Below are 72089 nucleotides of genomic sequence, written 5' to 3'. Positions count from 1 at the left end.
CTCTCTACAACTTACGAGTTTTATCCACTTAGACCTTAGGAAATAGTAATTTTCCTTTTTAATTTTCTTTTAGATTTTAAATCCCATCTTAGGTCCAAAACCCCTTCACTTGGGTTCTTTGCTGACCAAGCCTTTTGTGACCAAACTCACATGAACCCATCTCACTAGGCTTTTGTAGTACCTCCCAAGCTACATAATTCAACAACATAATCTAGTTGTAGTAATCATAACTTGGTCAAGCTCTTGTAGTGAAGCAAGGACTTGGTTGGGTTCCCTAGTTGCAAATTAAGTAAGGGTAGCTATGAGGGCATGGTAGCTAGAGAGGATCAGGGCATGCCAAGGAATGAAAAGGAATCCTAACACATGCCAAACAATGTCAATGCATGTTGAGGAGTGTGAGGGAGTGTCGGGGCATCACAAGGGAGAACTAGGTCAAAATGCATGGAAAGAAATGAATAAGAGTGTGTGTCAGGGAGTGTCAGCGAATTCAAGTGTGCCAAGGAAGAAGTGTGTTAGGAGAAGTTCAAAATATGATTTATAGAAGGCAAGCCTACAGTTCCGATAAGGGGCTTGACATAGCTGTTTTAGAGAAAGGGATACTGTGTAATGGGAATAAAATTATTTTTCTTTTAGCTATTATTTTTATATGAGATGTGGCACAGTTTGGCTGCATGTTCATGTTTTAAACCATTCTAGATAATTGCATATTTTACATTGTTGTGTATAAGTTTTGGGCACTCAGCTTGTGTCGGTTTATATCTTGTGTGTCTTTTGCATCTTGTGGTTCTTGAAAACTCTCAGTTATTCCTCTACTGTTTATATGAACTGAACATACATGTGAAATATTGCCTGTGTAAGCTATGTTGGTTAGTTGTTTTATGGCCATGGCTAGATGTGATCCTTGTCTTGGTAACTAGTTAAGTGGGACAAGTTGAGCTTGGAAATGAGTGACCTAAGATAAGTTATAAGTAGTTCTTAGGTGAAAAAGGTGGAGTTTACTTGTGGTAGGTGCAATTAGTCAGGTTGTTGCAGTTGAAGCAGGCATATGTGACATGAACTACAGTAGCCAAGGACTTGATTGGGTTCCCAAATCGTGAAAAAATATAAAACGTAGTTGTGAGCAAATGATTTCCAAGGCATTCTATGGAATGCTAACATGTGTCAGCTAGTGCGAATGCATGTCAAACATGCTAAGATGTGCCAAGTTCTAAGGCATTCAAAGATGTGCAAGGGTGTAAAAATGCGCGCTAGGGACTGTCAAGGGGACAAAAGGGAGAAACAAGTTAAACTACAAGGAAATGAACACATAAGAGTGTTAATAAGTCATCAATTTACCTTTTCCAATAAGGGAATTCTAGGTACACCAACACTAGGTTCCAATAGGTGCCAAGTGCCAAGTCCTAGTGCATTCTAAGTGCCAAATCTTCCTCTGCTGCTTCTCATCTACCTTCCAATATTTTATCTCAAATAAATTTAATATTAAACCATGCAAAATCATACCAAGGCATCTCAACACATTCCATACATGTTAAGACTTACGAAGCGCCAACACGTGCCAAGTGGCAATATGTGTTAGGACATGTTATGAATGTTGTGAAGTGGCAGGGCATGTCAAAGAGTGCTAAGGTGTGCTAGAGAATGCTAATGCATGTTGAGGAGTGTTAGGGAGTACTAGGACAACACAAGGGAGAACAAGGTCAAAATTCATGGAAGTTAATGAATATGAGGGTGTGATAGGGAGTGTCAATGAGTGTTAGCTTTCATAGGAGGAAGTGACAATGTATGTGTAGAAATTCCTTGTAGATTCAAACTGTAGATCGTAATAAGCTACAAAAATTGACTTGAATCTACTCTACTCATCAGCGGAAACAAAAATTGATCGATGAAATCACGAAGTAGAAAAAAGGAAGAATTTCAATCACACATAACATAATAATTTTATGTGGAAAACCATAGCTAAAAACCCTTGCTATTTATATATTTCATTAATCAGAATATTTGAGAAGAAAATACAATTCTTGTTCAACCCGAACAATCCTTGCACAAGTACAATCTATCTCACTGCTTCACAAACTAGCTCAAGCCAATACTTAGCCAAATCTGCTACCTACGAAGCTCCTACTTCCTTGTATTGTTCCCTGGGGAATTAGCCCATATTTAATTGGGAAATTCCTCACTCATAACTACGCAATCAATCCATAGGCCTTCCTCTAATTGCATGCACCATCAATTTAATTTAGATGATTTTACAACTGATATTACATTGTCCCTAAACTCTAATCCCAACTCGGTCTTTCTCAGAACTGACATGCATGAGCTATTTATGAGTGAATTATCAATTATCTAATTGATCACTGCATGTGAATTAAATCCAATTTAATTCACATGACCTCTCACTAGTTCCTCCAATTAGAACTAGCTTAACTAAATTTAACTCAGTTAAACTAAATTAAATAATTACAACTCAATAAGAACTCAACCTAGGCCCCTAAAATTTAGGGATCACTCAACATGACTCTAGATAGACTTCCAACTCAAATTTACTGAGCCAACTAAGTCAACTTAACTTAGTTAACTGTTACAAGTTGTTATGAGAATAGAATTACAATTTAATTCCTAATTTAATTCAAGGACAAATTAAATTAGGGTTTTTCTTAATGTTATTTTTAACATTATTGTTCTTATTTTCAACAATATGTTAAGCACTAGTAAGGCATGCCAGGGAATATCAGGGCATGTCAAGAAGTGACAGAGTATGCTAGGGAGTTCGAGGGTGTGCTAACATGTTCCAAGGTATGCCAAGACATGCTAGGTGCTAAGGCATGCTAGGATGTGTAGGGCGCTTGGGTATGTCAATATGTGTCAAGGAGTGTCAAGGAAAAAAAATGAAGAACCAAGCTAAAATGCAAGGAAATGAACACATAAGAGGGTTAATAAGTCAGGAATTTATATTTTTCGAAAGGGGCATGATAGGCACATTAATAATAGGCTCCAATACATGTCAAGTGTCAATGTGTGCCAAGTGCTAATGTATGTCAATGCATGCCAAGGTGTTCTAGGGCATGCTAAGGACTACAAGGCATGCCAACACATGATATGAGAGTGCTATGTTGTGCTAGGGCATGCCAACATGTGCTCAGGCATCCTAGGCATGGCAAGATGTTCTAGGTACAAAGATGTTCCAAGATACACGAGGTGCTAAGAAATTTTATTGTGTGCCGAAACATTTTAAGGTGTTCCAAGATTGTTGAGGAGTGTTAGGTATCTCTCATTCATAGAATTGACAGAGCTTGATTATGTATTAAATAATATATTTCCCACACACACTAGTGGAACTTTATCTAAAGAGAATTTTATAGATAATAAACCTAATAGAGATGAATCATGTGTTGACTCATAGGAAAAATCTATTCTCATTACTTGAGGGAAATGATACACACTAATTACTTCTTAACAAATTTACTGACTCAAACCACTATGGCCTTGGACACATAATGAAAAAGTCTCCACAATAATGGTCTTAAATTGTTATCTTTTGACAAAAAATATAGTAACAAGCACATAACATCATCAAAAACTCATTGGAATGATTAATGATGACGAACATTTTTTGACTGTCACCAAATGTAACCAAAAAGAGCATTGGTGAGGGTCAATAAAATATCGTCACTAGAAGTGTCAGCAAAGAGAGAATTAGTGATGGGACTTTAATGACCCTCACCAAAAGTGTCACTGAAAATGTCTTTGGTGACAAACCTTAAAGGACCATGACTATATACACTTACAACAACATTTTTTTAAGGACCGTCACCATATGCGACATTGTCTTAGAGTAGCATTAGGTGTAGCTCCCTCATGGGAAGCCCATGAATATGTGGACAGTAGAATAGATAATTCCTATGAGGCTTTGCATTATAGGGTATAGAGCATTTGAGAGTGGATTTTAAGATGTTTTTTTCTGCATAGTGTACGTGGACACTATTTTCTATGGAGTATTTGAAGAGCGTGGCCTTTTGGTTGGTTGCAAAAAGAGTTAGGGACTAACTATCCTTGAAGTTGTGTTCCCATTAGGAAGGAATAATGAGAGGTGATGAAAGAAATAACAATATCTGAGAAGTCGGTAATGCAATGGGAAACATCAACTTGGATGTTAGGTACTTTGATAATCATGAACAAGGAACTGAAAGAAGCCGAAGGAGAAGACACAAAGGGACTTTTGGATAAATCCCTTGAAATTCTCATGATGTGTAAAGAATCCTCCTTCAAAGTCTTAAAGGTCATGGATAAGGAGATTTGGTTTCATCCTACTATTTATTACTTCTATACTGGAATTAATGTTGTGTGTCTTTTAAAAGAGGTAGTATTCCTAGTAATGGGTAATGTAGGTGACTCATGAGAAGATCTAGGCATGAGAGATGATAATTATTTGATAAATTTGGACATGTGGATGGTGGTAGTGAGCTCTTTATTATGTAGAGTTTTAAGTACACACTAGCTGTTAAAAATAGCAACAAGAAATCCTAATTTAATTTTTCCTTGAATTAAATTAAGAACTAAATCGAAATTCTATTATCATAGAAACTTGTAATAGTTAACTAAGTTAATTTGACTTAGTTGTCTTAGGAAATTTGAGTTGGAAGTCTATTTAGATTCATGTAAAGTGATCCCTAGATTATAGGGGCCTAGGTTGAATTCTTTTGACTTGTAATTAATTAACTCAGTCTAACTGAGTTATAGTCAGTTAAAATAGTCTAACTGTTGGAGGAACTAGTAGGAGGTCTAGTAGTGGGGAGGGGCACTAGTGCATCTTCACTGCCACACCAGTTAACTAAAGATTCACTAATAAATAACTCATGCATGTCAGTGCAGAGGAAGACCCAGTTGAGATTAGAGTTTAGGGACAATGTACTATCAGTTGTATAATTTTTTGAGTTGTATAGATGGTGCATGCAATCAGTTGATGACCTATGGATGGATTGTGTAGTCATGGGTGGAGAATTTCCCAATTAAATATGGGCTAATTCTCTCAGAAATTGCAAAATGAAGCAGGGGCTTGGCAGGCAGAATTGGCTAAGTGTTGGCTTGAGCTGGATTGTGAGGCAGAGAGATAGATTGTACTTGTGCATGAATTTTTCGGGTTGAATAAGAATTGTATTTTCTTCTCAGATCTTTTGATTAATGTAATATAGATAGTTGGGGTTTTTAGCAGCTGCTTTCCCCGATGAAATATTGTGTTATGTGCGATTGAAATTATTCATTTTTTTCTTATTGTTTTCATTGATCAATTTTGTTTTCCGTTGCAAACTAGAGTAGATTCTTATCTTCTGTTTTAGCATATCACATAAGTTGTTGAATCTACGAGTAAAAATCTACACTAGCAAGGAAAAGTATGTTGGAACGCAGAAGTCGAGTATGGGTTTTTTGGAGCGCATAATTGGTCACATGGGGGGTCCTATATAATAGGAGTGTTGTTTCCTTGGTCTGCAACTCGTGGTTTCAAATTTGAGGTAGAATGGACACATGATTGAGCCCTTGTTGATTGTGTGCTAGTGGGATGTTGTTTTTATGAATTCATAGATCTTGAAATGTCCTAATAGCTATTGTGAATCTACTACTACTAATATCTATTAGTGAAGTTATGCAAGTGGAACAAGGAAACTAGTATATATTGAAATTGTGTTCTTGAAATTTCGTGGGGTTTGTGAAGAGAAGCATGTTGAGGAGAATAGGTTCTTCAAGTCGTAATGAAGCGATTTTTAGGAGAATATTTTGAAGACTTAGCTCATGAAGCCAAGTAGTCATTAAGGGAGATTGTTGAAGTATGTAACTCCTTGTCTTATGTGTGTGTTCATATTTGATTGTTAAGATTATTGGTCATTTTTAGGAAGAGATTGTTTTATAGGACAAGAGTACATTCCTAATTTGTAGGAGATTGTTGAGGCCTAGTTGGATGTGAGATATTCTCTCCAACTATTTAACTTGTGGTTGAGATATTCTAAGTGAGTGATTGTGTCCAAAATAATTTGTCTATCTTAAAATTTATTTATATTTACAATGTTACATTAGTTAATTCATAGCACTAAAGACAATTTTGATGTGTAACATGATCTATTTTCTTGTACCTTTATAAGACTAATGAATTTGGTAAGTTTCAAAAGTTTGATATGCAACAATATCTACTGTCCCGCAACTTAACAAGATTAAGAAGATGAAAGAATTTGGTAAATTCGTTGGCCAAGCATAAGGTCTATAATCAGTCTATTTAGGAGTTTTAGAATTTTATATGGATTAAAAAGAATCTTAATATTCTTCCTAGCTGACTTAATAGAAATGCAATCATTAGTGTTACAAGGATAATGAGAAAATGAAAGAGAATATTTATATTAGATCTATTTATAAGATCTAAAATGAGCCTTCATATATCTGTCTGGGCTAAAATTATAGAAATATGACCAGTAATGCCTAATGATAAGACGGAATATATGAAAGTAAATGTCTAAAATCACACGAATATGATCAAATTTTAAATAAGAAAATTTTATGGAAACTTTTTACTTATGGATCTTTTGCTGGATTTTTTTTCGTGCTCGTTATATATTAATATGCATACAAAATTAACAACTCCGTTCTATTCATGTGATACCCAGATCAAAAAAAATATATTCTATCATGGATGAGGAGAAAATACCAAATAAAGTGAAATCACCAAAATGGAAGAATGAAAAAGGTAGAAGAAAAATACCACAAAGAGAGTTATTTTCGACATGGACGAGGAGAAAGTACCCAAATAAAGTGAAATCCTCGAGATGAAAGAATGAAATAATAGAACAAAAGAACCCCCTAGGCATTGGATTTATCATACAAGGCCATAAAACTCGCCAATAAAGAATCCCGGCTAAACTCAGAGACGCAAACCCACCTTCCGTTTTCACAAGGCCAGGAAACCATAACAGCACTAAAACAATAATAAAAAGCACAACCTATGGAGGAACAAATTTGAGTGGGAATTGAGGTAGAGGTTAATGCAAATCGAAAATAGGTATAAATTTGACTGGCAGGGTATAAATTTGACGAGAAATTTTTTTATGATGAATTTATTTTTATGAAATTTTTTAATCGTAGCTCCGCCATATAATATGCTTCAACAAACATATTTCATCGTGTTTATCTGTATTGTTAAAATAATCAATGATTTAGTATAATTATATATAATTAATTTCAAAATATTTTTCGATCATGTTAAATTAGTTTTGAAATTTTATGAAATATATTGATAAATTTATTAACTATAACATATTTTGAATAGTAACAATTAATTTCATTTTTCAACCTGATGTCTAATAAATATAAAACAAGTTTGAACTTACTTTTAAATAAGAAATTGAGAAGATTCTAACATTCCAAGTAATAATAATATATTTGACATGCATTTTGAAAAATCCCTAATGTGGATCTATCTCATTGGCACCCTCACACAAAGGCCCAAACCCAGTTGATTTTATGTTAAAGTACGAATGTACCAAATACATCATAGCTTTGGTAATCACACATCTAAGATTCTATATCCAACAAAAAAAAAATTAGATTTATTGTCTAATGTAACTAATAAATAGATCCATTTTATGAAAACCTAGATTTATCACGAGTATGCTAATACCAAAGGAATTACATAAAAACTCAAAATCAAATAAAAAATAGCTATTTCACCCATACAAACAAACAAAAAAGTTATTTCTATTGTTTATATTGGACAACTAAATAACCCTTCAATTTGATTACTCTATCTTCATATGTTAGTATTTATATAACATACAAATAACTCATTAGTGTGAGCATGCCACAAGAGTCTCCACCTTGAAGCTTGTTTTAGTTTTCACTATTTAGGTTTAAGTGTGCACAATGTAGGATTATATCATGTAAGTGAAGATGGAGACAAGTTTTTTCTAACAAGTCCAAAGAACCACTATGAGTGAGTCTATGCTTATCATGGGATCTCAAAACTATGGAAGCATTTTTGTGCTTTGTAAGAGTGTCATCTGGAAGTCTTAATATTGTAGGTGCATCATAATGTGATGTTTATCTCGAAGTCTAAGAGATAAAATTTGTTGATTTTTTATTTATTTATTTAGAATTGCTCATATAGATATATAATATTAGAGCTATAAATATATATAGTACGTGTAAATTTATAAATCACTCATATAATTGATGGTTTTAAAAATTAAATAAAAGTCATGAATGATATGTAAATTTTAAAATGCTCAATTTTTTTTTAAATCACTCGTCAAATTGTCAGTTTTAAAAATTAAATAAATGTCACTCGTGACATGTAAATTTTAAAATAGTTAGTTGATTCATATTTCATGATTAAACAAGTGCTACATAGTAGTTACTACCTTTAGCTTACTTTAAATATAGTAATGTTGTAATTTGATAAATAGATAATGATTTTTTTGAATTTTTAAAATTTTATAAAATATATCATATGCTTAACATACATTTGAATTATAATTATTTTATATTTATATTTAATTTGAATTAATTAAAATTATTGAATTTAAAAATAATAATTTATATTATTAAATTTGGAAAAATATTTATAGAAATAAAAACTGTGAACATAAAATTTAAGGCAATACAAAATACATATACTAAATGAAAATATATTTCTTTCTTTCTAATTGTTCAGATTTCTAATATATTTGGAAATATATTTTTATAAATAAAAATCATGAATATAAACAAAATATATACGCTAAATAAAAATATATATTTTTTATTTCTAAATGTTGAGAATGTATGCTAATTCATCGAACCAAATCAATACAGAAGACAACGTTGTAATGAGTTCCTATGAATTCAATTCAAGTTTCCAGAGACAAATCAGATTTTGTTCCATTTCTAACATATATAATAGAAAGATTTCACGTTGTTTTAACTTGTATTAAGCAATTGATTCACCGATATACCCGTCTGTAATATTTTCAAGTTTCCAGAGACAAATCATATTTTGTTCAATTTCTAAAATATGTAATAGAGAGATTTCACGTTGTTTTAACTTGTATTAAAAAATTGATTCACCGAATCTATCTAAAAAAATATTACATTAATTTGTATGATAATTTGTATGATAAGAGTTTTAGGAAAAACTGTGTAATAACATATCATTTTCATATTTTTATGTAATTTTTAAATTATGCAATAACTATGTAATAGTGTTTTTTTATGTAAAAAGTAATAATAGTATTATGTCAAGAACCATAGATTAGTTTTCTTTGGTTAAGCATATAGAGCCACTTCAAATAAATGAGTGCAATCAAATCACCTACTTGCTAAATTATTTTTCTAAGTATCATAATATTTAAATATTGACCAATTAGATAATACTATCATAAATCATGATAAAACATTAACTTGACCAATGTTCTACATACTATAAATTGCATCCATGAATAATGTGTATTATTGATGATGATGATGATGATGATGGTTAACGTCCGCTGAGACCAAACATTGGTCTATTAGACCGAAAGAAACAAATTATTTATTTTGATTTAAGATTTTATTCCTAAGCGTAATGAGATGGTAATGTCACTGATCTCTATCCAACTATATTGTAAATGATATGACAGTAAAACCGTTTAATAATAAATTATTTTTTTTATAATCCCAAAATTTAATAAAAAAATTAAGTTAGAAAAAAAAATTATAATTTTGAAATTAAAACCATTTTTATGGATTGTTTTTGTCTTATAAATTATTTATATATATATATATATATATATATATAATATATATATATAAATTATTGCTATGTGTGTAGTTTAGAGATTAGAGGATATTGTATAACTTTCTTTAAGTAGGCACGTGGGTGGGGACGGACTTTGGAGGGTATGAACCGTTTCTTTTTGTATGATTCCACTGCGCTGAAATCAATGACTCTGTCTGATCAGGGATCATCGCAATCCAAATTTCTAAGGTGAGATTTAAACACCGCCGTAATTGCAGCAGAACAATCATTACAATTTAAACTCTGCAACCATTGCAAGAGTATTATTGGCTTGTATGAGTATTATTGACCCAGATACAGGTTTATCATTCAGAAATAAAATATTAACTATATCAATAAATTAGGTTTAAGAAAAATATATTTAAATAATAGTAAAAAAAAAAAAATATTAACTATATCAATAAATTAGGTTTAAGAAAAATATATTTAAATAATAGTAAAAAAAAAATAAAGTTAAACTATAGTTGATTAATAAGAAGAAAGTCAAAAACTAAAAACCCTTCTAATAAAAAAATATAGTGAAATAGTCATCAAATTTAGCTCTAATTAGCATAATCTTCAAAATCCACCCTTTTTTTTTTAGCTTTAGTCTAATTAGACTAGCTCTAATTAGCAGAACCCTCAAAATCCATTTTTCTGTAGCTTTAGTCTAATCAGATTGTTTTTTTGTAAAAATCTTGAAAATTTTGGTAAAATTTTAATAAATTTTAGTAAGGAATTTTGTAAATCCAGGTTGCACCTGTCAAACTTCAAGATTTTTTTGATGGTGTTGAATCTATTTCCACCATCAAAAATATGATTGAAACATAGTGCAAGACTTTTAATTTTTTGGCCAAGATTTCAACCACTTTTAACCATCTGAACAATTCCTCAAAGATAAACACTTCCCTTTATTTAACCACAAAAAGCCCACCACTTGCACGAAGAACGCACTGAAAAGTAATGGCAATAACCTATTTGCAAGGCATTCAAGCCTGTGAATACGAGTGGATATGAGGTTCTAGCTGAAGCCGTAGCCATGAATATGCATTGTAAGTATTAGCACGAACAATCCTCACTGCTGGGAAATGCCACCAGCTCCTTTAAAGTAAGGACATGTGCCAAATGACAGGAAGTATTACTTGTTCTTCAGTATATCTAGAATTTATTCTTTGGGCCCAAAAGTATGCATTATATAAAATATACAAGTGATTTAAATATTAAAAACCAAAGAAATATCAATTCACTCATTCTCCAAATGTTCTTACAAACAACCATTGAACTCAAGAACCTCCATCCTCGGATACTCTTATTTATCTAAGCAAGAATGTTATGTCTCCGAATTAATGTCAAACGATAAGGCAGATCACTTGCAGGCCGTTGAACTCTGGTGCAGCAGATACACTGCAAAAAAAATTGAGAACATAAGATGTTATTGACTGGAGACTATAGTAGTAGAGTAAGGTTGAACTGGATTATTTCGTAGGGAAATTTGGTCAATTTTGTGCAAGTTCAACAACATAAACAATAAATTATAGCTTTCATATTTTATCCGATAATTATAACATGGAAGGAACAATGATATTCTACCATCCAAGACGTGCTTTTACGATCAAATTAGATTCTGGCATACTGTTCTCAATTAAATTTAACAAGTTATACCAGCAGTTCTTTCCGTCCCTCTTATTCAGTAAATCTGCTCTTGCACTGCAGTATATCTGCAGTAATTATCGATGATACTAAAGGGTCATCCGGCAGAATGAAAGCAATAAACTATAGCTTTAATATTTTACTGTAATAATTATAACAGGGAAGGAACAATCATATGATTAGCTTCTGGCATACCGTTCTCAATTAAATTTAACAAGTTATACCAATAGCTATTTTCACATTCCTTATTTAGTACATCTGCTCTTGCAGTAATTATCGATGATCCGAACGGGTCATCCGGGTGATATTGAATGGCGTTTTCAAGAATTTCTGATGTTCCTCCCTTGCACGAAGGCCTGCACTCGTCGCACATGGTTTCAGCATCGGATGGCAGCCTGTTGCGGAAAACAACCGTCTTGTTTTCAAGATTGTTGGGTATTCCAGAAAAAAAATTCATGTCAGCCACGTCTTCTGATTTCCTTTCCAAGTTGGAGAATTGTAAAGCTTCTTGTGAAAAGGCATTATACTCAATAGGATTGTTCAGCCTTGAATTAAAATCCTGATTGATCTCGTTCTGGAAGCCATGTAGCCATCCTGATGTACTAGGCGGGAGTAATCGATCCATTGAAATAGAAGGCAATAGCAACGAGTTTTCACAGGATAGGCGTGCTCCTGGTACCTCAGCCCACACCGGAGGTTTGACAGTGTTGTTAATTGTGGTCCAGGGATTCTGAATTTGGGATGGTTGCCGATTGCACATGTTATTCACATAGCCTCCCGCCGTTCGTCGTAATTCAGGTTCAACGACGACAGTATTGCATCTCGCAACTATGGAAGATTCAACAGTTGAAGAGGATGCCACGAATGAATACATATCATCTGGCGTAGGAAGTGGCCTGTGGGTAACTGGATCGATTCCCATTAAGAGAAGTTGCTTCTTCAGTTTAGTATTCCAGTGATTCTTTATCTGGTTATCCGTTCTTCCTGGAATATGAGAGGCTATAGCTGACCATCTACAAATCAACAAAGTACAGGCAACGTGACATCAGTATTTTTTCAAAGCCGGAAAACACATATAGAGAGTAAGTATAATCTATCAAAGTGGTGGTTGTGGTTCATTGATTATACTTCAATATCTTGTGGAATAATACTTCAAGTAAGGCAATGTAAGAAAACTACATTAATTTTGAACGATGGTGTGGAATGTATGATGTCCCTCCTGCATTACGAACAACTTTGTCTAAGTTTCAAAGTCACAAAATCCATCTTGAAACAAATGGATATTTTGAAGTATATAGATGTATACTTCCATGCAGGTTGGGTGATGGTGAGTTGGCGATAATGCGGTGTGTTGAACTAGATGTTAGAAAATATAAATTTTATTGGTAGGTGTGATGCTTTTGGGTAAAGTAGTAATTTTTTTTAGTTTTTAGGAGTTTTTGAAGATCTGGTTGGTTCAGAGATATTATCCAATTAGATGCTTACTAGATTGGTGTGTGGTTGAGATATTTGCTCAACCAAATTGATTGTGTGATCAAATAGTTTTTCTAGTGTTGAAAACTCATTGCTGTATTTCTATTATATTATTATTTGATGTAAAATACTAATTAATTTGGTAGCTTGGTTTGGGCCTACTCCTGTGAGAGGGCTGAGGATCCAAGACAATAGAGTGTGTTGTTTGTGAGTAGTTTTTCCATTATCTTATTAACTAGCACAACCACATCTACTAATGTGGTTGATATACACTAATTGGCATCATTTTCATACACCGATTGACATATAAAAGGTGGAAAATGATATCGATCGACGTATATCAACCACATTAGTAAATGTGGTTGTGCCAGTTGTAGCCAACATGCATGGGGTGGATTCATTGGCTATGATTGATGAGGTTGAGCAAGGTTGATGAGATTAACCATGGTCAAGCTTATATTAATGTTAATGCTAATGTTACATTAGTGTTATAAAAATGGTTATATTAATGGTTGAGATGGTTGATAGGGTTGACCATTATTTACCATATTTAATCAAAGAGATTTTGATTGAGCACTATGGTTGACCATATTCAACCATAGAAACCTTGGTTGACCATGTTCACCATTCTAACCATGGTTGACCATGGTTGGATATTAGGAGTCAATAGAGCATGTAATATTCTAGGTTGACTATGGTTGACAAACGATGCTCATGGTTGATCATGGTTGATGATATTTAACCATGGTTGATTGTGATTAACCACTGTTGACCATGGATGATCATAGTCAACCATGGTTGATCATGGGTCACCATGGTTGACCATAGAGACATTGACTATGGTTGACTATAAAGACATTGTTTGATGATCGTGGTTGGTTGACCATGGTTAATCATGGTTGAACATGGATGATCATGGTTGACGATGGTTGATATTGATTGATCATGGTGGATCATAGTTGATCATGGTTAACCATGATTGACCATGGTTGATCATGGTTAACCATATTCAATAATGGTTCATCATAATTGACCATGGTTGATCATGGCTAACAAAATTCAACTAAAGCGACCTTGATCATGGTTGAAAAAATTCAACCTTTGTTGACCATGGCTGATCATAGAGACATTGATTGACCATTATGCCCATGGTTGATGATGGTTAACATGGTGGATCATGGCTGAACATGGTTGATCATGGTTAATGATGGTTGACATTGATTGACCATGATTAACCATGGTCGACCATATTCAACCATGAATGAACATATTCAACCATGGTTCATTACAATTGACCATGGTTGATCATGGTTGATCAAATTCAACTAGAGAGACCTTAATCGTGGTTGAAACAATTCAACCATGGTTGATCATAGTTGACTATTGTTGACCATATTTAACCATGGTGGACCATGGTTGACCTTATTCAACCACAGTTGAAGATGGGTGACCTTATTCAACCATGGTTGGACATGGTTGACTATGGATGAACATGGTTGACTATGGTTGATCATGGTTAACCATAGATAAATTGATTGACCGTTATGCTTGACCATATTCAACCATAGAGACCTTGGTTGACCATGTTCAACTATTCTAATCATAGCGATATTGGTTGACCATAATGGATGGTCACGGTTGATTGTGACTGATCAAGGATGAGCTTAGTTGAATAAGGTTGACAATGTTTGAATTTGGTCAACCATGGTTGAGTATAGTTGAATATGTTTGATTTATGTTGATTAAAGACAACTATGAGTGAATAAGGTTGGCTCTTGTTAAATATTGTAAACATAGGGTTGACCGAGTTTGATCAGGTCAAATATTTAAAAATTGACTATATAGGTTGACTTTGTTTGACTATGTTTCGCTAATGTGGTTCACTATGTTCAATTATTGATATTAATGAATAATATTAATATGCGATTATATTTGACCAAACTTCAAGAGTGTTGATTATCAAACATAGTCAAACATAGTCCAACATAGTCAACTACATTAGTAAATGTGGTTGACTAATTTTGTAATGTTGCATTGTGACGTTAAATAAATTGCAATGAAATGTAACATTGAGACAATCTTTGTCATATTGCGACATTTGATAGATTTTTGTACCATTTCGATGTTACAATATGTTTGATTTTTAATATTAATTGATAATATTAATAGGTGATTATGTTTTATCAAAATTGAACATTGTTGATTATCAAACATGGTTAAACATTATCGAACATAATCAACCATATTATTAAATATGTTTTACCATATTTTGTAATGTCACATTGTGACATTGGATAAATTACAATGTAATAGAACATTGTGACAATAGTTGTGCCATTGTGACAATGTTTGTCACATTACGACATCGAATAAATCTTTGTACGATTTTGATATATTACCAGACAGATCCACCTAAAGGGATCACTTCCTGTCGGCTCAACCATGGAGCCTAACCCCGAGAATGTCAAGAAAATTGAACCTGTGACCTCTCAAGTGCAAAGGTGCTTTAACAACGGGGGCTTGACCAATTGAGCTAACCATCATGTATATTAATATTATTATTATTAGTCAACTTTATTAACATTAATATTGTTATTATTAAACATTTTTTAACCTTGATTTTGATCGACCAAGGATGACCATAGTTGACTAAGGTTGATAATGTTTGACTTTGGTCAACCATGCTTGACTATAATTGAATATGGTTGAGTTACATTGACTGAGGATGACTTTGGGTGAACAAGTCTGACTATTATCAAATATGGTAAACATAGGGTTGGACATGTTTGATCATGGTCAACTATTTAAAATTTGACTTTGTTTGGCTATATTTGACTAATGTGGTTGACTATTAATATTAATCAATAATAAGAATAAGCAATTATGTTTGACTGAAGTTGAAGAGTATTGACTATCAAACGTAGTCAACACATTAGTAAATCAATGCATTTTAAATGATATTAATATTAATATTATTAAACATTGACTATGGGTCAACATGGTTTAAGCATGGATGAACATGGCTATGTCTAACAATTGTTTGACTATGGTTGCACATGGTTGACTATAGTTGTCGATGTTCACCATGTTTAAACATCATTGACTATGTATTGAGTATGGATGAATATGGTTAACAAATGTATGACTATAATTAACCATGGTTTGATTATGTTCAACCACAGTTAAATGTGATTGTCTATATCTAACCATGTTTTCAGTACAGTTTGATTATGGTTTACCATATTTTGACTGTGGTTTGTCTATTGTTGACCATGGTTTAACTATGGTTACTACTACAATGCTGGTTGTTGATGGTTAGCCATGGTTCGACTATGTTTAACCCTAGTCATCGAGCATAGGCCTTCATGGTTGACACTTGACAATAGGTTTTGAAACCAAAAAATGGTGTTGGTTGAGACATATTGGAGACGATTTTTATATTGGAAACATATTATTATGAAGATGTTTTTAATATTAATGTGAATATTGTTTTCATTGTCGTTATTACTATTATTAAATATTATTAATAATGTTATTAAGAACATTAATATTAACATAAAATTGAATTGTTACATAGAATATTATTATTACATTAATAATGTATTAATATTTTATTTAATGTAGCATTGTTAATATAATAAAGTATTAGTGCAACATTGTTAATATAATAAATTATTAATGCAACATTATTATAATTATTAATAATATTAATATTAATCTTATCAATATTTTTCTAAAGAAAATATCACTAACCATTAATATTTATATCATATAATTATTATTAATATTAATATTGGTGAGATTTAATGTTAAAATATCAATAATAATGTTATTAACCATTAATATAGTAGCCCACTAAATGTAAATTAGATGGTCATGGGGTATACTGTTAAGTCACTCTCTGAAGTGAAGGTCACTAATTCAAACTCCGTGGACATAAATCTAGTCATGTTAAGGGCTGGTGTGGTCAAAGTTGAGTGCGATCCTCAGTGATTTTGATGATTTAGATGCCCCTCAGTCAGGGTTTCTCAAGCCACAGATCAAGACTGATGTAATCTCTAATAGACTCATACAACTTGATAAACAAAAAAAATCATTACTATACTAACTTAATATTGTTATAAGCATAAAGTAATATTGCTATATTATTGTTAAACCTAACCCTAATATTATCAAAATTAAATATTAAATATAATATTAAAAACCCTAATCATTAAACCTAATACTAAAACTTAATATTGAAAACTAAAAAATTATATTAAAAAATAAAAATAACATTATGTTATATATATATATATATATATATAACCTTTCATAATCTAATGTGCCTTTCTAGAGTGAGGCCACTTTTTAAAATAGGTTATGCGCATTTTACAAAGCCACACTTCAAGGCAGTTAACCTAATTTTCATTAACCCTTATGTGTTGGTCAATCATTAATTGCATAATAAACTTTTAATCATAATTAGTAATTTTTTAAGTTAAACATGGTTTAAATACATGATCTAGATATCCAAAGAAGTTAATGCATGAAACTTCACATCCATTGATTTAGAGACAACGAGGATAATATGTTAACATCTTTCACTTTAATCATTCTATTTAAATCTATAATTAAGAAAAGTTTGAAGTTCCCACTTCCAGTAGGGTACGCCTATGGGCATAATCAAGAGCCTTGTGAGAAAGCTAAGTACCATGTGGTCGATAAAGGGTGTGAGATCTTCATGAATCCAACGAGGTAAGGACAATCCGACATCCAAAGTAGACATGAGTTGTTGCTGTGAAGAGAACTTCCTACAAATATGGGAGGAGAAGAGGAATGTTTAGTATATGTAGCCAAGTGAAATCATGCTTATGTCCTGGAAGGCGAATGTCCCCCTTGGGCATTTATATGCAGGCTAGTATGATAGCCGCAAGGAATTGCAGACCTCTGCTTTTTTGAATCGGTGTATAATGCAACAATGTATCTAAATGCCTACATTTTGACCCTCTTAGCACATCCAGAAGATTTGGAAACTCTAAACAGATCACCACCATTTGTGAAGTTGGTTTCCCACTGTTACTAGGCCGCCACAAGGTGGGGGAGGAGACCTGCAGGCACTGTTGGAATTCAAGGCTAGGATTAGCGACAATACCTTCGTTCGTTTTCTCTCATGGATCAACTCCAACTATTGCCAGTGGTGTTCTGAAATAATCAAACAAGATGCATCGTGGGAGTTCTACTGTTGGAGATCATACTTGGTAATGAATCATTGTTGGTAATTTTTTCTTTGTAGATTTTGTGCCCGATGGCTTAATTACGCTATGATTATTTTAGTATTTCTTGTAATGTACTATAAGTTAGGCTACTGAGATTTGAGGCTTCATGCCATTCTCTCTGGATAGAAAATCTCAAGCTAGGGCTACTCCTACAAGTTGTTATCAGTTAGTCAATGAAAGGACCCTTGAGATGGCTCTCTTAGAGCTGAATGAATATTTTGGAAGAAGAGAAAACATTAAAATGCAAGCGATGACTCTAGAAGGTGCAGATAGAAGATTCACATATGAAAAATAGCATTCTAGCTAAGGCCAATTCAAGCGCAAGTGTTACCTCTCGACTGTATTTGACATCATTATTATTCACTCAAAAATCATTTTATAATTTTGATATTAAATGCACAATGGATAATTCGATTGCTTTAAGTCACTAGTTAGGCATAGGCATGTGCCAATTAGAGAGAAGTGACTATGCTTTGAAGCATTGGAATGGCTCATATGGAAAAAGTACCTTATGGGGATCAAGTGGAGCTACATTACAGTGAAAGGACGCAAAAACCATACGGATCAATGATTCTTCAATTATTCAACTCATACGTGCAACCAATTTGAAGAAAACAACCACAACACCCATGTACTATGGAAGAGTTCTGTTGGAATGGGTTGTCCAGAGGTCATCCGCTACAACTTCGGAAATTTCATTACTTACAACTATGATCCTATCGTGTACCTGGTAAGTATGGGCATGGACGAGTTGCATTAGCTGTGGGGATTTCTAAAAAATATCCAGTTTATCACCTCACGTAATCAATGGATAATGATTCTCAATCCAGGGATCCCCTATTCCAAATGTATTTCCCTTTTGGTGTTTTGTTTGTGTATGCCGGAGAAAGAAAATGGCATGGATTAGATAAATGTTTTGAAAACTCTTTTAGGGTGAGACTTTATTTTTTTTAATTTAAAAAAAAATTGGAGTCTCTATAATAGCAATATTGATTCTAGATAACTCAATGTGGGAGTGTGATTTTGTTAGACTCAGTACTCTAATAACTACCTTATGAAAAGGAGAAATTTGAAGACAAAGATTAAACAAAGATGAAATATTAAGACACTCATGGTGCAAACAACTATAAAGGAGGAAGATAATATTCTTGTCACACATTCGAGTTATTATCTCTAGTGCTATATAGAGAGGGAAGAATGGTGCGACAATAAAGAATAATGGTTGTGCTAGTGGTTGAGATGGTGCATAAGATTGTATTGTGTGTCCAATAATAACATAACAGTCAAAAGGATTATAGTGTGAGTCATACACTATAATTGTAAGCAATTATATGATATTTTATAGTGGTCCTTGAAAGGTATTTACTTGATCTCTCCATGGATGAGGTGTGTATCTACATGGGTCACCTGTGATGTAAGCTTGTTAAGGTATGTGTACCCTCATGAAGGTCATGGTAATCTTAAAACCACCTTGTATGTGTGGATCTGTGGTAAGCTAGAAACCACTTTGTACTACATGTTTATGGTAAACTAGAAACCACTTTGTACTACAAGTTTGTGGTAAGCCAAAAACCACTTATGAGAGGGAAGTGGACATGGATTCTTGTGGCATGGTCTAGGGTCAGTCGAAAAAACCTTGAGCATGGTTGAGGATCAGCCAATAAATCCCAAAGCATGGTTATGAGCAATTCAGGAAAACCAAGGATGATGATTTAGGAAGAATTACATGTACAAGTACAAGTATGAAGATAATGACAGTTGAATAAAAAATGTATTGAGGTGACATCCTAGTAGAATGACTATTGTAGTGGCTAGTTACCCTTGCATTATGGTGGATGATTGTTCATTTATATGGATGCCAACATATTTTTTTGATAATGTTTGTAAACACCAGGTTAGACCACAATTAGACTTTGTTTCGAGATCAAGAAAAGTAGATATTAAGGGGGACTATTAGAAAATATAATTCTTAATTGTCATAGGAGTGATGCTTTCTAGGTAAAGGAGATTGTTCCTAGATTTTAGGTGTTGTTTAGATCTAGTTGGTTGAGAGATATAATTCAACTAGATGCTTCCTAGATTGGTTCATGGTTGAGAAATTTTCTCAACCAAGTTGATTGTGTGATCAAGTAGGTTCTCTATCTTGAAAAATCATTCATGTATTTCTATTGTATCATTATTTGATGTAAAATACAATTAGATGTACTTATGAAAAATTAATTATCAGTCAAAGAAAACATCAACACACTTTTTTTATCATTATACAAACTTTATCTAATTGTGTGAAAAGGTGTCATGATCCAAGAAGTGAAGGTGTTCTCAAAACATGCATCTCATGGTCTTGTTAGAATTCACAGAGAAATCTACACCTTGCCATTGTTGGATGGTGTTGTTATTGGTGTCAACCCATGGAGTTGATTGCATTTGACTTTGACTAAAAAAACTATTCATTAATGTCAAATGGTTAATGAATGTTTCCTATTAACTGTCAGATTACATCAAGTTGGTAGCTCCACTTTAGGATGGCTAAAAACCCAAGTCCCAGGGTTTGGGTTCCCAAGATTGAGGATGTACCCCGACTTTGTCGGTGGTTTTTCAAGAGACAAAATATTTACTTTTACTTGGATATTAACATAATTTGATTCTCCTCATCAAGATATTTCAAGTGGTATGTGGAATGTCACATAAGTCCTCCTGGTTTGAGAGAAAACTGAGTCTGAAGTTGGTGACCTCAGTGCCTGGGCTAAAACCCCGAGGGTAGTGACATGACACCTTATTCTCCTATGGTTGTTAATATATGACAATGATTCTCACCAAAATCTCATTTTGTATTTAATTTGAATAACTTCAAGAACCAAAGGTAATAAACCAATCATTGACTTCACAGCTAGGTAGGACCATATGCACTAAGTCATTGACTTGAAATTTTAGTAGAGCTTAAAGAAAACCATGTTATCAAATAATAATAATAATAATAATAATAAGGGTAACTGAATAAATTAATATTATTAATAAGAGAATACTCTTACTAATTTATAATTTTACAAGCCTATTCTATACATCATAAAAGACAACACACATTTTCCTTAGGTCATAAGAAAGCATGTTCATAACACTTATTAAATAAATTAACATATCAAGAAATTACTTAAGACTAAATAATCCTCCAATGTATGAGTTTAAAATCCCTCCTTAACACTATAAAAAGATACAAAATCAATCCTCAAAGAGATAAACAAATCTCAACCAAATTCCTCATGCGTATCTCTAAAATTTTTGGCTAGTGAAGGATCTGTGAGGTAGTTTCATGTTTAGTCTTCCTAAGGCAGCTAGGGAAGAAAAATACTTGTTGATTGGACTCAAAATTCCTTCCTATGCTCGGCCTTCAACGTACATCTTAGTGTTGATTGTTTGATGATTAGTTGGGTATGGTTAAGTCTGCAGTTAGGGCATTCTACTCAGTCCTTGCGACCTCCTTTTTATTGCAACTAAGGGATACTTTAGCCCTCTCAGGTCCAACGAGTCTTCCTCTTAGGACAATGAGGAGTCCTTGAAGGATAGCAAAGGTTTTTGGAAGTGTTTTGAAGCAGTTTTTTCGATAGAGAAAGTTTTGTTTTGTTTTGTTTTGTTTGTTTTTTTTGTTTTTTTTTTTTTTTTTTTTTTTTCTAAAGTGTCTTGACAACATGCTTGATTGGAATTGATGACTAGTCATTAATTTTATTTGACCTAATGACATAACAATTTTACTAACCTTGTAGTGATATATCTTTGTAAATTTCTTAAGTAAGACAAAGTGTTGTAGTGACTCCTCCTATAACTTGACTCATAGATGACAAAGATATTGTTGATATGACAAAGAAACTTGACAATAAACAATGACCTATGAGATAGTGACAAGTGCACATTGACGCAATCATACAATTGGAGAAAAATGATTTATATTGTGTGCTTACAGTACCGTGATCTTGACTTATTAAAAATGCTTTGACATCTTATGAAACATGACACTTAGACAATGATTTGACCTATGATTTTCTATTGGAGTGGTATATGAAAAGTCCCAATAATTTGTCAGTGATTTGATTTGATTTCTCATGATAATCAGATTGACTTATGACTGTTGAATTTAAGTAGACTTGAAGTCGACATAACATTTTCCTTGACCTAATATCCTTGGTGAGTGACAATTGGTTTGGTACATGGAACCTCGCTGTTGAATCTGATTCATTAATAACATAACTGCCATCTCTTATGTAGCATGACAGGTTGTCTTCACTTTAACTCATTGATAGCAAAATTGACATCTCTTATATAACATGACAATTTGTCTTGACTTTGACTCATTGTGAGTAGATTTTACATCTCACATTCAAGACAATAATCATCTTGATTTTGACATCATAAGAGTGACTTGTCCTTGACACACTAAGTCATAACATGTATAATGACATTTTTCCTTGAGTTTGACTTAGTGAGAGAAGATCAAATAGTTATACCACACATGTTGACCTTTTAACTTTGACTAGTAGAACCTTGAGTTGACAATGACTATGATAAACTATGGTAACTTGATTGTGTCCTTAAAAGGTAACATGTTTCTAAGGGAACATCATCTGGTTGTAATGATGGATAGCAGATTGCGAGTAGTTCTCAACAGTGTAGGGACAAATTCTTGTATCTCTCCGTAGGCACAGCTTAAGAGCAGTGGTAGCAGGTCATAGGGATGACCTGTGGCATCTTGGTATATGACATTATAAGACATTTGGATTCGACACATTACAGAGTGTGTGGTTCAATGATGTGACAATCTACTTATGATGTCCTGACGATTACTCATTCATGAGGAGTGCAGTGACAATTGATATGACATGATTAGCTTGAGTAGCGACAATGATGTACAATTATCAATGATGTACAATTATCAGTGATGTACAATGATCAGTGATGAGTAGCGTTCAATGATATGCAGTGATTGTTCAGTGGGTTTACTTGAAAATGGAAGGTTGAGAAGTTTTGGGCAATAGGACTTGACATGATATACATATTCATTACAATCTTCTTCTATTTATTAAGTGCAAAGGGGGATCAATTCTGAAAATTGTGAAACATGGTACAATGGCTCTTCAGGGTGGTGGGGTGGTGCAAGGAAGGTGATTGGAGTCACCATCAGGTTGTGGCCTGAGAAAACTTCAAGATGACAGGGTGGTGCTAGGGCAGGTCATACCCTACAGTGAGCGTTGTGACATCCTATCAATTGGGGTTAGTAAACTACAGGTTAACAAAGAATCTTTTTGACAACAACTGGTAAACAAGGTGTTGGGGTACTCATCCGGTTGCAAAAGATTATTAGAGTTTAGTAGCACCCTACAAGTTTTTTCATGTGAATTAGGGGATTGGATCCTCCTTTAGTTGTGGATAAACATTTTGATGTAATTAATTTTATTTTAAAGAGGAGGAGAAGACAATTACTAAGAAGCATTTGGCGTTTTTTCACCCAGAGGGGGTTTTCCACCAAAAAATCTTGTGTTTCTTATTTTTATCTTTCTGCATTGTTCTATGTTGTTGTCTACTGTTGATTATAGTTTATGATTATTTGAAGAATAACAATGATAATAATTAAATATTAATTGACACTCTGGAAAAGATTAATAAAATGATAATTGCTAAGAAATATTGATTCGGCCCCCCCTCCCCCCCCCAAGTATTTCCAACTATTGGTATGAGAACTTGGTTCCTTGACTAACAACTTAATCATTGGAAGGTAGATCTTAGAGCATAGTCAAAGAAGCAAGTTGCCAAGAATTTCAAGGATGCAAAAGAAGGTACATGTACATTAACATTTGAAGAAAATCAGTATTGTGCACGAACTCCCAAATTTGATGCAGATAATTACTGGATATGGGAATCTAGAATGGAAGTCCATTTGCAAGGTCATGGTGTATGGAAATCAGTTGTTTCTGGGTACACATCTACAAACGAAGTTAAAAGGTACAATTTGAAAGTCGTCAATGTCATTCTTAATGTTTTTCCAAATTCCATAAAAATGAAAATTGGTCATTATTCAATAGACAAAATTAATTTGAAAACGCTCCATAATATATACTTAGAGAAGCATTCAGGTCAAGATATACATATTGAAAATCATATGGATGCTTCTGATAATGATGAAGAAGATGGAGAAATGAGTAAAATTTAATCTCAAAATGAAGTGGTCAAGATGATAAAAGAACTCAAAAGAAAAAAGGAAAAGGCAAGACTCTTGGAAGTAGAATTGGAAACAACAAAAGAACTCTACAAGAAAAATGAATAATTAGAGAAAATCATTAGCAATCTTTGAGTACAGTTAGAAGAAGTCAAGAATATGGAGACACAAAATCTCAAGAAAGAAGTCCATCAAAAGCAATGGGAACTTGATACAACCTTTGCAGGGATTAGTAGGCTTAAACAACAAGTACATGAAGTAGAAATTGAAAGGAAGAACTTAGCAAGTAAATTAAAGGAATCAGACCAAAGATGAATATCCACAGTTGACCAAAAGCTAAAGAAACTAGAAACCTCTTAGCAAAAATAAGCAGGCTTAGGATTGAAATTGAGAAGAAAAAAAAATAGATACAAGTACTTAACAGAGAAGTTGAAAATACCAATCTTCTAAATCTACAGGTTGAAGAAGAAGAAAGAAGAATACAAACCTTGAAAAGATATTTTCAAGAAGACCTTGTTCAAAATCAATGATAAGTTAATGTAACTCTTAATGAGATCAACAAGCTCAAGGAATTGCAAAAGGAACAATTGCAGGACATGACAAATAAGGGAGTGGCTCAGTTGAAGATAAAGGAAGAAAAAGAGGTAAGGCTCTAGTTGATGAAGGTACAAGCTCCACATCTTCGCACAATGAGATTGGTAAGAAGATTGAACCAAAGAAGAACATTGTAACTCTGAAGAATGATTCCAAAGCAGTTAATGATAAAGGAAAAAAGGCTACACCACCTCAAAAGAAGAATAACTCATCGAGGTATGTTCGTTCATTTAATGGTTATTATTTTTCATGTGCTAACTTTGGACATATGGATAGGGATTGTAAAGTTGTTAATAGGTACAATTATCAAGGACCACCACCTCTGAATGAATTATCCATGTACTCACATTCATTTAATGGTTATTGATTTTTATGTGTTAATTATGGACATAGGGCTAGGGATTGTGAAGTTTTTGACAGGTACAATCATTATCCACAAAACCCTAGAAGCAAGTTTGCAGGACCACGAGGAAAATACCAAACAAAATCTTCTATGGATGATATTGAATGCTTCAAATGTCATAATTATGCACACATAGCTCGAGAACGTAGGTAGAATCCTAATAAGGAATGGTACAATTGTCATAACTATGGGCACATAGCTCGTCACTGCAAGTATAAGATTGAATCAACCATGAATGAAAAGCTTGATGAAGAGAATAAGAAGTTTTGGAAAACATAATATGTACAAGATGAATAAGTTCAAGATGAGCAAGAAAAGAAGGAAGGAAAGGTCTCAGTAGTTATGTTTTCAAGATTTGTAATAGGTCATAAGGAATGAGAAGTTTCTTTAGTTAATGACTGGAGTCAAGATGGTCCATTAGACAATACACTATTTTTAACAATTTGGCTCGTCGAATCCTTGAATTTTGAAGAGGGGGAGTATTACAGTAGTATGTGGCATAGGTCTATCATTGAAAAACAAAAAGCATGGACATAATGGCAGCTTCAAGTCAGATATGTTAGATCTATAACATGTTTAATGGGAGATAAACAGTCATAGGATACAGGTTTGCAATGATCGATCATTAGAGTATCAAAATTAATAACAAGTTATCATACTCACCAAAGGAAATCTATATGATGCACGACATCTCATGGGGAGAACATGCAGGATTGCACGTCCACATGCAACGTCATTGACAAATTATTACAAAAAGGCTTCTCCTTAGGGGGATCATAGATAGATGATCAATCCACATGAAGCAGGAAAATTATCAGGGGGAGTCACCCTTTCCCATTGATGTCAAAGGGGGAGAGAAAAAAATGAGAAGGAGATGACGCATTAAGTCAGGGGGAGTTGTACTCGTAGAATGAGTACGTGTATTGCCCTCAATGATAAAGGGGGAGATTGTTGGATAGTGTTGTCATTAATGTCAACCCTTTGAGTTGACTCGGTTTGAATTTAACTAAAAACACCAGGTATTGATGTAAAATGGTTAGTGAAAATTTCCTGGTAATTATCAGATTACATCAAGTTGGCAGCTCCACTATTGGATGGTTGAAAACCTAAGTCCTAGGTTTTGGGGTCGCTAGATTAATGATGTACCTCGAATTTGTAGAGGGTTTTTGATGGGTCAAAATATTGATTTTTGCTTGGAGATCAATTTCATTGGATTATCGTCATTGAGATATTTCTAGTGGTATGTGGAATGCCACATAAGCTCTCCTGGTTTGAGAGAAAATTGAGTTTGAAGTTGATGACCTCAGTGTCTGGGCTAAAACCCCAGGGGAAATGACATGACACCTTATTCACATACAATTTTCAATATATGACAATGATTCTCCTCGCAATGTCATTATGTATAAGTTAAATAACTTGAAGAACCAAATGCAATAAACCAATCATTTACTTCACAACCAAATAGAACCATATGCATTAATCTAATCATTGACTTCAAATTTTAGTAGAGCTTAAGGAAAACATCTTATAAAATAATAATAATAATAAAGTTAATTGAATAAATTGATATTATTAATAATATCTATAAGGCCCCTACTAATTTATAATTTTACAAGCCTATTCTATACATCATAAAAGGTAGCACACATTGTCCTTAGGGCATAAGAAAACCTCTTCATAACACTTATTAAATAAATTAACATTTTAAGAAATTACTTAAGACTAAAGACTCCTCCAATGTCTGACTTTAAAATCCCTCCTTAGCAGTATAAAAACATACAAAATCAATCCTCAAAGACATAACAAATCTCAACCAAATTCCTCATGCATATCTTTGAAATTTTCGGCTAGTGAAGGATCTCTCACGCAATCTATTGTTCAGTCTTCCTAAGGTAGTTAGGGTAGAGAAATATTTGTTGATTGGACTCAAAATTCCTTCCTCCACTTTCCCTTCAAGGTAATTCTTAGTGTTTATTGTTTGATGATTTGTTGGGCATGGTTAAGTTTGTGGTTAGGGCATTCTCCTGAGTCCCTACAACTTCCTTTTTAGTGCAGCTAAGGGCTACTATAGCCCTCACAAGGCCAATAAGTCTTTCTCTTAGGACAATGAGGAGTCCTTGAAGGATAGTGAAGGTTTTTGGAAGTGTTTTGAAGTAGGTATTTGGATAGCGATTTTTTTTTGGGGAGTGTTTATGAAGTGCCTTGACAACATGCTTGATTAGAATTGATGACTTGTCATCAATTTGACTTGACCTAATGAAATAATGGTTTGATTAACATTCTAGTGATGTATCTTTGTAATTTTTTTAAAGAAGACTATGTGTTGTAGTGACTCCTCCTATAAATTGACTCATATATGACAAAGATATTGTTGATATGACAAAGAAACTTGAAAATAAATAGTGACCTATGAGATAGTGACAAGTGTGCATTGACACAATCATACACTTGGATAAAAATGAATAATATTGTGTGCTTAGAGTACCGTGATCTTGAATTATTAAGAATGGTTTGACATCTTATGAAACATGAAAGTTAGACAATTATTTGACCTATGATTTTCTATTAGAATGGTATATGAAAAGTCTGAATAATTTTTCATTGATGTGATTTGATATCTCATGGTAATTAGAGTGACTTATGATTGTTGATTTTAAGTACACTTGAAGTGGACATAACAATTTCCTTGACCTAATTTCCTTGGTGAGTGACAATTGGTTTAGTATGTGGAACCTGACTATTCACTCTGATTCATTAATAACATAACTTCCATCTCTTATGTAGCATGACAAGTTGTCTTGAATTTAACTCATTGATAGCAGAATTAACATCTCTTATATAACATGAAAGTTTGTCTTGACTTTGAATCATTATGAGTAGATTTGATATCTCACATACAAGACAATAATCATCTTGACTTTGGCATCCTAAGAGTGATTTGACCTTGACACACTAAGTCATAACATGTATAATGACATTTTGCATTGAGTTTGACTTAGTGAGAGATGATAAAATAGTCATACCACACATGTTGACCTTTTGAGTTTGACTAGTAGAACCTTGAGTTGACAATGACTATGATAACCTAGGATAACTTGATTGTGAACTCACAAGGTTAGAGGTTTCTGAGGGCACATGAACTTGTTGTAACGATAGATAGTGGATTGTGAGTAGTGCTCAACAATGTAGTAACATATGCTTGTAGTGTAGTAGGTCATAGGGATGACCTGTGGCATGTTAGTATATTCCATTATCATACATTTGGATTCAACACATTACAAGGTGTGTAGTTTAATGATGTGATAGTCTACTTATGAGCTCTTGACAATTACTCATTCACGAGAAGTGCAGTGACAGTGGATATGACATGGTCAACTTGAGAAACAACGTAGATGTACAATTATCAGTGATGTACAATGATTAGTGATGAGAAGTGTTCAGCGATATGAAGTGATTTTTCAGTGGGTTGACTTGGCAATGGTGAGTTGAGTAGTTTTGGGTAGCAAAACTTGACATGGTATACATATTGATTACAACCTTCTTATATTGATTAAGAGCATAGGGGATCCAGTCTGAGAATTGTGAAACATGGTCTGTCGGCTCCTCAGGGTGGCAAGGTGGTGTAAGACATGTGATTAGAGTCACCTTCAGGTTGTGGCCTAAGAACACTTCAGTGTGGCAGGGTGGTGCTAGGGTAGGTTGTAGCCTGCAACAAGCAGTGGCATCCTTTTAGTTGGGGTTGATAAACTACAGGATGACGAAGCATCCTTATGAAAACGACTTGTAAACAGAGTGTTGGGGCATGTTAGGATATTTTGACACATAGGAAATAGTTAAGTATAACTTGGTCTAATGTAGAGTTAGGTAAAGTGTGTTTCTTTAGTATGTAAATTTGTAAGTTACAATCCAATGGTCACAATATGTTCTAGACATGAAGTTATCTGACTGCTCATTCTCTCCTCGATATTACCGACACTTGATTCGTGGCTTAACACCCGATTGGTCCATGATCTCTATTTAGAGAGCATGGAGGGTCATTTGTAGGGTAACCATTCATGAGGGAAGCTTATGTAAATTTTCATTCTTTTATTAATAAATTTCCTGAAGTGGTTGTGTTGGCTCAGGCCATGGACTATTTCCCTCTTTGAGGGTTTTAACCACGTCAAAAATATTGGTGTATTGGTCTCTGATCTATTCGTGAGTGGTGTCCTTTGGTTTTCTGTCTTAGGAACTTACCATGTAAATTCCTACATGGTATCAGAGCTATTTGAGGGCCATATCCATTGGTGATTCAAATCGGAAGCCGATACAACTCCATCTGACTGTCGTTTCCTAGATCTATTGTTTCTTACTGCTTTCGAGTCGATAGGACTACTCTATTGTGTTAGGAGCATATGTTCCAGTGAGGAACCCCTTTCATTTCATGCAAAAAGGTTTCCGGTAGCCATAGCTACGTCATTTTTAAGATCTGGAGGTATACAGTCTTTATTTGTAGTTTTAGCTATTTATCTCTCTATTTATTTCGGTTTATTTATCTATCTGGTTTTTATTACCAGATCTATACCTTTCATTTCTGTGTATGATCTTTACCTCACGACTCTATGCAATCTAGGCAAATCAGAAACAGAAAAGGAAGGATTTTTCTCATGTGTATGCTCTTTTCCGTCGTGCCTTAGTGTGATCTCGGAAAATCAAAAACATTGAAGAAAATATTTAGTTTATGGCAAAAGCTAACTTCAAGCCATAAGGTTTGGGTTTTTTTGTATGTCTGTGTTGGGTTGTGTGGTTTTTTGTTTTGTAGGCAAAAATATTTTTTTCAAGTAAGCACGCACTCTAAATCTTCAGTGACTAAAATGAACCCCCTTCCTATTTTCCAAAAATTACTAACATTTTAAACTAGCTCACTTGGTCCAAAGTTACTTTATGAGAATAGAAGTCTTGAGTTCAAATCTTTTGTTTCGTTGAGTTACTTTTTCAAAAAACACATGTAACTTATGTTTTAAAGTTACTTTATATAAAAGTGTTCTCACCCATTATAAAAGGTGATTCACTTATAATTCTAAAGCCTCTTTATTTTTTATTTCAGTTACAATTTAGTGAGTAGCTCATAAAGTACCATTGTAAAAATGACTTTCACTTATTTATAAAACTGGGTGACATAAAATATTTTTTTAAAGTGAACTACTTATATTAAGTTTCGAAAGGGGGGGTTTTTTTTTAAATATAAAATTATCATTCATTTCCACACATTCACACACTTTGTCGGCATCTTCAACAACTCTTCTTCAAAAAGCCATAACTTCTTCATTCGGAGCTGATTTTAGAGTCGTTTTTTTTAATCTGCCTAATTTTTCGAGATCTTTCCATTGGAACACTTAATTTCACCATCTATAGATTTATTTTCTGTTAAAATGGAAATTCAATGCTAAGTTATTATTGACAGCACCAACTACTTCCAATGGTAGTCCTACATTGTGGATTTACTTAGAAGTAAAGGTCTTTACAGAATAGCCTCAGGCCAAGATACTAAACCTAAAGATGAAGATAAGGCAACCAAATGGGAAAATAGGCAAGATCAAGCACGTGGGTTTATAGGGATGTTTATTTCTCCAGACCTTAGATTCCATATCGTTGAACTTGATACCGCTAATGAAGCAATGAAATAACTCACTAAAGTTTTTGGAATTAAAAATGAAATTAGAGCCCATCAACTTGAAAATGAATTGCTTACGTTGGACCCCAAAAATTTTTCCTCCATTGATTTTTTTTTTTTCCAATATCAAGTCCCTTAGACTTCTCTTGGAAGGTGTAAAGGTTAAGAAAGAAGATGGTAGCTTATCTATTCCATTCTTACTAAGTTGGGACTAGCCTACTCTGTGTTTGTTTCCACCTTCCATTCTACTATAAAAGCCTTCATTTCTCAAGGACAAGACTACAAGTGCCCCTCTTTTGATGTGTTTTGTGATTCTTTGATAAGAGAACAAGAAAAACTTGTACATCTTGGTCTTCTTAATATTGGAAACTCTTATAAGAAAGCCTTGGTCACCCAACAACAACCAAATTCAAAGAATCCTAAGAAGCAGCATTCTAAAAAGAATGGTCCTAAACCAAACAGGGGTCCTAAGCAATTTCAGTCTCAGAATGAAAAATCAATTCAACATAATGATAAGGCAGATAAAAACAAAGGGAAGAAGACTGATAGACATTGCAAATTTTGTAATCAACATGGCCACTTAGAATCAAAATACTTTAAGAAGATGGAAGCCTTGGAAGTAGCAATGAAGAAGCATAACATCCATTTGGATCATTCTTCAACTTCAACTTCATCTTCAAGAATAACACTTTCTGCATGTGGTTGTGAAGCATCTCGGTCTGGTTATGCATTTAATGTATATTCTTCTTCTCATTCTCATGAGTGCCTCATTGATTCTGGAGCTTCTTATCACATGGCTAAAAACAAAGCCATGTTTTCTTCTTTAAATGATTGTAACACCAAAAATATATATGTTGGTGATGATAGATCTCTTAGTGTTGTAGGGACTAAAACTATTCATCTAGACAATGGTCAATTTAATGTTGTATTATGTGTTCCAACCTTATCTTGCAACCTTCTATCTATATATCAGATAACTCATTCAGGTGAAGGTAAAATCGTTGAATTTTCACCTCACGATGTTGTAATTAAGGACCTAAGAGATCCTAGACAAATTTTAGCTACTCGCATTGCTGATGATTTTACAAGGTTGTATAAGTTTAGCAACTTTGGGTCATCAACACATCCCTCGGTATTTGTTGCTCATAATGATGAAGTGAGAAAACTTTGGCATGAGAGATTTGGTCACTTAAACTATCGCTCCCTTCAAAATCTATGCAAAGAAAATATGGTGACAGGTCTTCCTATGGTATCTTGCAGAGATGGTGTTTGTTCCGGATGTGTACTCGGAAAACATCATCGAGATAGTTTTGAAAAACATGCCTTTTGGCACGCCTCAGCCCCTTTACAGCTTATGCATTGTGATTTATGTGGTCCACTTCCAATTATTCCATTCTCTGGCTACAAGTACTTCTTAACTTTCATTGATGATTTCTCCAGATGCACTTGGGTAGACTGAAGTATTTAACATGTTCTTGGCCTTTAAGGCCTTTGTTGAAAAACAATCTGGACATCTAATTCTTAAGCTAAGATCTGATAATGGCAGAGAATATGTTAACAAAAAATTCATCACCTTTTGCACTGAGCATGGAATTCAAATGCAACATACTATTCCATATACTCCACAACAAAATGTTGTAGCTGAAAGGAAGAATCACACCTTAAAGGAAATGGCTAATTGTATGCTTCAATCTAAAGGACTTAGTCTTAATTTTTGGGCAGAAGTAATTAATTGTGCAAATTACATAGTAAATCGCAGTCCTACTAAGGTTTTAAAGAATATCACTCCAGAAGAAGCATGGAGCTCAATTAAACCTGATGTAAGTTACTTTCGTATTTTTTGAAGTGAAGCATGGGCCCATGTTCCAAATGAGAAACATAAATCTCTAGAACTTAAGAGTGAAAAATGTATTTTGTTGGATATTCTGAAGATGTCAAAGGAGATAGACTTATTCCACTTAAATCCAAAAATTCTATCATTAGAAGAGATGTAAAGTTTGCTTAAAATATATCAGCCTACGAGCCTAGTTTGGCAGATGTGCCACCTCTCTCTGTCCCTTCTACTTCTGAAAATATTTCTTCTTCAGATGATGACAACGAGGATGAAAATCCTCCCCAACCTTCTCACGATTCTCCTTTAGCTCCTCAGCTTCCAAAATGGGTCTGTGTTACTTGGGATGCAGCAGGCGCACTTGCAAGTGATCCTACAGATCAATGATGTACACATTCTCAGTTTGATAGAGAATCTTCTTTACTAGCTCAAGCTTCAGCGAATTATGATCCTGACACCTTTGCAGAAGCCTCAGGCCATCCAGATTGGGACATAGCTATGAATGAAGAATATCGTTACACCTTTGCAGAAGCTTCAGGCCATCCAGATTGGGACATAGCTATGAATGAAGAATATCGTTCATTATTGGAAAATGATACATGGGATCCTGTTCCTCTTTAAAAGGGATGAAAACTTATTAGATGCAAATGGGTTTACAGAACCAAGTTTGGACCAGATGGAAAATTTGATAAACAAAAAGCTCATCTTGTTGCAAAAGTCTTTTCACAAGTTGAAGGTATTCACTATACTAGAACCTTCTCCCTTATTTCCAAAATGAACTCTATCCACCTTGTTCTTTCCTTTGCTACCTCTTTCAAATGGGAAGTCCATCAAATGGATGCTAAATCTGCCTTCTTGCATGGGGACTTGCATGAAGAAATCTATATGGAACAACCTCCTCGCTATATACAAACAGACTCTTGCCTTGTATGCCAGCTTAAGAAATCCCTTTATGGTCTCAAGCAAGCCCCTCGAGCTTGGTATGCCAAAATGGATAGATTTCTTTTAGATACTGGTTTTTCTAGGTGTCATTCTGACAATACTGTCTACACCAAGAAAGTGGGTAAGTCTCTTATCATTCTTGTTCTTTAAGTTGATGATATTATTCTTACTGGTAGTGATCCCAACCTTGTAAACCATGTGAAGTCCAACCCTAGAAAGAAGTTTGAAATGACAAACTTAGGACACTTGCATTATTTTCTTGGTCTTCAAGTCTTGCAATCCAAGTAAGGTATTTACCTTTCCCAGTCCAAGTAGGCTTGTGATCTTCTACGCCACTTTCACATGGAATATTGTAAGCCATTCCCTTCTCCCTTTCAGTCTGGAAGCAAACTTTCAGTCACTTGTACTTCCCCTGAAGTTGATGGTACTTTATACCATCATCTTGTAGGAAAACTTTTGTATCTGACCCATACCCGTCCTGACCTTTCCTTTGTTGTTGGCCTTATGGCTCGGTTTATGTAAAACCCACATGAAAGTCATTGGAAAGCAGCTAAAAGAATACTTCATTATGTTCGAGGTAAAGTTTAGTTTGGGATTCATTGCAGTGCAAAAGCATCTCCTCTATTGGTTGGTTTCACTGATTCTGATTGGGTTGGTGACCCTGATGATCGGAAGTCTACTGTAGGTTATGTCTTCACTCTTGGTTCTAGACCTATTCCATGGGCTTGCAAGAAACAAAGTGTCATTTCGCTTTCTTCAGCAGAAGAAGAGTATCGTGGCACTGTAGAAGCTAGTAAGGAAGCCATGTGGCTTCGTCAGATCCTGTCAGAGTTTGGCTTTTAGCAGCAGCATCCAACTACACTTTGGTGTGATAATCAAAGTGCCATTAAACTATGCAAATATCCAGTCCAACATCAGTGCAGAAAACACATTGAACTACACATACACTTCATCGTAAAGCTCATTCCTGACCATGTTCTTGAAGTGCAATACTGTTCAATTGTTGATCAAGTTGTAGACATCTTTACAAAGGCTCTCACAGAGGCGAAGTTTACTAAACTTCAATTTACGATTGGAGTTCAGGAAGTTTTCACTAAGGGGGGATAGGCTCTAACGCCTCCTTCCTTCTCCTATTGTATCATATTTGTACATCCTTCAATCCTATCCCAAGTTGTTCTTAAGGGGGGATGTTAGGATATTTCAACACATAGGAAATAGTTAAGTATAACTTGGTCTAGTGTAGAGTTAGGTAAAGTGTGTTTCTTTACTATGTACATTTGTAACTTACAATCTGACGGTTCATTCTCTCCTCGGTATTACCTACACTTGATCCGTGGCTTAACACTCGATTAGTCCATGATCTCTATTTAAAGAGCGTGGAGGGTCATTTGTAGGGTAACCGTTCATGAGAGAAGCTTATGAAAATTTTCATTCTTTTATTAATAAATTACCTGAAGTGGCCTTGTTGGCTCAAGCTGTAGATTGTTTCCCTCTTTGAGAGTTTTAACCACGTCAAGAATATTGGTGTATTGATCTGTGATCTATTCATGAGCGGTGTTCTTTGGTTTTCTGTCTAAGGAACTTACCTTGTAAATTCCTATAGGGCACTCGTCAGATTTTAGCATGAATTACAAGGCATTAGGGCATCCTTCTGGATGCAATAAGTTATTAGGGTTTAATGACGTCCTACATGTTTTCTAGTGAATTAGGGCGTTGGAGCATTGTTTAGTTGTGGCTTAAAAATTGATGTAATTAATTTTATTTTAAGGAGGAGCAGAAGACAATTACTTAGAAGTGTTTGGTGGTTTTTTATCGAGAGGGGATTTTCGACCTAAAAATATTGTGTCTACTGTCTTTATCTTTCTGGATTTTTGTATGGTGTTATTTAATGTTGATTAATGTTTATGATTATTTGAAGAACACTAATAATAACTAAATATTACTAACATTCTAAAAAATATTAATAAAGTGTTAATTGCTAAGAAATACTGATTCACCCCCCCTAGTATTTCCAACAGCTACATACTTATAGATATACATTTTTACAAATAATTATTCATACTTTAGTCATTACTTGGAACATGTGGTGAAGATATACATTAGAAGAAATTTCAGCCTAAAAGTGACTTGGTAAAGAAAAATAATAAAATAATAGTTAAAATACTAAAATAAGAGTCGTGAATTTTGGAGGGAAAATAAGAAAACTATTTTTTTTAATTGTATTTTTGGCTTATATCCTTATAGGTTTACTCAAATTTCAAGTGTAAACAATTGTTGGATGCAAAATTAAATTCCACATCCTGCGAATACCCATTATGCATACCTTTGAAAAGACTCACATTGATTAAAATTGAAGATACATTGAAAAAGCGTACTCAACACACTTTTTTTAATGTATCTTCATTTTTTATCAATGTGGTTCTTCTCAAAAGTATGCATAAGGGGTACTTGTTGGATGAAAAATTTGATTGTGCATCCAACGAGTGTCTACACTTGAAATTTGAGTAAACTTATAAGGAGATAAGATAAAAAAATACAACTAAAACAATAGTTTTTCTTTTTTTCCATCCAAAATATTTACATGTACCTCTTTTTAAATTTAAAGGGCTTTGATTGGTTTACATATTATGACATAGAAATTACATGAAAATTTCATTGGTACTTTTAGGCTGAAATTTTCTCTAATGTATATAAATGTATTATTCTTATAGAAATAGGCATTCATGATCATAAGTTGAAAGTTATAATTTTTAATTTTGAAAAATAAATATTTATTTTTTAAAATTGTTAATTTATTTTTTCATAAATTTGATTAAGTCATAACTAAAAATCTTATTGCAGCCTTCATAAAATACAATGCCACATTTGTAAATCTTATTGCAGCCTTCATAAAATACAATGCCACATTTGTAATATTCATGCCATGATTTTACATTTTTTGGAGTGATTTTTTTATTATGTTTTGTAAGAAAATCACCCAAATATATTTACCATTAGTTACCATCCACCATAATTCACACAAGTCTTTGCAAACAAAATGAGCTACTATGTTCTATTATTTATGTGTTCTTCAACATTTTAATAAGAGTAAAAATATAAATTTGTAAACTTATTAGTTTTTTTCCCAAAGAAAATTCGTAATTTTATTCAACTTGAAAACCAAGGAACAAAATTACAATTCAATGAAATCAACCTTTCGGCCAATGCACAAAAAGGAAAAAAAATTAAAAATAAAAATCACATGAAATTTTCGGGGCAAAATGTGTTAATAATCAATTAGTTTCCCTTTTTATCCTTTATTTTTTCTACCTTTCACCAAAAGTCTTTTTGATTAGGAGCTACTAATACTATTTCAAATTTGCTGCTTTCCACTGTTGGGGGAACTTCTTTATCTCAATCCGAACTCTACCCACTATAATTTATGCAAGTCCTTGAGACTAAGTAGACAATTAATTTCTTCATTTCAAATATCAATTTATGTATTTCTGCCAAGGCACAATTAGAACAATTGATTTTCCTATTGACCACTATTAGTTCAACTTTGACTTATACAAGTTATATCATTTAACTTTCAAAAATTAATAGGAATATGTCACATACCTATTTCAGTTCAGTTTCGTGTGATATTTGCCAAATTCCTATTAATTACACCTCAAATTCAAATTTGGTATACCATCAAATAGTTATGAGTTAATTTGGACAGAAACTTCCAAATTCTTTCTTTTCGATTACACTTCAAGCTCAAATTTTGTAGACCCATCAAATGATTATGAATTAATTTTCACAGAACAATCTTATGTATATATTTTTAAACACTATTTTTTACTGAAAAATACTAAACTAAATTTATTCTTCAAAAATACAATTAGAACAAATTCATCGCATGAAAATTTCCCACTCGAAAATTAATAACAATTACTCAAATTACCTTCACTTCGTAATCCAACGAAATGCACAATATCCACCTTCACCCTAACTTACGATGTACACAATAATAAGATAACTGAAGTGCAGAATTGTAAAATGTCAAAGTCTCACCATCCAATTATAAAATGCCATGCCATTGTTCCAAACCAATACAGTTATGTTTTGTACATCTCCACTTCTTTGGTGGTGAAACATAAATATTATTCCTTACATGATTAAACAGTTTGTATCAATTTTCCAAGTTTATGTTATTTTGTATTGCATACATATCAAGTTTATGTTATTTAAAGTGTTTGTCAGCACGCTTTCAATCGACCTCTGAAAAATAGGGAAAAAACTGTTTATACGAATATCGCTTATTGTCCATTTTATACCGTGTTTCAATTGTTAGCCTTATAAACCATTAACTCCTTAAAATAGTGCCATGAAAAAAGATCTCATGAGAGGCCAGGCAATAGAAGATTAAGATATTACTTGTTTCCGAGGATTGCATGCAGACGAATAACGGTGAGGTCCTCGTGAACGGTTAGGGTTCCACGCTTGATGTCAGGTCGCAAGTAGTTGGTCCATCTCAGCCTACAGCTTTTTCCACATCGTGATAATCCTGCAGTGCCCCAACACACAAATCATCTCTCGTCAGGTCGTCGGTAGCACTCGAAAAATTGCTAATTAAAAGGGTTCAGCAATAATAGAGTACAAAAGAGAAAATACCTGCAAGTTTGGGAAGGGTGCGCCAATTGGAAGGACCATGGCGTTGAATGTAATTGATGAGCTTCTGGTCCTCTTCGGCCGTCCAGGGTCCTCTCCTGTTTTCTTTGTGATCGCCACAGCAGACCTTGCGTCCCATTATCAGCTTTCTATCTTCCTGAGAAACAGGGTTTTTCTGCCTATGTTGTCGTTAGATTTATATGGATGGGCTGGATGGGCTTACATAGGCGGCGGGGAAGAATGTACTCGTCGGTTGCGTTCAAGGGTTTCAGGTGACGAAGAAGTCAATCCGTATCAGGAGATTAGTCATTGTACTCGAGGAATCATGACGGTTCGAATGACGCAAATTGTGATTAATTTTTCTTGAACGTCTCTTTTTAAGTAACTACAACATTTTTTCAAGACAGCTTAGAGACACATGCGATGTCCTCAACCTCAACTACGACATTTTTTCAAGACAGTTTCAGAATTGCTGCACAGAAGGATTATTCCGCTGAATCCAGAGGTTTAAAGCAAGAGAGGTAGTATATATATACCCACTTTAATATTGGTAATTTTTAGTGTTTTTTTAAGCTGGGAAAATTTATCATAATTTAATCATCAAATTAGTAGTGAGTACAACCATAACTCAATTGTCATTATTTTTATTCAAAGAAAAATTATTCCAACTGAAATAACAAACTGGTAGTCTTTAGGGGGACAGGTTTTCAAGTTTTCAATAGTAACCAAATTCCTCTGGGTCTTGCACCATTTTCCTTACGTCCTTAAAAATAAGCTAGCTAAACAAAAACAATTTTAAAACATACTCCAACCCTACTAAACTTTAATATTATACATCAATCTAACATTTTCATTTTTATTTTGTAAAATCTATAATTAAACTTTATTTTTCTTCAGAAATCCATATAGCCATAGCCTTCATGATTACAATATGGCCGAAGCCAGAATACAATACGGCCGAAGCCCGCAGATTAAACCGAAGCCAAGAAGAATACGGTCGAGCCGTCACAATTGCCGAAGGAAGACCTCCGCAGGGTTGGAACTCGGCTGGGGGAGCGAAAGCCATCCGCCCCAGCCGGCTAATCATACCAATATTCATTTTAAATAATCAAAATGTTAGACTCGTAAATTTTCAGGATTCTTAAGCTGGAAGAAACATATTGAACACATTAAACTTTACATTACATTTTTTATACGAGCCATTCAATGTACAATATGTTTTTACTGGTCCTCGTCAAAGTAGTACAGTAGCAATCCAAATTTTTTTGTTAAAGATAATGTTTAATATTTTTTTTGTTAGAGATAATATTTAATATTAAAAATTAAATATGTATTTTTTAATATTATTAAAAACAATTCAAAGATTTAATTAATTGGACCATAAAAAGTAATTTTCAAAAATTTAATTTATTGATGGACTATGGAAAGACTTAAAACACTTAAAGAGGTGGGGCGGTGAATGTATTCAAGGGTTGCAGGTGACTAAAAAGTCAATCAGAATGAGGAGTTTAGTCATTGTACTGACGGCTCGAATGACACAACTGATAACGATTTTGCAAATTGTGATTCCTTCAGCGGAACGTCTCTCTTTTTAAGGAACGCTGAAGACAGCTTCCTTCAAGGAACGTTCATAACAGCTTAGAGACACATGCGATGCCCTCGACCTCAAGGCCCTGGATTACCTCAATGAATCCCGGGTCGGAGGTTTAAATGGAGAGAGGTAAAATATATATATTTGTAAATTTTCATAGTGTTGTATATCATTTTGACATTTTTATTAACTATTAATATTTAATTTTCTTAATTTTTAATATTATTAAAAAATCAGTACACAACATATATCTAGAAACCTACAATATTTAATTTTGAAAATTAAATATTTAATTTTGAAAATTAAATATTTAATTTTGAAACTTAAATATTTAATTTTGAAAATTAAATATTTAATTTTTAATATTATTAAAAAAACTAGCGCACAACATATATCTAAAAACTTACAATAAGATTTTCCAAGTCGAGGAGAGATGGCGAGCGGAACAGCAAGCGAGGCTCTAGGGTTTTGACAGGCTTTGCAGGCGGCAAGTCTGCCAAACACTGCACCAAGGGCAGCCGCAGGGCGGCAGAACGCAGACGCACGGCAGCATTCGGACGGACACGATGATGCCCAGCCAGGGGGAGGGCTCTGAGCCTCCCCCTTCACCGAGTGACAACGCACGGCGAGCAGCAGGAACGGACTACCAGAATGACGATGGCGGAGGCAACCTGGACAACGACCAGCAGCGATACCATAAGGAATCTGAGGTAGAAAACAGGAAAACAGTAAGTTCCTCAACTTGCAAACCTGTAGCTGCTAATAGACCAAAGGTTTTCTTTCCAAGTGAGAGAATCAATGCTCGAATACAATACATGCGTGATCATGCATTGATAGGAAAGTTCATAGGGATCTGGCCAACAGAGCGGGCTCTCAGAGCCTGGATCAATGCGGTTTGGCGTCCAAAAGGAGAGATAACCCTGCATTTAGGAGCAAAGGGCTTCTTCACAGCCGACTTTACTTGCCTGGAAGATCGTACCAGGATCCTTGAAGGCGGCCCTTACTTTTTTAACTCAGCAGGCCTATTTCTTACAGGCTGGGTAGAAAGATTCAACCCAGACAAAATAGATCTGAGCTATTCGCCAGTGTGGATAAGGCTTTACTCCTTGCCTTTGGAATACTGGGAAGAAAACTCACTAAAGGAAATAGGTAACTCTATAGGAGAATTTGTAAGAATAGCAGAGGAAACAAGACTCTGCCTACACACCTCATACGCTCGGATCTGTGTTTACATGGATCTAAAGCAACCCTTGCCAGACACGGTAAGCTTTTTTCATGAAGATACCGAATGGATTCAAGTCATAGATTATGAGCAGGTGCCATTCAGATGTAGGAAATGTCATGACATTGGACATTTATACAGAGACTGCCCTCTAAATAAGATATCCAATACTCCTTCCACGGATGGATTCACCAAAGTGGTCAACAGGCGAAGAGGAAATAAAAAAAACTCCAATACCCCCAAGGCAAATACGAACAACAAGGCAAACACAAGCAACAGGTACGCCCCACTAAACAACACTGATCAGGAGGACTCAGAAAAGGACCAGAACAACGAAGATGTAGCTCCACAGCAGCAACAAGGTGAAACGTCAAAACAAGGGGAACAAAAAGGAACACACTCTGATAACAGGACAGATCCAAGCAATACAATGTCAAAACAAGGGGAAAAAATGGATATGGAGTTCCCTAAGCAAAGTGGAAAGGCCCTAAATGCTACAGACGACACACTTCAACAGCCCCAGATCATGGAGGAAGATCCGGTACCCCTGGATATAGGGGAACTGGATATACCAGGGTTGGAAGAGGCATGCCGCACGAAGGAGTTTGAAAAGATACCAGAACAGCAGCTGGACAACTTAGTAGAAGTACTAGGCAGAGCTCAGAAAAAATACTCTCTGGGGGTCCAGATTGGCAGTCCATGGGATGGAAAATTTATCACCAAGGACAATAAGAAAAGAGGAAGGAAAACAACCCTAGAGAGAACAATCAAGATAGGAGAAATACTGGTTGAGTCAGGGCAATATGCCAAGCTATCTAAGTACTACAACACATCCCCCCACCCTTCTCAATGAAGCTCATCTCGTGGAACATCAGAGGGTTAAATGGCCCTAGGAAAAGAAAAATCTTAAAAAATATGTTGAAACAAGAAAAACCCAGTATCCTCTTCCTACAGGAGACGAAGTGTAGCTCCACAGTATTAGAAAAAATAGCTACAGCGGCATGGCCAGGCGGACTAGTCACTGCAGTCGATGCTCAGGGTGCCTCGGGCGGCCTAGCAATTCTCTGGGACGCCCGGATCATCAATCTCAGCAATATTCTAGCTAACAAGAACTTCATACAGGCCACTTTCCACCTCTCAGGAACAAATACACATGGATTGCTAACAAACGTGTATTTTCCTCAGGACACAGCCCAAAAAAGCATTCTCCTCAACTCTCTTTCAGATCTCAACAGAAACAGAACTCTTCCCCTGTGGATATCTGGAGGAGACTATAACATGATCGCTAGCATGGATGAGAAAAGGGGAGGAAGACTCAACACGAGCAGCGATGACGGCCTTCTAAAAAACTTCATCAACAGCAATTGGCTGATGGATATCCCTACTAGAAATGGCATAACTACTTGGACAAACAAAAGATCCGGAACGCAACATATTGCCTCCCGCCTGGATCGATTCCTTATTTCTGATAATGCTACCAGTGTTGGTGGAGAATTCACAGCCTCTATCATCCCCTGCTCAGGATCCGATCACTGGCCCATAGAACTACAATGGAATCGGCCAGGTAACAATCTTAAACGCCCATTCCGCTTTGAGGAATTTTGGTTAGCCCACCCAGAATTCGACCAATTCATCAGAACAACCTGGACTTCTTATAATGTAATGGAGGGCTCAAGAATGGCCAGATTTCAACAGAAACTTAAAAACCTCAAACAGGCCATCAAACAATGGAATCACAAGGTTTTTGGCAATATCTTTGATGATCAGGCTCGACTTAATGCTGAAATGAAAAAGGTACAGCAAGCCCTTATTAATGGCGAGCGAACAGAGGACCTGTCCAAGAAAGAACAAGACATCGAATCCAAATTATTAGAAAGAGCCAGGCAGGAGGAGATTCTCTGGCAACAGAAGTCCAGAATTCGTTGGCTGAAAAGTGGGGAGAGGAACACGAAATTTTTTCATAAATCAACTGTCCAGCGAAGAATGACAAACCAAATCACTCATGTTCATAATGCGCAGGGCGAGAAGATAGAAACTCATGAAGGCATAGAAAAAGAATTTACAAATTACTTTAAAAACGCCCACCAGGAGCCTGATGTTGACAGAATACCTGCAATCCAGCAAATTGTCCAAAACATTCCCAAAGTCATAACGGAAGAGCACAACAGTCTTTTAATCAAACCTATCAGTCTACAGGAAGTGGAAGAGGCCGTGCAGCACATGAAGGAAGGGAAAGCGCCAGGGCCGGACGGATTTACTGCAAATTTCTTTCACAAATTCTGGGACTTGATCAAAAGCGAAGTATGGCAGGTTGTCGAAGAGTCAAGAGAGCTCAGATGGATGTACCCGGCTCTAAATGCTACTTTTATTGCCCTTGTGCCTAAAGGAGAGGACGCCAGTACACCGGACAAATATAGACCTATCGCCCTTTGTAACATGATATACAAGATAGTTTCTAAAGTTATTGCCACCAGGCTCAAGAAGGTCCTCCCTCTCATCATCTCGCCTGAGCAATCAGGTTATGTTGAAGGGCGTCAAATCACGGATGGAATTATTCTTACTCATGAATTAATTCACTCCCTAAAGCTGACCAAAAAGCCAGGTATGCTCCTCAAGCTAGACCTTTCAAAAGCGTTTGACAGTCTTAGCTGGATCTATATCCAAAAAATTCTAATAGCTTTTGGTTTTGCTCATGCTTGGGTAAGATGGATTTTCAGTCTAATTTCATCAGCTTTTTTCTCTGTGCTAATTAATGGTTCCCCCTCAGCTACTTTTAAACCTACAAGAGGCATAAGGCAGGGAGATCCTTTATCTCCCTTTCTTTTCATTATCATGGCTGAAGGTCTGGGTAGAAGTATCTCTGCTGCCAAGTTAGATGGAAAACTAAAAGGGCTCTCTTTTCACAATTCCCCGACCCACACCCACCAGCAATTCGTAGATGACAATATGTTATTTGGCCACCCTTCAGTCCAAGAAGCCCGTAACGTCAAATCCATTCTAAACACTTTCTCTGAAGCTTCTGGTGCTCTTATAAACCGAGTCAAATCTCAGATTTTCTTTTTCAACACCCCTGTCACCACTCAAAGAGCTGTTGAACGCATTCTTGGTTTCACTTCAGCATCCTTGCCTTCCAAATACTTAGGAGCCCCTCTCATGAGCTCAGCTCTCAAGCACTCATCCTGGAAAATGCTTTTAGAAAAATTAGAAGCTCGTCTTCTCCTTTGGACTCATCGTTCGCTGAATATGGCAAGTAGAATAGTTCTCATCAAAGCTGTCCTCAATTCCATGCCGCTTTATCTTTTCTCCATTCTTGCTGCTCCCAAATGGGTCCTCAAAGAAATCAAGAACCTCCAAAGAAGATTTCTGTGGGGAGGCTCTGGACAAAACAGAAAATGGGCGCTAATTAAATGGGAGAAAGTTTGCCTTCCCAAAAATACAGGTGGCATAGGACTCAGAGATCCAGAACACAGTAATAAAGCAATGGGAGCTAAAATTTGGTGGAGATGGCTAGCCTTCCCCAGCACCCCTTGGGCTTCCCTCTGGACAGCCAAATATGCTAGCAATTTACCAGTGGAAGAAAGACTTCGAATGACTGAAACAAGTGCTGGATCGGCAATCTGGAATGCAGCCATCCAACACAGAGCTCTCATTCAAGATCACTGCTTCTGGGAGATCAAGAACGGAAGATCAGCTCGTTTCTGGAACGACTCCTGGCAGCAGATGCCAAAAATGAAAGATATTCTTCAGGAATTCTTCAATGAGGAAAGGGAGATAAGACAACAAGCAAAAGTAAGAGATTTCTGGGCAGAGGACACTGGACAGAATCATCGTAAATGGAAAGAAGCCAACCAGCTCCTATCTCACAGTTCGGAACCGGCTCAGCAACACCTAGAAGATGAATTACAAAAGAGGCCAATAAAAATTTCAGAGGAAGCGGACATACTACGATGGGGCTATGGAGAAAGAGGCACTTTTTCCACCAAAGAAGCATACCATATCATCATCCAAAATCAAATTAATAAAAGTAGCCTTTGGGAAAAAGTCTGGCATAAAACAAACTGGCCAAAAGTCTCAACTTTTCTTTGGTTACTCTGTCACAACAGAATCTTAACATGGGATAACTTAAGAAAAAGAAGTTTTGCAGGGCCGTCCATATGTCACATGTGTAGACAGGAGGAAGAGACAGCTCTCCATCTCATGCAGAACTGTTCTGTAAGCAAAATCCTGTGGGAAAAAACTGCATTTCGCTGCCAAAATGAACGAAGAGAACAGAACGATCTCAAAGGAACCATCAACAAAGGCGGCCAAACACCTTACCAAAGCTCTCTTCTCACAGCATTATGGCAACTCATTCCAGGGCTTTTGATGTGGAATATCTGGAAAGAACGAAATAGGAGAATCTTCAAGGACAAATCAATGCCGCCAGACAAACTGTGGAACAATTTTCATCAAAATTTAATGGAAACCCTTTCTCTCAAAAATTGGTATCCTGAAGATCTTCCCTCCCTACCAAATGAAAAAGCGGTCTGGGACAACTGGCAAATGAGGATAAACTTCCATTCAATCAACAACAGTAGACCTCTTAGCCTCAATCAGGAATCAAGAATATGGACCCCTCCTACTTTCAACATGGTTAAACTAAACTTCGATGGAGCTTCTAAGGGAAACCCAGGACAAGCAGGCTACGGAGGAGCGTTCAGAGATCATGCTGGTAATCCCATTGCTATATTCATGGGATCAATAGGCTGGGACACTAATAATTCAGCGGAACTGGAAGGGCTCTGGAGAGGCCTTATTCTTGCTCACAGGAATAAACTCTTCCCCCTCATCATTGAAGGAGACTCGCAGATCCTGATAAGAATAGCTACAAAACTTCAAAATGGATCACCAGTCCACAAAGTCAGTAGCAGCTGGAGGATGGCTCACAGGTTAGAGTCACTGAATCACTGGCTCTCTCAGAACCAGGCCATAACGTTTAAGCACACTAGAAGAGAAGGGAATAGGCTGGCGGATCTACTTGCCAACTTTGGAGTGGAGGCAATAAGCAATCACTTCGAAGGAACATTAGAATGCTTACCTTCCAGAGAACAAAAGATTCAGCTAAGAGAGATAATCTCTCAGGATATAGCTCAAATGGAGAAAACGCACCCGGATGCGGGTGTATTGACATGCCATTAAGGCCATCCCGAGCCTCAACACCTGTTGACAAGGCCGAGGAGGATCGCAGGTACAAGACAGTGATGACAACCAGTTTTTATTTAATGCTGAGGGCAAACGATGGTAAGGAGAGGCAGAGCATGGTAGCTACTGCATTGAAGCCGAACGAGTCTGCTCTGGTCTCGAGGAGTTCGAGAGTTATGGATTTTGGTACGAGGAATATGGTATTGGAGGGGGCCTGGTTATTTAACCACATTGCCCAGACCTCCAAGGCTCAGAGAATGTCGTTTGATGCGCGCGATGGGCAGGATACTGTGCTGCAAGAGTTAATCAAAGAAACGGAGCAAAGGCTCCAGACGCTCCATTTGGATACTGTCATGCGTCGGAGAGGAGTGCCTCGTCGAGGCGGTCGTTCTGGGGTGCGCATTGAGAGGGATGAGGAGGCGCCGCATCCCATAGCTCCCATAGCGGCCAGACCCCCCTCGTCATCTAGTTCAGAGGAGGAATTCCTGTTCTTGCCGGACTTTTACCAGACTTTTCGCTTCCGAATTCCTCGAAGGATCCTTCAGCCGGACGTAATCGTTAATTTTTCTGTGTATCTCTCTGAAGCGCCCTCGGTCAGCCCCTCATGGTCTTCCTCTGCTTCTGCTAGCCTCCAGGGCAGCGAAATTCTTATGGGGGATATGCAGGGCAGAGTATATCGTATGCCCCATCCGTTGGCAGCCGCAGATCAAGTAGACCCGCCTCAGCCGGCTCCGGAACAGGACAACGCACTCTGTGATGTTTCTGTGCAGGAGATCTTGCCTCTGCGGAACCGAGATCAGAATAGAATTGAAGGACATGATTCGGTTCATCCGGGTTCGGAGGGCCAGTAGCAGGATGATGAGGAGTCGGTCATTTGGCTTGATCCGCCAAGTCCGGAGCAGAGGCAGCCACCTGTATCGCCCAGTCACCTTACCTGAACCTGTTCGGAGGTGTTTCTCAAGGTTTTTGCTCACTTGTTCATGTCTGTGTTGGTTAAACTTTCCCTTTGTTCAGTTTCTGTTATAAGCCCTATAGAGGCAGTTTGTTAAAAGTCAGAGTCAGTAAGCTTAAAATGTCTATTTTTTGCTATCCGAAACCATATGGGAACCAAGAAACTCATTTGGACATTTTTGTAATGCCAGCTCAGTGGTCTGAAAGTCTGTTTCAGTTGTCTCAGGTGTCTTTGTTAGAGGGTGGCCTCGTCCCCCTTGGATGATGTAATTTATGTAAATATTTTTCTTTCTTAATATAGAAGTAGCCTTTACCCAGAAAAAAAAAAAAAAAAAACTTACAATAACATAATGTTTGTTTCAAATATTTTATGCCATAATTTATGAATAAACTCCCACAGAACATATATATATATATATATATATATATATATATATATATATATATATATGTATACCCTAATGCCCTAATCCTCTATGCACACCGTACTTCTCTGTTGACTCTTTCTCCATGAATCCGCCCTCTGGAGGGATGGGCACAACCCCTCCTCCCCCCATCAGTTCCTCTTCTGACAACTCTACAAGCGCAGACATTAATGCTAGTCCCTGCTCCAACCCACTGGCCACCCATGATATCGATCCCGCCATTGACATCGCTGGCAACTCAGGCGCAGGCTCCGCGGCCGCTAAAGACAAAGGCATAGACCAGAATGCCTCGACGTCACGACCAAAGGCGTCCTCTGCTACATGCATCCCCAAGACTTCAGAAAGAACCAAAATCGATCTCCCTAGTCACCGAATCAATGGCCAAATCCAATTTATGAGGGATCATACACTCATTGGCAAGTTCTTAGGACTCTGGCCTACTAAAAAGGCCTTGCAAGGATGGATTGCTTCCAAATGGAAACCTAAAGGACAAGTTACCCTGCAGCTTGGTCCCAAAGGGTTCTTCACTGCTATTTTCAATTGTCTGGAGGACAGAACTCATATCTTTGAGGGAGGCCCGTACTTCTTCAACTCTGGACGCCTCTACCTCCGTGAATGGATAGAGAGATTCAATCAAGACAAAGAAGATTTTAACTGGGCTCCAATATGGATCCATATGTACACTCTTCCCATGGAATACTGGGACGAGGAGACCTTAAAGGACATAGGCAATGGCCTGGGGGCTTTTATCAGAGTCGCTGAGGAAACTAAACACCGTAGATACACCTCCTATGCCAGGATTTGTGTACACATGCATCTGGCTAAAGCACTCATGGACTCGGTAAGTCTATTTCATGATGATTTTGAATGGTTTCAAACATCAGACTACGAACATGTTCCATTTCGTTGCAGGAAATGCCATGAACATGGCCACCTTTTAAGGGATTGCCCACTGAATCTTCAGTCCAAAACCCCTGTCACTAAGACTAGCAAAGATGCTGAGGGATTCAAAAAAGTCACAAGTCAAAGAAAGCATGCCAAGAAATCTCCAGTCGCCCCAGATAATCTCAAGAAACCTAAAACTCAGAACAGCTTCGAAATCATGACCTCTCAAAATAACTTGGAGGATCACCATTCGATCCCTTCTTCTTCAGATCCACCTCCTACTTCTCACCCCCCACTTCCAAAATCTTCAGCTCCACTCTCAGCCTCCGATCTCACCATCATCCCCGCCTCTACTTCCTCTGATAACAAAGATAAAGATACAACCCTTCAAACTTCCAACATGGAGATAGATGCAGCTCTAGCTCTCAGTATCCCTTAAAAGATAAATAAGGAAGTACAAGATATACCGATACACATGGAAGAGGAACCAGAGAGTGTAGATCTCGGAGATCTGGACATTCCCAGACTGGAAACAACATGTCGATAGAAAGAATTCAGTGCTACACCCCCCCGGCAAATCGAAATCCTTGAAGTAGTTTTAGCCAGAGCACAGCATAACAAATGTCTTGGTATTCAAGCAGGCAATCCTTGGGATGGAAAAAAAATATTGAAAGAAACGAAGAAACGCGGGCATAAAATGGATCTACAGAGGACCATTATTATTAGAGAAATGCTGGTGGAATCTGGTGAATTTCCCAAGCTAACCAAGTTTTTCAAATCTCTTCCCCACTGATCCTCATGAAGCTCATCTCATGGAACGTGAGAGGGCTTAACAGCCCTGCAAAACATAGAATGCTAAAAAACATGATCCAGCAAGATAAGCCTTCATTAGTGTATCTACAAGAAACAAAATGCAATAGCACTGCACTGGAAAAGATCCTAAATAAAGCTTGGTCTGGATGTCGTTCAGTCTCAGTGGATGCTTCAGGGGCTTTAGGAGGGCTAGCAATCATGTGGAACTCAATTTCTCTCCCTTCATGATTTTCACTCCTCACACTTCTTTATTTAGACAACTTTCCACCTAATCGGGACCAATATCCATGGTCATCTCTCCAATGTGTATTACCCACAAGATTTATAAAAAAAGTTGGATCTGCTGGACACTCTCATAGCTCTCAACTCTGTCAAGAGCTTTCCGATTTAGATTTGTGGCGGTGACTTCAACATCATCACAGCTTTGGAGGAAACATCAGGAGGAAGATCGAGGCTGGAAGGAGACAACATTGGCTTCAAAGACTTTATCCACAGAAATCAGTTATTAGACCTATAGACTTCTAATGGTATGTATACATGGACCAATAAAAGAAGGGGACCACAACATATAGCCTCCAGGCTAGATCGATTCCTCATGTCAGATAATGCCATTCACCTGGGTGGGGACTTTCATGCCTCTATCATGCCTCAAGTGGGCTCTGATCACTAGCCCATAATGCTACAGTGGTCGCACCTGGGCTCTAGGTGTAATAGACCGTTTCGCTTTGAATCATTTTGTTTTCACATCGTAACTTCAAAGAAGTAGTTAACAATGCCTGGAAATCCTTCACCCCCCCTGAAGGAGCCAAGATGTTCCAGTTTCAACAAAAGTTAAAACACCTCAAACAAGCTCTCAAATCATGGAACCACACTTAGTTTGGTAACATTTTTTACCATCAGAAAGTGCTGGAGCAGCAAATGAATACATTGCCACAGTGTATTATCTCTGAGGGAAGAACGGAAGACAATGAGCAACAGGTGAAGGCCCTCCTGACCAAGATTGAAGCAAGTAGGCAACAAGAAGAGACCCTGTGGCATCAAAAATCCAGGATCATATGGCTTAAGGATGGGGAGAAAAATACCAAATTTTTTCACAGATCTACTATTCAAAGGACAATGCACAATAACATTGCCTTCATTAATAATCGACTAGGGGAGCGTCTGGAGGTGCATGAAGAAGTGGAACAGGAATTCAAAGAGTACTTTCAAGACATTCTTCGGGAGCCACTGGGTAGCAGAAATCAGGCTATTATATCTATCACGCAACATATTCCAAAAATCATCACAGTGGACCACAACAATATGCTTCTCCAGCCTATCTCTATGCAGGAAGTGGAGGACGCTATGGCCCAACTTAAGGATGGAAAAACACCTAGCCCCAATGGCTTCACAGCCAATTTCTTTCATGCTTTCTGGGAGCATATCAAAACAGAGGTCTGGGAGCTAGTGGAAGAATTGCGATCGATGCATTGGATCCTTCCTTCCCTTAACACGACCTTCATAGCGCTAGTTCCTATAGTGGAGGACTCCAATACACCTAATAAATATAGGCCCATCGCACTCTGCAATGTAATCTATAAACTCATATCTAAAGTCCTAGCGAACAGGCTCAAACCTCTTCTCCCCCTCCTCATTTCGCCAGAGCAGACAGGCTATGTAGAAGGGTGACAGATTCTGGATGGTACCATTCTCTCACATGAAGTGATCCATTCACTCAAGATTCTAAAAATGCCAGGTATGATTCTCAAGTTAGATCTTTCTAAAGCTTTCGATAAACTCAGCTGGACCTACATTAATCAAATTTTGTTAGCATTTGGCTTCAGTGCTACTTGGACACGTTGGCTTATGAATCTTATCTCCTCACCCTGTTTCTCCATACTTCTTAATGGTTCTCCTTCCTCGCCCTTTCGTCCTTCCCGGGGTATTCGTTAAGGCGACCCTCTCTCCCCGTTCCTTTTTGTTCTCATGGCCGAAGGACTTAGTTGCCTTCTTCATTCTGCTATCTCTTCACACTCCTTAAAGGGCATTTCTCTTCATGGTCAACCCCCCATCTCTCACCAACAGTTTGTCGATGACAATATGCTTTTCGGCCATCCATCAGTTCAAGAGGCCTCTACCTTCAAGTCCCTGCTCAATCTATTCTCAGAAGCTTCTGGCACCACCATCAATGCCTCCAAATCCCAGCTCTTCTTCTTCCATACTCCCATTCTCACTCAGAGAAATATAGCCAGGATTTTGGGCTTCTCGAAAATCGTGCTTCCTTCAAAATATCTTGGAGCTCCCCTGTTTGACTCTGCTATCAAACATGCTTCGTGGAGATCCCTTCTTAACAATTTAGAAACCAGGCTCTCTTCTTGGACCTACCGCTCACTCAACATTGCTAGCAGGATTATCCTAATCAAATCCGTTCTCCAAGCCATGGCTCTGTACTTATTTTCTATATTGGTAGCCCCTAAGTGGGTCCTTAAAAAATTCACAGTCTTCAAAGAAACTTTCTTTCAGGTTCCTTAGGCATCGACAGAAAATGGGCTCTGGTCAAATGGACTGAGGTTTGTCTTCCGAAGTCAGCTGGTGGGCTTGGTCTAAGGGATCCCCTCCATAGTAATAACACTATGGGCGCCCACATCTGGTGGAACTGGATCTCCAAACCGCACACTCCTAGGGCTCATCTCTGGCAGGCCAAATATGCTCCAGGCAGTTCACAGGAGGATCTCATCTGCATCAATGCAACCACTCCCGGTTCATTGATTTGGAATGTGGCCAAGCAACATAGGGCCTTTATTCAAGCGCACAGCTTCTGGGAAATCCATTCAGGTACCACAACAAGATTTTGGGAGGACTCTTGGCAACAACTTGCCAAACTCACCTCTCTCTTCTACAAACCTAAGTGGCAAGCTACTATGCAGCACAATGATCAAATCCATGTCCATCAATTTTGGCAGCAGCAATCCCCTCAAGGTTTTCAACTTTGGAGAATAGCTTGTACCTGGAAGGCTAACTGATAGGAGGAAACTTATGAAGAGATCGATCAAGAGCTCAACCTTAGGAAAATCAAACTCTCTGATTAGAAGGACAAAGTGCGATGGGGATATACACCCAAAGGTATGTTCACTACCAAGGAAGCATACTAACTTCTTTATCATCCCTCGTAGATAATAAAGGATCAGCTATGGGATCAGGTTTAGCAAACAAGCATCTGGCCTAAGGTCTCTACTTTTCTTTGGCTACTTAGTAAACAGCGGATCCTCACTTGGGACAATCTACAAAAGTGAGGATTTAGTGGGCCTTCCAGATGTCCCAATTGCAATCTTCACACAGAGACCATCTTGCATCTCTTAGACACCTGCCCACTTGTAGCTCAACTTTGGTAGAGAACAACACAATGCGATAGAAGAACAGGCAAACACGTAAGAGATATTGTAAACACCATCAGGAACTGGCCTCGGCATCCTTTCCAAAGTGTTCTACTCAATTCCCTCTGGAACCCCTTACCGGGCTTTGTCTATTGGATCATCTGGAAGGAGAGAAATAATAGGATCTTTAAAAATCTTAGTACACCCCTTGACACACTGTGGCTACTTCTCAAACAAAGCCTTCAAGAAACTCTAGCTCTAAGACACTGGCAAGACTCGGATTTGCCATCTTCACCCCAAGAATGCCTCATTCTGAAAAATTGGAACCTGGACCTCACTTTTTTAGCTCAAGTCAAGCCCAACCCCTCCATCCATACTGATTCTCCCCAATTCTGGTCTCCTCCTGCCACCCACTCTTACAAACTGAACTTCGACGGAGCTGCTAAGGGCAATCCTGGGCTGGCTGGTTATGGTGGTATTTTTAGAGATACTGTAGGCTTTGCTCTGCACATATATTATGGTTCTCTTGGAAGAGACTCCAACAACGCTGCCGAACTTGAAGGCTTATGGAAGGGCATTTGCATAGCAGAAATAGAAATTTTTTTCCCTCTAGAGGTAGAAGGGGATTCTCAAATCTTAATAGAGGCAGCTATTCGGATTCACTCAGGCACCTCAGCAGCAAAGATCGCTTCGAGCTGGCAGCTCCTAAGAAGATTGGAACAAATTGAAGAATGGCTCAGGGCACCCCGCAGCATTACCTTCAAGCACATTCGGCGAACAGCTAACAAGGTAGTAGACAGATTGGCTAATCAAGGCGTCAATCAGCAACTCCCATTCTTCTCTGGTCCACTGAGCAGTTCTAATGATGCACAACTGAAACAAGACTACACTCTTCTGGTGCAATAAGATCTATCTCTCTCGGATCTGGGTGTATAACATGGTTCTCAGTACGTGGGCGGCTTTGTGGGTTGGTGTGTGGCTTATTACCACCGCCATCTGGCCTCACGTGATGTCTGACATTAATTCATCTACCAACTTCTTCAATGCTGCATTAATGCAGCTTGTCCCTCCTTACCGGCCTGCGAGTTCATCTATCATGGCGCCCCTCCAAGATTTCATTCATGCTCCTCCCCTGAGCTTGTGTTGTTCCCTTGCTGTCGTAGAGCCTCACTCTCGCCCCAGCCCAAGGAAACGTTGTGCTCTGGATTCGCCGGGACTTCATGTTTCTCACAACCCTTTCTGCAATTTCAGTTATAGCTCGTCCTCTGTCTCTCCCAGTTCTCCTTAGGGTGCTGAAGCTAAGCCCCTTTCTGTCCCCCCCCCCTGCCTTCACAGTACTGCTGCCTGTTCAGCGCCTCCTGTTCTTTGCATCATGCCTAAATTGCACCAGAGAATGGGATGCAGGAGGGGAAATTCCCGGGGGCGAGTTATCCACCGGCCCTCCTCCTCTACTTTGGACTCCTCGTCTTATTCCTTGGATGTTTACTCTGACCGCCATCCTGTTACTAGGAGAGGTTGTGGACGAGGTCGAGGGCAGCTTAATTCAGCACCACGCTCTCATAATCCTCATTCTCACACCGCTCGTTTTCAATTCCCCTGCACACTCAGTAATTTCTCCTTCTTAGCTTCAGTCACCATTGAGCTTTGAGAGGATACTTCTGGTCTGGTTGCTATGACACCAGTGGTGACTCTGAAGGCGAGGGCTGAAGATACGCATGGCACTTCCCAGATTAACAACAAGCAAAGTAAGGATCCTGGTGGCACTGCAACCCAGGACAGGAACATTCAAGCTGGTCCGAGCGTCCCTAAGGGTGGCGGTTCTTCAGGCAAAGAAGACCATCCCTCGGAGGATGAACATCCCTACAAATATGGGTGTCGCATCGTTGAAGAGCCACCTTCCACCTCTCATGAAGTTTAATCAGGTTGGTGTTCAATGGTTTTTGATTCTCTGTTGCTCGAAGGTGCTCAATTCCCTCCTATTTTATAGTTAGTATTTGCTCTACAGTTCTCAGGCTCAGACCTTTTTTCTAAAGTTAAATTGTCGCTTTCCCCTGAATGGGTGACATTCTTCTAACTGTGTCTTTGGGTCTCAGTTACGGTTATAGTTGTTTAATGGGTCAGATTTCAGTTTTGATTTGGGCAGTGCTTCCCTGCTTATTGGTATGGGCCCAGTCAACCTGTTTTGGTCTTTGAATTACCTCCGTCAATCTTCAGTTTCGATATTGGTGTATTCTGTTTCTATGAACTAGTCAGGGTCATGGTCCTATAAGCTCTTCTGGTAAGCCTTTAGCAGGTCTTTTTGGTCAGTGTTCAGCTATGTAATGTGAGCATCCCGCATCTCTGGGCTAGACTTGTCGAGGCCGCTACCTTTGTGTAAAAATATTTTTTGTATCAATATAGGAGTAGACAAATTCAGAAAAAAAAAAAAAAAAAAAAAAAAAAAAAACATATCTATATATATATAAACTTGCATCAATATAAAGTCTCATGTGATAACTTTGTTATATATTTTATGCTATAATTTATTAATACGGTTCTAATTTTCATGCATTATTTTTAGATATTTCTGTAGTGATTTTTTACTCTTAAGCTTTGAAAGTAAATAACATATTTACTATGAGTTACTTCCTACCATAATTTAAAGAATTATTTGGGTAAAAAATAGGTAAAATAAGTTGTAAATAAATATATTTACCAAGAGTTACTTTTCACCATCATTTACATTTTCCTTAGCAATTAGGTAGGTGTCAAATTGTAAATATGTAGACTTACTCGTGGTTACTACCCACTAAGTCCATGTGCCTAAACAAGAAATTAATTGCACTATTTACATAAACATAAAGTCTCATGTGATAACTTCATTATATATTTTATGCCATAATTTATTAATATGGTTCTAATTTTCATGCATTATTTTTAGATATTTGTGTAGTGATTTTTTACTATTAAGCTTTGAAAGTAAATAACATATTTACTATGAGATACTTCTCACCATAATTCAAGGAATTATTTGGGTAAAAAATGGGTAGAATAAGGTGTAAATACATATATTTACCAAGAGTTACTTCTCACCATCATTTACATTTTCCTCCGCAATTAGGTATGTGTAAAATTGTAAATATGTGGACTTACTCGTGGTTACTACCCACTAAGTCTATGTGCTTGAACAAGCAATTAATTGCACCAAGAGGTGCTCTACTGCGCAGTATGATAGAGATGTTGTAATGTTTAATATCCTCACTTGGTCAAATTACTATCTCAATTTATTAGTACCTCCTATAACAAGACTACAATATTTCATTTTCCTATTAACCATTATTAATTTAGCTAACATTGACCAATGTAAATTGTAAATTTTTATACAAACTTTCTCATAACATAATTTTTAGCTTGAGTAGTAAAGACTAAGCTACCTGCAACACTTGCTTAAATATTGTCTGTACACTTGCTTAACTATTGTCTATACATATAATATTGATAATTAAAATTTATTATATTTAAACTTGATTTATAAAACTTTAAGATAAGTAAGGAAGGAATTACTTAATTCCCTTTAAAATTTATTTTTATATCTAAAAAATTTAGGAGATTTTTTTTTAAATTAACCTAGTTTTGATGAATTAAAACATTATAAAATATTTTAACCAACATTTTCAAATTGTAAAATAATGTGATGGTTGAGATTAGGATGATTATTAACATTTCTTAATGAAAACATTAATATTATTGATAAATACTATAAAGCATCAAAGCATCACACAACTGACAACTATCGAATGATAACTATAGAATTAATCATAAATGCTATTGTTAAAATTACATATATATCTAATATCCAACATCGTTTTTGATGTTTTAATGCTATGAATATCCATAATAATATTGTATATTCTTAATAGTGGTCTAATAGTTGCCTTTAACCATTGATGGCCAGTAATATTATGATGTGATTCATAGTCATATATTACCTTCATATGTGGATGACTTATTGGATAGATATTCCAATGTGATCATATTTATATGCCTTACTAATATATGGCTTATGCGGATCCCATGCTAGAAAGATATTTCATGATGTGTACATGTGTTAAATACCTTTCCGTTAGAGTGATTTCATATTATTATTGGTTATGTAAATATGTTACCAAGAAGTGGTTTAATTTTATGATTAATGATGTGTAATATAGGATTGGACACCTTCTTAGAATCAGTTTTATGATGGTATATATGGTTGTTATTAGTGCTATAAATGGATAATTTGTAATCGTCAATTACATACCACGGAATGATTAATTTAATACATTTCCTTGATATGATTTAAAATATATGTACATATATTTGGTACTTTTTCCATTCAGTGTGGTTTATGATATGATTTATGGTTTGTGTAATAATTCATTTTATGAATTAAGATAATAATATTGAGTATATATCGATATTTCTGATGGAGCTAAGTGATATATGTTGTGATATTGGTGAGAATATGTACTAAGGGAAGGATTTTTATTTCAATGAGGATGTCTATCTCTTCTTTTGTGCCTAGGAAGTTCTAAAGTGCCTAGGAAGTTCGATAAATGGGAAAGGATTAGAGAGAATGGTCTCTAGTTTGTTAGATTGAGATGAATTATAAAATAAGTGTCGTATGCAATGTTAGGGAGCAATGAACCAACAATGGTTCATGAGGAATGGGTTTTAGCAATTTTGTACTCTAAATGAAAGTTATGCCATGTTATTGGCTTAGTTGGTGAAAAAAATATCTATACCCACCTTATCTTTATGGATTAAGATATTAGGAGTGTGCTTGTATGGTAAGGTGGTGTTAAAGCTCAGTATGCCTAGTACCCTGTAATAATTCTGGGTATAAATTCCAATGAAACCTTTCAAGTTATTATTGTGATCACTAGTTGAAGGTGGTGCTATGGGCTTTAATTATGTGGGATGCCACTACTATTATGGTTGTAATCACTAGTTGTAGGTGGTAATAAGACCTTTGGGTGCTATAGTCCCATATGGTATGGAGGTTTTGTAAGTCTAGGAACCTCTCCACTAGACCTAGGTTGAATTGATTGAAATCTTGTTAATTTAGACCTAATTATTTAACTGAAATTCTTCATAACAATAGGATTTTCTTGTTCTTATCCTCATTTATATTGAGCCCTTCTCAAAGGGAAACAGTTGTGAAGGTGGTTGCTTGGTTAAGTGGAAAATTTCCCCTTCATTTGTTTTACCCTATTAAATATTTAAGACTAGTTTATTACATTATGTTTGATATTTCTAGTGACATATTGAGAGATGGAGCATATTTGGCTTTGTTTTGGACATTTGCAAGGAACACATTATCTGTCTTTTTATGCTTGAGTGTTTAATTTATGAACTACTGATTTATTGGATGCATTATTTGATTGCATGTTCCTTTTTAGACTTTGCTAGACTATAATATAGTGTAGTTTCATGTTTATATGCATTGAACTTACTACTATTAGTTTTGTCCTATATGATATGTATGACATTAAAGAAAAAAATATATTATTTTGTAATGATAACATCCTACATAGGTTATTAAAACATGGTATTAGAACCTAAGTTTTCTTTTCTGAGTTCTTGTACGGAGACTAATGGATCCTTATAACCCAATGATAATTTTCTTGAGCACAAAAATTAGTACGCTTGAGACAATAGTATGTCTAAGACATAGGCTTAAGGTCTTAAGTTATGAAAAAAAGAAGTATGAAACCATTGATTTATGTCACATCTAACTTAACATGATATATTATGATTAATTATTTAAGTCCAATTAGTAAGCTAATGTGACGCATTTAGGATATAATGAAATAAAACAAAGAAATAAGAAGAGGAGGAAAAAGTATGAAACCATTGATTTATCTAACATTACATATTATGAATATTTATTTTAATTGTAGGAAATAATTTAACATTGTAGAGTAAGAGTAAATGATTGGTTCAATTTGTCTCATAATTTTTACATAGTTTTTATTTCTATATTTTTCATATCATTTTCTTTTATGATAAAATTATTCATTTGATTTTTAATTTTTTAAGGTATGATTCTTTTTTTTTTTTTTTTTTTTTTTTTTTTTTTTTTGAATTTGTCAAATCCTATATTGATACAAAAAATATTTTTACAGAGAGGCAGCGGCCTCGAGAAGTCTAGCCCTAAGATGCGGCATGCTCACATTACATAGCTGAACACTGACCAAAAAGACCTGCTGAAGACTGACCAGAAGAGCTTCTAGGACCATGACCAATATCGAAATTGAAGACTGACCAGAGGTAATTCAAAGACCAAAACAGGTTGACTGGGCCCATACCAATAAGCAGCGAAGCATTGCCCAAATCAAAACTAAAATCTGACCTATTAAACTGAGACCCAAAGACACAGTCAGAAGAATGCCGCCCACTCAGGGGAAACTGACAATTTAACTTTAGAAAAAAGGTCTGAGCCTGAGAACTGTAGAGCAAATACTGACTATAAAATAGGAGGGAATTGAGCACCTTCGAGCAACAGAGAATCAAAAACCATTGAACGCCGACCTGATTAAACTTCATGAGAGGTGGAAGGTGGCTCTTCAACAATGGGACACCCATATTTGTAGGGATCTTCATCCTCCAAGGGATGGACTTCTTTTCTTGAAGAACTGCCACCAGTAGGGACGCTCGGACCAACTTGAATGTTCCTGTCCTGGGTTGCAATGCCACCAAGATCCTTACTCTGCTTGTTGTCAATCTGAGAAGTGCCATGCGTATCTTCAGCCCTCACCTTCATAGTCACCCCTGGTGTCACAGCAACCAGACCAGAAGTATCCTCTCGAAGCTCAATGGTGACTGAAGATAAGAAGGAGAAATTATTGAATGTGCAAGGGAATTGAAAACGAGCGGTGTGAGAATGAGGATTATGAGAGCGTGCTGTTGAATTAAGCTGCCCTCGACCCCCTCCATGACCACTCCTGGTAATGGGATGGCGGTCAGAGCAGACATCGAAGGAATAAGACGAGGAGTCTGAAGTAGAGGAGGAGGGCTGGCGGATAACTCACCCCCGCAAATTCCCCTCCTGCAGCCCATTCTCTGGCTCAATTTAGGCATGATGCAAAAAACAGGAGGCGCTGAATAGGCAGCAGTACTATGAAGGCGGGGGGGGGGACAGAAAGGGGCTTAGCTTCAGTACGCTGAGGAGATGGGAGAGACAAAGGACGAGCTATAACTGAAATTGCAGAAAGGGCTGTGAGAAACATGAAGTCCCGGTGAATCCAGAGCACAACGTTTCGCTGGGCTGGGCCGAGAGCGAGGCTCTGCAACAACAAGGGAACAACACGAGCACAGTGGAGGAGCATGAATGAAATCTTGGAGGGGCGCCATGATAGATGATCTCGCAGGCTGGTAAGGAGGGACAAGCTGCATTAATGCAACATTGAAGAAGTTGGTAGAGGAATTAATGTCAGACATCACCCGAGGGTAGATGGCGGTGGTAATAATTCACGCGCCAACCCACCAAGCCGCCCACGTACCGAGCGCCATGTTATACACCCGAATCCGAGAGAGATAGATCTTGTTGCACCAGAAGAGTGTAGTCTTGTTTTAGTTGTGCATCATTAGAACTGCTCAGTGGACCAGAGAAGAATGGGAGCTGCTGATCGATGCCTTGATTAGCCAATCTGTCTGCTACCTTGTTAGTTGTTAGCCGAATGTGCTTGAAGGTAATGCTGCGGGGTGCCCTGAGCCATTCTTCAATTTGTTCCAATCTGCTTAGGAGCCGCCAGCTTGAAGCGATCTTTGTTGCTGAGGTGCCTGAGTGAATTCGAATAGCTGCCTCTATTAAGATTTGAGAATCCCTTTCTACCTCTAGAGGGAAAAAAAATTCTATTTCTGCTATGCAAATGCCCTTCCATAAACCTTCAAGTTCGGTAGCGTTTTTGGAGTCTCTTCCAAGAGAACCATAATATATGTGCAGAGCAGAGCCTACAACATCTCTGAAAATACCACCGTAACCAGCCAGCCCAAGATTTCCCTTAGCAGCTTCGTCGAAGTTCAGTTTGTAAGAGTGGGTAGCTGGAGGAGACCAGAATTGGGGAGAATCAGTATGGATGCAGGGTCTGGGCTTGACTTGAGCTAAAAAAGTGAGATCCAGGTTCCAATTTTTCAGAATGAGGCATTCCTAGGTTGAAGATGGCAAATCCGAGTCTTGCCAGTGTCTTAGAGCTAGAGTTTCTTGAAGGTTTCGTTTGATAAGTAGCCACAGGGTGTCAAGGGGCGTACTGAGATTTTTAAAGATTATGTTATTTCTCTCCTTCCAGATGATCCAATAGACAAAGCTTGGTAAGAGGTTCTAGAGGGAATTGAGTAGAAGACTTTGGAAAGGATGTCGAGGCCAGTTCCTCATGGTGTTTAAAATATCTCCCATGCGTCTACCCGTTCTTCTATTGCATTGTGCTGTTCTCTCCCAAAGTTGGGCTGCAAGTGGGCAGGTGTCCAAGAGATGCAAAATGGTCTCTATGTGAAGATTGCAATTGGGACATCTAGAAGGCACAGTAAATCCTTGCTTCTGTAGATTTTCCCAAGTGAGGATCCGTTGTTTACTAGGTAGCCAAAGAAAAGTAGAGACCTTAGGCCAGATGCTTGGTTGCCAAACCTGATCCCATAGTTAATCCTTTATTATCTGCGTGGGATGATAGAGAAGTTGGTATGCTTCCTTGGTAGTGAACATACCTTTGGGTCTATATCCTCATCGCACTTTGTCCTTCTAATCAGAGAGTTTGATTTTCCTAAGGTTGAGCTCTTGATCGATCTCTTCATAAGTTTCCTCCTACTAGTTAGCCTGCCAGGTACCAGCTGTTCTCCAAAGTTGAAAACCTTGAGGGGATTGCTGCTGCCAAAATTGATGAACATGGATTTGATCATTGTACTGCATAGTAGCTTGCCACTTAGGTTTGTGGAAGAGAGAGGAAAGTTTGGGAAGTTGTTGCCAAGAGTCCTCCCAAAATATTGCTGTGGTACCCGAATGGATTTCCCAGAAGCTGTACGATTGAATAAAGTCCCTATGTTTCTTGGCCGCATTCCAAATCAATGAACCGGGTGTGGTCGCGTTGATGCGGATGATATCCTCCTGTGAACTGCCTGGAGCATATTTTGCCTGCCAAAGACGAGCACAAGGAGTGTGTGGTTTGGAGATCCAGTTCCACCAGATGCGAGCACCCATAGTGTTATTGTTGTGGAGGGGATCCCTTAGACCAAGCCCACCAGCTGACTTCGGAAGAAAAACCTCAGTCCATTTGACCAAAGCCCATTTTCTTTTGAGGCCTGAGGAACCCCAAAGAAAGTTTCTTTGAAGATTGCGAACTTTTAAAGGACCCATTTAGGGGCTGCCAATATAGAAAATAAGTACAGAGGCATGGCTTGGAGAATGGATTTGATTACGATAAGCTTGCTAGCAATGTTGAGCGAGCGGTAGGTCCAAGAAAAGAGCCTGGTTTCTAAATTGTCAAGAAGGGATCTCCACGAAGCATGTTTGATGGCAGAGTCAAACAGGGGAGCTCCAAGATATTTCGAAGGAAGCACAGTTGTCGGGAAGCCCAAAATCCTGGCTATATTTCTCTGAGTGAGAATGGGAGTATGGAAGAAGAAGAGCTGGGATTTGGAGGCATTGATGGTGGTGCGAGAAGCTTCTGAGAATAGATTGAGCAGGGACATGAAGGCAGAGGCCTCTTGAACTGACGGATGGCCGAAAAGAATATTGTCATCGACAAACTGTTGGTGAGAGATGAGGGGTTGACCATGAAGAGAAATTCCCTTTAAGGAGTGTGAAGAGATGTAGAATGAAGAAGGCGACTAAGTCCTTAGGCCATGAGAACAAAAAGGAATGGGGAGAGAGGGTCGCCTTGATGAATACCCCGGGAAGGACGAAAGGGCGAGGAAGGAGAACCATTAAGAAGTATGGAGAAACAAGGTGAGGAGATAAGATTCATAAGCCAACGTGTCCAAGTAGCACTGAAGCCAAATGCTGACAACATTTGATTAATGTAGGTCCAGCTGAGTTTATCGAAAGCTTTAGAAAGATCTAACTTGAGAATCATACCTGTCTTTTTTAGAATCTTGAGTGAATGGATCACTTCATGTGAGAGAATGATACCGTCCAGAATCTGTCACCCTTCTACATAGCCTATCTGCTCTGGCGAAATGAGGAGGGGAGAAGAGGTTTGAGCCTATTCGCCAGGACTTTAGATATGAGTTTATAGATTACATTGCAGAGTGCGATGGGCCTATATTTATCAGGTGTATTGGATTCCTCCACTTTAGGAACTAGCACTATGAAAGTCGTGTTAAGGGAAGGAAGGATCCAATGCATCGATCACGATTCTTCCACTAGCTCCCAGACCTCTGTTTTGATATGCTCCAAGAAATCATGAAAGAAATTAGCTGTGAAGCCATCGGGGCCAGGCGCTTTACCATCCTTAGGTTGGGCCATAGCGTCCTCCACTTCATGCATAGAGATAGGCTAGAGAAGCATATTGTTATGGTCCGCTGTGATGATTTTTGGAACATTCTGCGTGACAGATCGAATAGCCTGATTTCTGCTGCCCGGTGGCTCCCGAAGAATGTCTTGAAAGTACTCTTTGAATTCATGTTCCACTTCTTCATGCACCTCCAGATGCTCCCCTAGCCGCTTATTAATGAAGGCGATGTTATTTTGCATTCTCTTTTGAATAGTAGACCTATGAAAAAATTTGGTATTTTTCTCCCCATCCTTAAGCCATCTGATCCTAGATTTTTGATGCCACAGGGTCTCTTCTTGTTGCCTTCTTGCTTCAATCTTGGTCAGGAGGGCCTTCTCCTGTTTCTCATAGTCTTCCGTTCTTCCCTCATAGATAATACATTGTTGCAATGTATTCATTTGTTGCTCGAGCACTTTCCGATGGTCAAAAATGTTACCAAACTAAGTGCGGTTCCATGATTTGAGAGCTTGTTTGAGGTGTTTTAACTTTTGTTGAAACTGGAACATCTTGGCTCCTTCAGGGGGGGTGAAGGATTTCCAGGCATCGTTAACTACTTCTTTGAAGTTAGGATGTGAAAACCAAAATGATTCGAAGCAAAAGGGTCTATTACACCTTGAGCTCGGGCGCGACCACTGTAGCATTATGGGCCAGTGATCAGAGCCCACTTAAGGCATGATATAGGCATGAAAGTCCCCACCCAGGTGAATGGCATTATCCGACATGAGGAATCGATCCAGCCTGGAGGCTATATGTTGTGGTCCCCTTCTTTTATTAGTCCATGTATACATACCATTAGAAGTCTGTAGGTCCATTAACTAATATCTGTGGATAAAGTCTTTGAAGCCTATGCTGTCTCCTTCCAGCCTCGATCTTCCTCCTGATTTTTCTCCCAAAGTTGTGATGATGTTGAAGTCAGCGGCACAAATCCAAAGGGGAAAGCTCTTGACGGAGTTGAGACCTATGAGAGTGTCCAGCAGATCAAACTTTTTTTGTAAATCTTGTGGGAAATACACATTGGAGAGATGACCATGGATATTGGTCTCGATTAGGGGGAAAGTTGTCTGAATAAAGAAGTGTGTGGCGTGAAAATCATGAAGGGAGAGAACTTGAGGGTTCCACATGATTGCTAGCCCTCCTGAAGCACCTGAAGAATCCACTGAGACTGAACGACATCTAGACCAGGCCTTATTTAGGATCTTTTCCAGTGCAGTGCTATTGCATTTTGTTTCTTGTAGATACACTAATGAAGGCTTATCTTGCTGGATCATGTTTTTTAACATTCTGTGTTTTGCAGGGCTGTTAAGCCCTCTAACGTTCCATGAGATGAGCGTCATGAGGAACAGTGGGGAAGAGATTTGAAAAAACTTCGTCAGCTTGGGGAATTCACCAAATTCCACAAGCATTTCTCCAATAATAATGGTCCTCTGCAGATCCGTTTTACGCCCGTGTTTCTTCTTTTCTTTCAATATTTTTTTTCCATCCCAAGGACTGCCTGCCTGAATACCAAGAAATTTTTTATGTTGTGCTCTGGCTAAAAATACTTCAAGACTTTCGATTTTCCGGGGGGGATAGCACTGAATTCTTTCTGTTGACACGTTGCTTCCAGTCTGGGAATGTCCAGATCTCCCAGATCTACACTCTCTGGTTCCTCTTCCATGTGTATCGGTATATCCTGTACTTCCTTGTTTGTCTTTTGATGGATACTAAGAGCTAGAGTTGCATCTATCTCCATGTTGGAAGTTTGAAGAGCTGTATCTTTATCTTTGTTATCAGAGGAATTAGAGGCGGGGATGATGGTGAGATCGGAGGCTGACAGCGGAGCTGAAGATTTTGGAAGAGGTGGGGGAGAAGTAGGAGGGGGATCTGAAGAAGAAGGGATCGAATGGTGATCCTCCAAGTTATTTTGAGAGGTCAGGATTTCGAAGTTGTTCTGAGTTTCAGGTTTCTTGAGATTATCTGGGGCAACTGGAGATTTCTTGGCATGCTTTCTTCGACTGGTGACTTTTTTGAATCCCTCAACATCTTTGCTAGTCTCAGTGACAGGGGTTTTGGACTGAAGATTTAGTGGGCAATCCTTGAAAAGGTGGCCATGTTCATGGCATTTCTTGTAATGAAATGGAACATGTTCGTAGTCTAATGTTTGAACCCATTCAAAATCGTTATGAAATAGACTTACCGAGTCCATGAGTGCTTTAGCCAGATGCATGGGTACATAGATCCTGGCATAGGAGGTGTATCTACGGTGTTTATTTTCCTCAGCGACTTTGATAAAAACCCCCAGGCCATTGCCTATGTCCTTAAGGTCTCCTCGTCCCAGTATTCCAGGGGAAGAGAGTACATACAAATCCATACTGGAGCCCAGTTGAAATCTTCTTTGTCTGGATTGAATCTCTCTATCCATTCATGAAGGTACATGCCTGTAGAGTTGAAGAAGTATGGGCCTCCCTCAAAGATACGAGTTTTGTCCTCCAGACAATTGAAAATAGCAGTGAAGAACCCTTTGGGACCAAGCTGCAAGGTAACTTGTCCTTTAGGCTTCAATTTGGAAGCAATCCATCCTTGCTAGGCCTTTTCCGTAGGCCGAAGTCCTAAGAACTTACCAATGAGAGCATGATCCCTCATAAATTGGATTTGGCCGTTGATTCGGTGACTGGGGAGATCGATTTTGGTTCTTTCTAAAGTCTTGGGGATGCATGTAGCAGAGGACGCCTTTGGCCATGACGTTGAGGCATTCTGGTCTATGTCTTTGTCTTTAGTGGCCACGGAGCCTGTGCCTGAGTAGCCAGAAATGTCGATGGCAGGATCGATATCATGGGCAGCCAGTGGGTTGGAGCAGGGACTGGCATTAGTGTCTGCGCTTGCAAAGTTGTCAGAAGAGGAACCGATGCAGGGAGCAGGGGCTGTGCCCACCCCTCCGGAGGGCAGATTCATGGAGAAAGAGTCAACAGAGAAGCAGATTCAAGGATACGATGTGCACAGAGGATTAGGGCATTAGGGTATACGCAGGAACCCTAGCAGGAGCAGCATCTTGGCCTTTTTCATTTTTTAAGGTATGATATTGTTAACCCAATGATCATCCTTTTGGGGCTTGAGTCTAATTAGTAGCCTTGAGTTACTAGTTGTCCTAAGACATAAGCTTAAGGTAACAAGTTATAAGGAAAGGAAAAAAAGAAGAATGAAACTATTGACATGAGATATTATTAGTTATTATTTTAGTCTAATTGTTAAGATTGAGACACTGATCTGACATGCTTAGGATACAATGATAGTAAACAAAGAAAGAAGAAGTATGAAACTATTCATTTATCTAACATCTAATCTAATATTACATATTATGATTAATTATTTTAATTTTAGGAAGAAATTTAACATTATAGAGTAGGAGTAAATGATTGGTTCCCTTTGTCTCATAATTTTCACATAGCTTTTTCTTCATGTATCTTTTACAAATGGTTTTCTCTTATGATAGGATTGTTCCTTTGATTTTAAATTTTTTAGGGTAAGATATATTTCACAACTATATAACAACAAGGCTCAAAGCCATTACAACAGATACTCTATATGAATTCAACATGCCACTTACCCAAGTTGTACCTAGGTAAGGAGGATAAAAATTATTTCTTCTAACTATCTTCACAAATTCATTCCAATCTTGTAATAAGTATTGTTTCTTTTCTTTTATAATTAATATTGTAGCACATTACTTTAATATTACATTGTAATATTGTATTATGTTCTAAAATTACTATGATACCTATATCATAGAATAAATTACATTTTGAAGAATGTTATAAAACACACATACAAAAAAAATGATGTATTTTATATCATCACTAAAATCAGAGGTTTTCGTAATTAAATTAAAAAATAAAAATAAAATTTCTTTGAAACCCTTTCGTCATATATATATATATCAAAAATATTTATATATTTAAAATGGAAAAAGCAATGACATATTTATATAACCAAAAAAATGAAAAAAAATACCAAATTGCGTTTATATAACCAAATAAACGAAAAAAAAATACCAAATTGCGTTTATATAACCAAATAAACGAAAAAAAAATACCAAATAGCGTTTACCATTTACTAAACACAGAATTCAAATTAATTCATTTAAACAAACAAATGAATAAATGGTTTCATTTTTCCCCTCTTTGAAATATCTCTATCAAATACATCAATAGCTTTCCTTTTCTTCCTATATTACATACGTGAATATCAAAGGTTAAAAAATTCTCGTTTCATCGTTGTCTAATAAGAAAGAACACCGTTACATTTTTAGCAAGTTCACGTATTAAAAAATTTAATAGAGAACTAAGCCCTAACCCTCCCTAGCATTTTGAAAATAGATGGAAAATAAATATGATTTTTGTATATGCGTACGGAGCCTAGGGCCTCATAGTGTACTTAAATACAATTACTGAACGAAAGAACCCTAGACGTGACCCATCATCTAAAACAAACTTGTTCCAAACCCTCAATCGCACCATCCTCCTGCACGCCTCTAGCAAATAGCCGATACTTGTAAACACACCAATGTGGACACTTAATGTGGCCTTGATAGTGAAAAAATAACCAAGATAACGGATTGGACCATCAGCACTGAGGGAGATACCTCTCCCGTGATTGAACTGTTCTCCCTGCTAGTTGTGAAGATTTGGGAGCAACATTCCCTTGACAACAATTACAACCATTGAAATTCCTCAGCCACATCATTTAGCAGAGGAAACTTCATTTTGCTTGAGAAATCCGCAATACATGCGGCTACCACTATAGTCACCCTCTCCAAGATGAACATGCTGAACCAAACCCTCCCGTACGTTGTAGAAATCCTTGACAAATGGAGAAACGATTATGTATTGAGTGAAATTTTTAGCATTAGTTATAACATGTGTTAGATAGACTATCCCATTTCTTTGTGCCCAAGTATATTAAAAAATCCTAGGATTTAATATTGGAGTCTTATATGTAGATTGAGGAATTGCTTGGATTGTTAAAGTGGCTGGAATTTGGGTAATTTTTTTTTAAAAAGTCTTACCGTAGTAGTGTTTGAATCCAAACACAGTCCAATAATCAAAATACACCTCCAAGAACTTATCAATAAACTCTTTGAACGCCGCAATCACTACCCGAGAAAAGATTTCAATCCAAGTGGAATAAAAGTATATTGAAAGCACCCCCACTCAGTCGGGAAGGTTGTTTTACTTCGATCTTCCAGTGCAATCATGATTTGATGATATCCTGAAAAATGTTCAGTAAACAAATATGCCTCCTGGCCGCCAACATTCTCTAACACTTCGTCAGTAAACGGTGTTGGGAATGGATCATGCATGCATGCATCATTTAGCTTTCTTAGATCTACGCATATACGAATCTCACCTTTCTGCTTCTTTTCATGGACCACCATTGTGGTTACCCACTCTGATTCCTCTACTAGCTCAATAATACCGGCATCCAACATCTTGTCCAGTTCCTTGTGCACCTTCTCTTTATATTTTGGATTCAGCCGATAAGGCCTCTTCTTAACATGCTTCGCATTCGGCTTCAATGTGATCTTCATAACACCTAAATCTCTGATGATTCCTTTCAAATTTGAAAACTTCGTTGGGAATAAATCTTGGTACTCGCACAGCAGCTCAGCTACCTTATCAACCGTATCTTCATCCCAATAGTCTCCTATCTTTGCGAACTTAGGTTATTCTTCAGATCCAATGTTTATTTGTTGAGTTTTCAACGACTCTGATATATCCAGGTTTGCCACCTTCGCTCCTTCGACTTTGCGCTGTCCTTATGTTTCTGGAATGGTAATATTCCGCGGATTATCCTCTTCTTCTTCAACAGTCACATTATAGCATTCTAGTGCATGGCGTAGCCATGTAGTCCAATATGGGTGAGTCCATTCGATTGGTTCCTTTGGTGTTCTGAATATAACTGCTTTTATCTCTTGTATCACCTCATCAATGCTCACAAACCCGTCTTCAAAGTTGAAGGTTAATATAAAAATTTCCCTTAAAATGTTCCATTCAGCGGTTCCATGGTGAAACTCCTTCTCCAAATACCAGTTCAATGGGATGGTATCTAAGGTGTGAAAAAAAATGTGCACCCATTCTGGTTATGGTTCTGTTCCCCAGCCTTAGTCCATCGTGTGAAATGATCGCGTGGATCATCCTTCCCACTGTATTTTTCAGTCATTCTAGTATTAGCATACCCAAACCTTAAATTCATCATTCTTCTGTATTCTTTCCATCCAACAAACTTCTCTTTATGCGTACCCCACCAACGGGCAGGTGTAGCGCGTTGTGCCAGCTCTAGTGCCTGGAATCGATGATCTTCTAGTACTTCCCTTTCAAATTCATCTAAAAATAGTTCCACATCAGTCAAACCATAATAATGCATAAGGTTTCTTACCTCAGTTGAGACACACCTCAACGATTTGTTCATCATATTGCAACAAAGTGTAGATACTTCATGCAACCAATTCTACTAATGTTCAAGCTCTTCATCTAAATCTGAGGCGTAGGAGCTATCCTTGTCCATAGAATTGGTCCATCGGCTGTAGGATTGATCCAATCCTCATCTCGCACTGTTATCTTGTAAATCTGGTTTAGATCATCATCACTTTCTACATAGTCGTGAATAGGTTTAGTACAACGCACTCCTTCTGTAGGGTCTAGTGGCACTACAACCCAGAGCGACTTCTTCTTGAATGTCATCTTCCACTTTTTCAAGCTGATTGCCCCGTTCATATCAATAGCCTAGTCAATTCCTAGTAGCATGGGGTAAGGGTTACTATCATCCAATATTTCAATGACCTCAAAGTTAGTCAGTGTGCTCGCACCCTCAATGTCCACCATTACACCATATAAGTGCCCCATTGGAATATTATTCTGCTGATTTTCCATGCACAACTGAATAGGAGACCAGTGCAGCACAAGTCTCCCCATCCTTTCCCACGCTTGCTTAGGCAGGACATTCGCATCAGACCCCAGATCTAAGATTGCCTGGTCCATTTCATATTCCCCTATCTACGCAGTTAGCCTCATCTCGCGCACCGTTCATGGCTTATGTTTACCAATCTTTCTTACTGTGCATTGTTCAATAGGAGTCTTTTCCTTATTAGCGCACTTATCTATTAACTCTTGCAACCCTTCTACAAATTTCTCATCATGCATAAGCTTCATACAAGTCTTCAGAAAAATAGCAAGTATTGAAGGATATACTTCTTGTGTCACACTAGTTTTTGGCATTTTCCCCTTACTCCCTGAGGTAAAGCCATCAGCGAAGTTATTCTTAGCTTCCATGAAGGTTTATTTAGCATGATCAAGATCAAAGTCTACTTCCTTCTCAGTAGCCTTGCATACCCATCCATCTTCCTCAGACTGCTTATCTTTATCTGCACCAGTTGCCATGCCACTTCTCAGTATGATATTATGCTTTGATCTTCTTTGTGGGGCTCAGCCCTCATCATTTGAATGTTCTGCGTAGGCTACTAGGGATGCTCCTTCTTTTCATGCATCTTTTCCATAAGGACCGAACATTCCTCTATGACATGGTTAAACTGACGATAATACTGATATGATGAATGTGTGGGATTTGTACAATCTCACGTGAAGTGCCCTACTTCGCCACAGTTATAGCAGATTACCTACCCACACCCTCGTCTTGGTCCACCACCTCTCCCTCTTCCTCGACCTTGGAATCCTCTGCATGTCACTCCTGCGCCTTGATCTTGAGGCCGGTTCTCTGCCTGCATCCTGTAGGTAGGGGTTTTATCCATTATCAGCTCATAACTGCTACAATGGCATTCATCATGACCTACAAACTTACGGAAATTACAAAACAATTGTTGAGGGGTCTGTACAAACTTCTGTAGTAAATGGCAGTTATCAATGGCATGATGTCCTATAACCTAATAGATAGTGCACCATAACGCAGCTCCCGCGCTTGTCCCAACGTTATTCTCTAGTTTCAGGGGAACATGCCTTGCCCATATAATATAGGTATTATAGACAGGGAAATGATGCTTATCATGTCCATGGCTCTTACACTTCAGACACCAGATTTCCGTGTGCACCTCTGATTGAGCTTCCTTTCCTTTCTTCAAGCTCTGCAATTCCAAGTGTAGGCTTTCCAGCTATGAATGAATCTGTTGCACCCCAAGATTTGTATCCTATATAGGCAAAACATCCAACCTCATCGATATATCCAAAGCTTCCGCTTGCGTTGGTATGTTCTGCTGTGACAGAGGTACTCTTAAATGTGGCAAAAGCGATGCTATAAACTAGTAACGATGTTTGGAATATGTGATTACCATGTTGGCCTATCTAATGAAGCACTTCAACCTCTGATCAAAGTCCTAAGGTGTCTCATCTATCTTCTATTGGATTTCCTTAAATTCAATCACCAACTGCGCCTCTAACTTAGGCTTACTGAACTCCCGGTTCAGAGCTAACTGGGTATCTTCCAACATCGTGTCGGGGTTATCAATGCAACACTTGATATACCATGTTAATGCGCGATCCTATAAGGCTGTAACCACATGTGCTTTCTTAATATTATCATCTGTAATCTATTGTGTTGTCCAAATAGCTCCTCCGAAAAACCAAAACTGTTATGGATCTTCACTCCTTGTTCCTTTAAAAATCGACATCTTCATCGCATTCGCCATGTTGAATGGTGGAAATGGAGGTGGGGGGGTGAAGGTGTAGGTGTGTGAGGTGGGGGTGGAGGTGGAGGTGGAGTGGATGGAT

General features: G+C 37.2%; 2 protein-coding genes across 2 annotated transcripts; both read left to right on the top strand.

Annotated features, from left to right (window-relative positions):
- The first annotated feature begins 38591 nt into the window (after positions 1 to 38591).
- LOC149223452 (uncharacterized) lies at positions 38592 to 46401 on the top strand. Its single transcript, XM_089387912.1, has 4 exons — positions 38592 to 38682; positions 39308 to 39488; positions 40486 to 41869; positions 42178 to 46401. The coding sequence occupies exons 1-4, from the start codon at positions 38592 to 38594 to the stop codon at positions 46399 to 46401; spliced, it is 5880 nt and encodes a 1959-aa protein (XP_089244038.1).
- Positions 46402 to 51443: 5042 nt separating this feature from the next.
- Positions 51444 to 51989, top strand: LOC149223451 (uncharacterized). Its single transcript, XM_089387911.1, has one exon. The coding sequence runs from the start codon at positions 51444 to 51446 to the stop codon at positions 51987 to 51989; it is 546 nt and encodes a 181-aa protein (XP_089244037.1).
- Positions 51990 to 72089: the final 20100 nt, after the last annotated feature.

This window comes from Pinus tabuliformis, chromosome Q (genome assembly GCF_031772625.1).
Source record: "Pinus tabuliformis cultivar Carrire ecotype Pingquan chromosome Q, CPIR1, whole genome shotgun sequence".
Taxonomy (NCBI): Eukaryota; Viridiplantae; Streptophyta; class Pinopsida; order Pinales; family Pinaceae; genus Pinus; species Pinus tabuliformis.
This window is presented reverse-complemented; position numbering and strand designations above follow the sequence as displayed.

Coding starts and splice junctions, on each gene's coding strand:
- LOC149223452 (XM_089387912.1), top strand. CDS start 38,592: ATGTTGTCGTTAGATTTATATGGATGGGCTGGATGGGCTTACATAGGC. Junction 39,489..40,485: donor AAAGCCATCCGCCCCAGCCG/GCTAATCATACC, acceptor CAGGCTTTGCAG/GCGGCAAGTCTGCCAAACAC. Junction 41,870..42,177: donor AGCTGGACAACTTAGTAGAA/GTACTAGGCAGA, acceptor CTCTTCCTACAG/GAGACGAAGTGTAGCTCCAC.
- LOC149223451 (XM_089387911.1), top strand. CDS start 51,444: ATGGCCGAAGGACTTAGTTGCCTTCTTCATTCTGCTATCTCTTCACAC.